The 72,089-nt window shown below is 47.7% G+C and overlaps 1 protein-coding gene across 1 annotated transcript; it reads right to left on the reverse strand.

The window, feature by feature from the left end:
* Positions 1–16,658: 16,658 nt before the first annotated feature.
* Positions 16,659–33,537, reverse strand: LOC311118075 (dendritic cell-specific transmembrane protein-like; the record flags this gene model as incomplete). Its single annotated transcript, XM_084192948.1, has 3 exons — positions 16,659–16,814; positions 21,416–22,073; positions 33,161–33,537. 3 exons carry the CDS (start codon positions 33,535–33,537, stop codon positions 16,659–16,661), a joined length of 1,191 nt encoding a protein of 396 aa, XP_084049074.1.
* Positions 33,538–72,089: the final 38,552 nt, after the last annotated feature.

A 72,089-nucleotide genomic window follows, 5' to 3' on the forward strand; every position in this document is an offset into this window, starting at 1 on the left:
TGGTGGTATGTCTCTGTGTTGGAGGGGGCAGCATGGTGGTATGTCCCAGTCTGTGTTGGTGGGGGCAGCATGGTGGTATGTCTCAGTCTGTGTTGGTGGGGGGGCAGCATGGTGGTATGTCTCAGTCTGTGTTGGGGGGGGGCAGCATGGTGGTATGTCTCTGTGTTGGAGGGGGCAGCATGGTGGTATGTCTCTGTGTTGGAGGGGGCAGCATGGTGGTATGTCCCAGTCTGTGTTGGTGGGGGCAGCATGGTGGTATGTCCCAGTCTGTGTTGGTGGGGGCAGCATGGTGGTATGTCTCAGTCTGTGTTGGTGGGGGGGCAGCATGGTGGTATGTCTCTGTGTTGGAGGGGGCAGCATGGTGGTATGTCTCAGTCTGTGTTGGTGGGGGCAGCATGGTGGTATGTCTCAGTCTGTGTTGGTGGGGGCAGCATGGTGGTATGTCTCAGTCCGTGTTGGTGGGGGCAGCATGGTGGTATGTCTCAGTCTGTGTTGGTGGGGGCAGCATGGTGGTATGTCCCAGTCTGTGTTGGTGGGGGGGGCAGCATGGTGGTATGTCCCAGTCTGTGTTGGTGGGGGCAGCATGGTGGTATGTCTCAGTCTGTGTTGGAGGGGGCAGCATGGTGGTATGTATCAGTCTGTGTTGGAGGGGGCAGCATGGTGGTATGTCTCAGTCTGTGTTGGAGGGGGCAGCATGGTGGTATGTCCCAGTCTGTGTTGGTGGGGGCAGCATGGTGGTATGTCTCAGTCTGTGTTGGTGGGGGGGCAGCATGGTGGTATGTCTCAGTCTGTGTTGGGGGGGGGCAGCATGGTGGTATGTCTCTGTGTTGGAGGGGGCAGCATGGTGGTATGTCTCTGTGTTGGAGGGGGCAGCATGGTGGTATGTCCCAGTCTGTGTTGGTGGGGGCAGCATGGTGGTATGTCCCAGTCTGTGTTGGTGGGGGCAGCATGGTGGTATGTCTCAGTCTGTGTTGGTGGGGGGGCAGCATGGTGGTATGTCTCTGTGTTGGAGGGGGCAGCATGGTGGTATGTCTCAGTCTGTGTTGGTGGGGGCAGCATGGTGGTATGTCTCAGTCTGTGTTGGTGGGGGCAGCATGGTGGTATGTCTCAGTCCGTGTTGGTGGGGGCAGCATGGTGGTATGTCTCAGTCTGTGTTGGTGGGGGCAGCATGGTGGTATGTCCCAGTCTGTGTTGGTGGGGGGGGCAGCATGGTGGTATGTCCCAGTCTGTGTTGGTGGGGGCAGCATGGTGGTATGTCTCAGTCTGTGTTGGAGGGGGCAGCATGGTGGTATGTATCAGTCTGTGTTGGAGGGGGCAGCATGGTGGTATGTCTCAGTCTGTGTTGGGGGGGGGCAGCATGGTGGTATGTCTCTGTGTTGGAGGGGGCAGCATGGTGGTATGTCTCAGTCTGTGTTGGGGGGGGCAGCATGGTGGTATGTCCCAGACTGTGTTGGTGGGGGCAGCATGGTGGTATGTCCCAGTCTGTGTTGGTGGGGGCAGCATGGTGGTATGTCTCAGTCTGTGTTGGAGGGGGCAGCATGGTGGTATGTCTCAGTCTGTGTTGGAGGGGGCAGCATGGTGGTATGTCTCAGTCTGTGTTGGGGGGGGCAGCATGGTGGTATGTCTCTGTGTTGGAGGGGGCAGCATGGTGGTATGTCTCAGTCTGTGTTGGGGGGGGCAGCATGGTGGTATGTCCCAGTCTGTGTTGGTGGGGGCAGCATGGTGGTATGTCCCAGTCTGTGTTGGTGGGGGCAGCATGGTGGTATATCCCAGTCTGTGTTGGGGGGGGCAGCATGGTGGTATGTCCCAGTCTGTGTTGGTGGGGGGCAGCATGGTGGTATGTCTCTGTGTTGGAAGGGGCAGCATGGTGGTATGTCCCAGTCTGTGTTGGAGGGGGCAGCATGGTCGTATGTCCCAGTCTGTGTTGGAGGGGGCAGCATGGTGGTATGTCCCAGTCTGTGTTGGTGGGGGTAGCATGGTGGTATGTCTCAGTCTGTGTTGGTGGGGGGCAGCATGGTGGTATGTCCCAATCTGTGTTGGTGGGGGCAGCATGGTGGTATGTCTCAGTCTGTGTTGGTGGGGGCAGCATTGTGGTATGTCTCTGTGTTGGAGGGGGCATTATGGTGGTATGTCCCAGTCTGTGTTGGTGGGGGCAGCATGGTGGTATGTCTCAGTCTGTGTTGGTGGGGGGGGGCAGCATGGTGGTATGTCTCTGTGTTGGAGGGGGCAGCATGGTGGTATGTCCCAGTCTGTGTTGGAGGGGGCAGCATGGTGGTATGTCCCAGTCTGTGTTGGTGGGGGCAGCATGGTGGTATGTCTCTGTGTTGGAGGGGGCAGCATGGTGGTATGTCTCAGTCTGTGTTGGTGGGGGGGGGGGGTAGCATGGTGGTATGTCCCAGTCTGTGTTGGTGGGGGGGGGGGGGCAGCATGGTGGTATGTCTCAGTCTGTGTTGGTGGGGGCAGCATGGTGGTATGTCCCAGTCTGTGTTGGTGGGGGCAGCATGGTGGTATGTCCCAGTCTGTGTTGGAGGGGGCAGCATGGTGGTATGTCCCAGTCTGTGTTGGAGGGGGCAGCATGGTGGTATGTCCCAGTCTGTGTTGGAGGGGGCAGCATGGTGGTATGTCCCAGTCTGTGTTGGAGGGGGCAGCATGGTGGTATGTCCCAGTCTGTGTTGGTGGGGGCAGCATGGTGGTATGTCTCAGTCTGTGTTGGTGGGGGGCAGCATGGTGGTATGTCTCTGTGTTGGAGGGGGCAGCATGGTGGTATGTCTCTGTGTTGGAGGGGGCAGCATGGTGGTATGTCCCAGTCTGTGTTGGAGGGGGCAGCATGGTGGTATGTCCCAGTCTGTGTTGGAGGGGGCAGCATGGTGGTATGTCCCAGTCTGTGTTGGAGGGGGCAGCATGGTGGTATGTCCCAGTCTGTGTTGGTGGGGGCAGCATGGTGGTATGTCTCAGTCTGTGTTGGTGGGGGGCAGCATGGTGGTATGTCTCTGTGTTGGAGGGGGCAGCATGGTGGTATGTCCCAGTCTGTGTTGGAGGGGGCAGCATGGTGGTATGTCCCAGTCTGTGTTGGTGGGGGGCAGCATGGTGGTATGTCTCTGTGTTGGAGGGGGTAGCATGGTGGTATGTCTCAGTCTGTGTTGGTGGGGGCAGCATGGTGGTATGTCCCAGTCTGTGTTGGTGGGGGCAGCATGGTGGTATGTCCCAGTCTGTGTTGGTGGGGGGCAGCATGGTGGTATGTCTCTGTGTTGGAGGGGGTAGCATGGTGGTATGTCCCAGTCTGTGTTGGTGGGAGGGGGGGCAGCATGGTGGTATGTCTCAGTCTGTGTTGGTGGGGGGGGGGGGGGGGGGTAGCATGGTGGTATGTCCCAGTCTGTGTTTGTGGGGGGGGGGGGGGCAGCATGGTGGTATGTCAGTCTGTGTTGGTGGGGGGGGGGGGCAGCATGGTGGTATGTCTCAGTCTGTGTTGGTGGGGGCAGCATGGTGGTATGTCCCAGTCTGTGTTGGTGGGGGCAGCATGGTGGTATGTCCCAGTCTGTGTTGGTGGGGGCAGCATGGTGGTATGTCCCAGTCAGTGTTGGTGGGGGCAGCATGGTGGTATGTCCCAGTCTGTGTTGGTGGGGGCAGCATGGTGGTATGTCCCAGTCAGTGTTGGTGGGGGCAGCATGGTGGTATGTCCCAGTCTGTGTTGGTGGGGGCAGCATGGTGGTATGTCCCAGTCTGTGTTGGTGGGGGCAGCATGGTGGTATGTCCCAGTCTGTGTTGGAGGGGGCAGCATGGTGGTATGTCCCAGTCGGTGTTGGAGGGGGCAGCATGGTGGTATGTCCCAGTCTGTGTTGGAGGGGGCAGCATGGTGGTATGTCCCAGTCTGTGTTGGTGGGGGCAGCATGGTGGTATGTCTCAGTCTGTGTTGGTGGGGGGCAGCATGGTGGTATGTCCCAGTCTGTGTTGGGGGGGGCAGCATGGTGGTATGTCTCAGTCTATGTTGGGGGGGCAGCATGGTGGTATGTCTCTGTGTTGGAGGGGGCAGCATGGTGGTATGTCTCTGTGTTGGAGGGGGCAGCATGGTGGTATGTCTCTGTGTTGGAGGGGGCAGCATGGTGGTATGTCCCAGTCTGTGTTGGTGGGGGCAGCATGGTGGTATGTCTCAGTCTGTGTTGGTGGGGGGGCAGCATGGTGGTATGTCTCAGTCTGTGTTGGGGGGGGGCAGCATGGTGGTATGTCTCTGTGTTGGAGGGGGCAGCATGGTGGTATGTCTCTGTGTTGGAGGGGGCAGCATGGTGGTATGTCCCAGTCTGTGTTGGTGGGGGCAGCATGGTGGTATGTCCCAGTCTGTGTTGGTGGGGGCAGCATGGTGGTATGTCTCAGTCTGTGTTGGTGGGGGGGCAGCATGGTGGTATGTCTCTGTGTTGGAGGGGGCAGCATGGTGGTATGTCTCAGTCTGTGTTGGTGGGGGCAGCATGGTGGTATGTCTCAGTCTGTGTTGGTGGGGGCAGCATGGTGGTATGTCTCAGTCCGTGTTGGTGGGGGCAGCATGGTGGTATGTCTCAGTCTGTGTTGGTGGGGGCAGCATGGTGGTATGTCCCAGTCTGTGTTGGTGGGGGGGGCAGCATGGTGGTATGTCCCAGTCTGTGTTGGTGGGGGCAGCATGGTGGTATGTCTCAGTCTGTGTTGGAGGGGGCAGCATGGTGGTATGTATCAGTCTGTGTTGGAGGGGGCAGCATGGTGGTATGTCTCAGTCTGTGTTGGAGGGGGCAGCATGGTGGTATGTCCCAGTCTGTGTTGGTGGGGGCAGCATGGTGGTATGTCTCAGTCTGTGTTGGTGGGGGGGCAGCATGGTGGTATGTCTCAGTCTGTGTTGGGGGGGGGCAGCATGGTGGTATGTCTCTGTGTTGGAGGGGGCAGCATGGTGGTATGTCTCTGTGTTGGAGGGGGCAGCATGGTGGTATGTCCCAGTCTGTGTTGGTGGGGGCAGCATGGTGGTATGTCCCAGTCTGTGTTGGTGGGGGCAGCATGGTGGTATGTCTCAGTCTGTGTTGGTGGGGGGGCAGCATGGTGGTATGTCTCTGTGTTGGAGGGGGCAGCATGGTGGTATGTCTCAGTCTGTGTTGGTGGGGGCAGCATGGTGGTATGTCTCAGTCTGTGTTGGTGGGGGCAGCATGGTGGTATGTCTCAGTCCGTGTTGGTGGGGGCAGCATGGTGGTATGTCTCAGTCTGTGTTGGTGGGGGCAGCATGGTGGTATGTCCCAGTCTGTGTTGGTGGGGGGGGCAGCATGGTGGTATGTCCCAGTCTGTGTTGGTGGGGGCAGCATGGTGGTATGTCTCAGTCTGTGTTGGAGGGGGCAGCATGGTGGTATGTATCAGTCTGTGTTGGAGGGGGCAGCATGGTGGTATGTCTCAGTCTGTGTTGGGGGGGGGCAGCATGGTGGTATGTCTCTGTGTTGGAGGGGGCAGCATGGTGGTATGTCTCAGTCTGTGTTGGGGGGGGCAGCATGGTGGTATGTCCCAGACTGTGTTGGTGGGGGCAGCATGGTGGTATGTCCCAGTCTGTGTTGGTGGGGGCAGCATGGTGGTATGTCTCAGTCTGTGTTGGAGGGGGCAGCATGGTGGTATGTCTCAGTCTGTGTTGGAGGGGGCAGCATGGTGGTATGTCTCAGTCTGTGTTGGGGGGGGCAGCATGGTGGTATGTCTCTGTGTTGGAGGGGGCAGCATGGTGGTATGTCTCAGTCTGTGTTGGGGGGGGCAGCATGGTGGTATGTCCCAGTCTGTGTTGGTGGGGGCAGCATGGTGGTATGTCCCAGTCTGTGTTGGTGGGGGCAGCATGGTGGTATATCCCAGTCTGTGTTGGGGGGGGCAGCATGGTGGTATGTCCCAGTCTGTGTTGGTGGGGGGCAGCATGGTGGTATGTCTCTGTGTTGGAAGGGGCAGCATGGTGGTATGTCCCAGTCTGTGTTGGAGGGGGCAGCATGGTCGTATGTCCCAGTCTGTGTTGGAGGGGGCAGCATGGTGGTATGTCCCAGTCTGTGTTGGTGGGGGTAGCATGGTGGTATGTCTCAGTCTGTGTTGGTGGGGGGCAGCATGGTGGTATGTCCCAATCTGTGTTGGTGGGGGCAGCATGGTGGTATGTCTCAGTCTGTGTTGGTGGGGGCAGCATTGTGGTATGTCTCTGTGTTGGAGGGGGCAGCATGGTGGTATGTCCCAGTCTGTGTTGGTGGGGGCAGCATGGTGGTATGTCTCAGTCTGTGTTGGTGGGGGGGGGCAGCATGGTGGTATGTCTCTGTGTTGGAGGGGGCAGCATGGTGGTATGTCCCAGTCTGTGTTGGAGGGGGCAGCATGGTGGTATGTCCCAGTCTGTGTTGGTGGGGGCAGCATGGTGGTATGTCTCTGTGTTGGAGGGGGCAGCATGGTGGTATGTCTCAGTCTGTGTTGGTGGGGGGGGGGGTAGCATGGTGGTATGTCCCAGTCTGTGTTGGTGGGGGGGGGGGGGCAGCATGGTGGTATGTCTCAGTCTGTGTTGGTGGGGGCAGCATGGTGGTATGTCCCAGTCTGTGTTGGTGGGGGCAGCATGGTGGTATGTCCCAGTCTGTGTTGGAGGGGGCAGCATGGTGGTATGTCCCAGTCTGTGTTGGAGGGGGCAGCATGGTGGTATGTCCCAGTCTGTGTTGGAGGGGGCAGCATGGTGGTATGTCCCAGTCTGTGTTGGAGGGGGCAGCATGGTGGTATGTCCCAGTCTGTGTTGGTGGGGGCAGCATGGTGGTATGTCTCAGTCTGTGTTGGTGGGGGGCAGCATGGTGGTATGTCTCTGTGTTGGAGGGGGCAGCATGGTGGTATGTCTCTGTGTTGGAGGGGGCAGCATGGTGGTATGTCCCAGTCTGTGTTGGAGGGGGCAGCATGGTGGTATGTCCCAGTCTGTGTTGGAGGGGGCAGCATGGTGGTATGTCCCAGTCTGTGTTGGAGGGGGCAGCATGGTGGTATGTCCCAGTCTGTGTTGGTGGGGGCAGCATGGTGGTATGTCTCAGTCTGTGTTGGTGGGGGGCAGCATGGTGGTATGTCTCTGTGTTGGAGGGGGCAGCATGGTGGTATGTCCCAGTCTGTGTTGGAGGGGGCAGCATGGTGGTATGTCCCAGTCTGTGTTGGTGGGGGGCAGCATGGTGGTATGTCTCTGTGTTGGAGGGGGTAGCATGGTGGTATGTCTCAGTCTGTGTTGGTGGGGGCAGCATGGTGGTATGTCCCAGTCTGTGTTGGTGGGGGCAGCATGGTGGTATGTCCCAGTCTGTGTTGGTGGGGGGCAGCATGGTGGTATGTCTCTGTGTTGGAGGGGGTAGCATGGTGGTATGTCCCAGTCTGTGTTGGTGGGAGGGGGGGCAGCATGGTGGTATGTCTCAGTCTGTGTTGGTGGGGGGGGGGGGGGGGGTAGCATGGTGGTATGTCCCAGTCTGTGTTGGTGGGGGGGGGGGGGGCAGCATGGTGGTATGTCAGTCTGTGTTGGTGGGGGGGGGGGGCAGCATGGTGGTATGTCTCAGTCTGTGTTGGTGGGGGCAGCATGGTGGTATGTCCCAGTCTGTGTTGGTGGGGGCAGCATGGTGGTATGTCCCAGTCTGTGTTGGTGGGGGCAGCATGGTGGTATGTCCCAGTCTGTGTTGGTGGGGGCAGCATGGTGGTATGTCCCAGTCTGTGTTGGAGGGGGCAGCATGGTGGTATGTCCCAGTCTGTGTTGGAGGGGGCAGCATGGTGGTATGTCCCAGTCTGTGTTGGAGGGGGCAGCATGGTGGTATGTCCCAGTCTGTGTTGGTGGGGGCAGCATGGTGGTATGTCTCAGTCTGTGTTGGTGGGGGGCAGCATGGTGGTATGTCCCAGTCTGTGTTGGGGGGGGCAGCATGGTGGTATGTCTCAGTCTATGTTGGGGGGGCAGCATGGTGGTATGTCTCTGTGTTGGAGGGGGCAGCATAATGGTATGTCTCTGTGTTGGAGGGGGCAGCATGGTGGTATGTCCCAGTCTGTGTTGGGGGGGGCAGCATGGTGGTATGTCTCAGTCTATGTTGGGGGGGCAGCATGGTGGTATGTCTCTGTGTTGGAGGGGGCAGCATGGTGGTATGTCTCTGTGTTGGAGGGGGCAGCATGGTGGTATGTCTCTGTGTTGGAGGGGGCAGCATGGTGGTATGTCTCAGTCCGTGTTGGTGGGGGCAGCATGGTGGTATGTCTCAGTCTGTGTTGGTGGGGGCAGCATGGTGGTATGTCCCAGTCTGTGTTGGTGGGGGGGGCAGCATGGTGGTATGTCCCAGTCTGTGTTGGTGGGGGCAGCATGGTGGTATGTCTCAGTCTGTGTTGGAGGGGGCAGCATGGTGGTATGTATCAGTCTGTGTTGGAGGGGGCAGCATGGTGGTATGTCTCAGTCTGTGTTGGGGGGGGCAGCATGGTGGTATGTCTCTGTGTTGGAGGGGGCAGCATGGTGGTATGTCTCAGTCTGTGTTGGGGGGGGCAGCATGGTGGTATGTCCCAGTCTGTGTTGGTGGGGGCAGCATGGTGGTATGTCCCAGTCTGTGTTGGTGGGGGCAGCATGGTGGTATGTCTCAGTCTGTGTTGGAGGGGGCAGCATGGTGGTATGTCTCAGTCTGTGTTGGAGGGGGCAGCATGGTGGTATGTCTCAGTCTGTGTTGGGGGGGGCAGCATGGTGGTATGTCTCTGTGTTGGAGGGGGCAGCATGGTGGTATGTCTCAGTCTGTGTTGGGGGGGGCAGCATGGTGGTATGTCCCAGTCTGTGTTGGTGGGGGCAGCATGGTGGTATGTCCCAGTCTGTGTTGGTGGGGGCAGCATGGTGGTATATCCCAGTCTGTGTTGGGGGGGGCAGCATGGTGGTATGTCCCAGTCTGTGTTGGTGGGGGGCAGCATGGTGGTATGTCTCTGTGTTGGAGGGGGCAGCATGGTGGTATGTCCCAGTCTGTGTTGGAGGGGGCAGCATGGTCGTATGTCCCAGTCTGTGTTGGAGGGGGCAGCATGGTGGTATGTCCCAGTCTGTGTTGGTGGGGGTAGCATGGTGGTATGTCTCAGTCTGTGTTGGTGGGGGGCAGCATGGTGGTATGTCCCAATCTGTGTTGGTGGGGGCAGCATGGTGGTATGTCTCAGTCTGTGTTGGTGGGGGCAGCATGGTGGTATGTCTCTGTGTTGGAGGGGGCAGCATGGTGGTATGTCCCAGTCTGTGTTGGTGGGGGCAGCATGGTGGTATGTCTCAGTCTGTGTTGGTGGGGGGGGGCAGCATGGTGGTATGTCTCTGTGTTGGAGGGGGCAGCATGGTGGTATGTCCCAGTCTGTGTTGGAGGGGGCAGCATGGTGGTATGTCCCAGTCTGTGTTGGTGGGGGCAGCATGGTGGTATGTCTCTGTGTTGGAGGGGGCAGCATGGTGGTATGTCTCAGTCTGTGTTGGTGGGGGGGGGGGGTAGCATGGTGGTATGTCCCAGTCTGTGTTGGTGGGGGGGGGGGGGCAGCATGGTGGTATGTCTCAGTCTGTGTTGGTGGGGGCAGCATGGTGGTATGTCCCAGTCTGTGTTGGTGGGGGCAGCATGGTGGTATGTCCCAGTCTGTGTTGGAGGGGGCAGCATGGTGGTATGTCCCAGTCTGTGTTGGAGGGGGCAGCATGGTGGTATGTCCCAGTCTGTGTTGGAGGGGGCAGCATGGTGGTATGTCCCAGTCTGTGTTGGAGGGGGCAGCATGGTGGTATGTCCCAGTCTGTGTTGGTGGGGGCAGCATGGTGGTATGTCTCAGTCTGTGTTGGTGGGGGGCAGCATGGTGGTATGTCTCTGTGTTGGAGGGGGCAGCATGGTGGTATGTCTCTGTGTTGGAGGGGGCAGCATGGTGGTATGTCCCAGTCTGTGTTGGAGGGGGCAGCATGGTGGTATGTCCCAGTCTGTGTTGGAGGGGGCAGCATGGTGGTATGTCCCAGTCTGTGTTGGAGGGGGCAGCATGGTGGTATGTCCCAGTCTGTGTTGGTGGGGGCAGCATGGTGGTATGTCTCAGTCTGTGTTGGTGGGGGGCAGCATGGTGGTATGTCTCTGTGTTGGAGGGGGCAGCATGGTGGTATGTCCCAGTCTGTGTTGGAGGGGGCAGCATGGTGGTATGTCCCAGTCTGTGTTGGTGGGGGGCAGCATGGTGGTATGTCTCTGTGTTGGAGGGGGTAGCATGGTGGTATGTCTCAGTCTGTGTTGGTGGGGGCAGCATGGTGGTATGTCCCAGTCTGTGTTGGTGGGGGCAGCATGGTGGTATGTCCCAGTCTGTGTTGGTGGGGGGCAGCATGGTGGTATGTCTCTGTGTTGGAGGGGGTAGCATGGTGGTATGTCCCAGTCTGTGTTGGTGGGAGGGGGGGCAGCATGGTGGTATGTCTCAGTCTGTGTTGGTGGGGGGGGGGGGGGGGGTAGCATGGTGGTATGTCCCAGTCTGTGTTGGTGGGGGGGGGGGGGCAGCATGGTGGTATGTCTCAGTCTGTGTTGGTGGGGGGGGGGGGGCAGCATGGTGGTATGTCTCAGTCTGTGTTGGTGGGGGCAGCATGGTGGTATGTCCCAGTCTGTGTTGGTGGGGGCAGCATGGTGGTATGTCCCAGCCTGTGTTGGTGGGGGCAGCATGGTGGTATGTCCCAGTCTGTGTTGGTGGGGGCAGCATGGTGGTATGTCCCAGTCTGTGTTGGAGGGGGCAGCATGGTGGTATGTCCCAGTCTGTGTTGGAGGGGGCAGCATGGTGGTATGTCCCAGTCTGTGTTGGAGGGGGCAGCATGGTGGTATGTCCCAGTCTGTGTTGGTGGGGGCAGCATGGTGGTATGTCTCAGTCTGTGTTGGTGGGGGGCAGCATGGTGGTATGTCCCAGTCTGTGTTGGGGGGGGCAGCATGGTGGTATGTCTCAGTCTATGTTGGGGGGGCAGCATGGTGGTATGTCTCTGTGTTGGAGGGGGCAGCATGGTGGTATGTCTCTGTGTTGGAGGGGGCAGCATGGTGGTATGTCTCTGTGTTGGAGGGGGCAGCATGGTGGTATGTCCCAGTCTGTGTTGGTGGGGGCAGCATGGTGGTATGTCTCAGTCTGTGTTGGTGGGGGGGCAGCATGGTGGTATGTCTCAGTCTGTGTTGGGGGGGGGCAGCATGGTGGTATGTCTCTGTGTTGGAGGGGGCAGCATGGTGGTATGTCTCTGTGTTGGAGGGGGCAGCATGGTGGAATGTCCCAGTCTGTGTTGGTGGGGGCAGCATGGTGGTATGTCCCAGTCTGTGTTGGTGGGGGCATCATGGTGGTATGTCTCAGTCTGTGTTGGTGGGGGGGCAGCATGGTGGTATGTCTCTGTGTTGGAGGGGGCAGCATGGTGGTATGTCTCAGTCTGTGTTGGTGGGGGCAGCATGGTGGTATGTCTCAGTCTGTGTTGGTGGGGGCAGCATGGTGGTATGTCTCAGTCCGTGTTGGTGGGGGCAGCATGGTGGTATGTCTCAGTCTGTGTTGGTGGGGGCAGCATGGTGGTATGTCCCAGTCTGTGTTGGTGGGGGGGGCAGCATGGTGGTATGTCCCAGTCTGTGTTGGTGGGGGCAGCATGGTGGTATGTCTCAGTCTGTGTTGGAGGGGGCAGCATGGTGGTATGTATCAGTCTGTGTTGGAGGGGGCAGCATGGTGGTATGTCTCAGTCTGTGTTGGGGGGGGCAGCATGGTGGTATGTCTCTGTGTTGGAGGGGGCAGCATGGTGGTATGTCTCAGTCTGTGTTGGGGGGGGCAGCATGGTGGTATGTCCCAGTCTGTGTTGGTGGGGGCAGCATGGTGGTATGTCCCAGTCTGTGTTGGTGGGGGCAGCATGGTGGTATGTCTCAGTCTGTGTTGGAGGGGGCAGCATGGTGGTATGTCTCAGTCTGTGTTGGAGGGGGCAGCATGGTGGTATGTCTCAGTCTGTGTTGGTGGGGGCAGCATGGTGGTATGTCTCTGTGTTGGAGGGGGCAGCATGGTGGTATGTCTCAGTCTGTGTTGGGGGGGGCAGCATGGTGGTATGTCCCAGTCTGTGTTGGTGGGGGCAGCATGGTGGTATGTCTCAGTCTGTGTTGGAGGGGGCAGCATGGTGGTATGTCTCAGTCTGTGTTGGTGGGGGCAGCATGGTGGTATGTCCCAGTCTGTGTTGGTGGGGGCAGCATGGTGGTATGTCCCAGTCTGTGTTGGTGGGGGCAGCATGGTGGTATGTCTCAGTCTGTGTTGGTGGGGGGCAGCATGGTGGTATGTCTCTGTGTTGGAGGGGGCAGCATGGTGGTATGTCTCAGTCTGTGTTGGGGGGGGCAGCATCGTGGTATGTCTCTGTGTTGGAGGGGGCAGCATGGTGGTATGTCTCTGTGTTGGAGGGGGCAGCATGGTGGTATGTCTCAGTCTGTGTTGGAGGGGGCAGCATGGTGGTATGTCTCAGTCTGTGTTGGGGGGGGGCAGCATGGTGGTATGTCTCTGTGTTGGAGGGGGCAGCATGGTGGTATGTCTCTGTGTTGGTGGGGGCAGCATGGTGGTATGTCTCTGTGTTGGTGGGGGCAGCATGGTGGTATGTCTCAGTCTGTGTTGGAGGGGGCAGCATGGTGGTATGTCTCAGTCTGTGTTGGAGGGGGCAGCATGGTGGTATGTCTCTGTGTTGGAGGGGGCAGCATGGTGGTATGTCCCAGTCTGTGTTGGAGGGGGCAGCATGGTGGTATGTCTCTGTGTTGGGGGGGGCAGCATGGTGGTATGTCTCTGTGTTGGTGGGGGCAGCATGGTGGTATGTCTCTGTGTTGGGGGGGGGCAGCATGGTGGTATGTCCCAGTCTGTGTTGGAGGGGGCAGCATGGTGGTATGTCTCAGTCTGTGTTGGGGGGGGCAGCATGGTGGTATGTCTCTGTGTTGGAGGGGGCAGCATGGTGGTATGTCTCTGTGTTGGAGGGGGCAGCATGGTGGTATGTCTCTGTGTTGGAGGGGGCAGCATGGTGGTATGTCTCAGTCTGTGTTGGGGGGGGCAGCATGGTGGTATGTCTCTGTGTTGGAGGGGGCAGCATGGTGGTATGTCTCTGTGTTGGAGGGGGCAGCATGGTGGTATGTCCCAGTCTGTGTTGGTGGGGGCAGCATGGTGGTATGTCCCAGTCTGTGTTGGTGGGGGCAGCATGGTGGTATGTCCCAGTCTGTGTTGGAGGGGGCAGCATGGTTGTATGTCTCCTGAGCTGTTTTTGCTGTCTCTTTGTGCTCCTTTCCTCCTCCTCTGTACACCGCTCTGGCAGAGCTGCCGCCAGGTGGAACTGTCTGCAGCAGCATCCTCCAGGTCTGTGGGTTTGATGTTGCACTTCTTCAGTGACGTTTTCAGCTGGTCCTTGTAGTGCTTCATCTGCCCCCTGCAGACCGCCGGGCAAGATGCAGCTGGCCAGACAGGATCTTCCATGGCAAGCGCTCCTGAGACATCCTAATGACCTGCCCAAGCCAGCGTAGTTGGTGGCGCTCCTGAGACATCCTAATGACATGCCCAAGCCAGCGAAGTTGGTGGCGCTCCTGAGACATCCTAATGACCTGCCCAAGCCAGCGTAGTTGGTGGCGCTCCTGAGACATCCTAATGACATGCCCAAGCCAGAGCAGTTGGTGGCGCTCCTGAGACATCCTAATGACCTGCCCAAGCCAGAGTAGTTGGTGGCGCTCCTGAGACATCCTAATGACATGCCCAAGCCAGCGTAGTTGGTGGCGCTCCTGAGACATCCTAATGACATGCCCAAGCCAGAGTAGTTGGTGGCGCTCCTGAGACATCCTAATGACCTGCCCAAGCCAGAGCAGTTGGTGGCGCTCCTGAGACATCCTAATGACATGCCCAAGCCAGCGTAGTTGGTGGCGCTCCTGAGACATCCTAATGACATGCCCAAGCCAGCGTAGTTGGTGGCGCTCCTGAGACATCCTAATGACATGCCCAAGCCAGAGCAGTTGGTGGCGCTCCTGAGACATCCTAATGACCTGCCCAAGCCAGAGTAGTTGGTGGCGCTCCTGAGACATCCTAATGACATGCCCAAGCCAGCGTAGTTGGTGGCGCTCCTGAGACATCCTAATGACCTGCCCAAGCCAGCGTAGTTGGTGGCGCTCCTGAGACATCCTAATGACCTGCCCAAGCCAGAGTAGTTGGTGGCGCTCCTGAGACATCCTAATGACATGCCCAAGCCAGAGTAGTTGGTGTTGGGTGACCACGGCCTCCATACTCTTGCAGTTGGTCTTAGCAAGTGTTTCTGTATGGGGCACACGGTCACACCAGGTGATTCCCAGGATGTGCTTCAGGCATCCTATGTGGAATCGCTCTAGCTGCTTGTTGTGGCGGCTGTAAGTGACCCAAGCTTCACTGGGTGATGCAGATGGCTTGATAGATGGTGACTTTGGTGTGGAGGTGGAGATCCCTGTTTTGGAAGACCATGCGTCTCAGTTTCCCAAAGGCAGCTGATGCTTGCTTGATCATATTTTGAATTTTGAGGTCGATGCTGCAGTCCTCCGAGAGGACGCTGCCCAAGTATTTGAAGGACGGGACTGTTGCCAGTGATTTGTGTTCAATGGTGAAGACAGGCATGGTGGGTGGAGGGCTGGATCTCCATTGGCAGACCACCTCTGTCTTGGTGGTGTTGATAGACAGTTCCATCCTGCTATAGACCCTCGCAGCCACTACAAGGATGGACTGAAGGTCTTCCGGAGTGTGGGCCACAAGAGCACAGTCATCAGCATGCTGCAGCTCAAGAACCTGCTCCGTCAAAACCTTGGTGGTTGCTTGGAGCCTCCGGATGTTGAATAGTTTTCCATCCAGCCAGAAGTCCCACTGCAATCCCGCTGCTGTTCTCAAGCTCCTTGTGGAGAAGCTGGGTGACACATAGGAGAAAGATGTTAAAGAGTACAGGTGCCAGTACACACACCTGCCTCACACCGATGCTTACTCCAAAGGGCACTGACTCCTGCCCTCCTATGGACACCCGAGCCAAAGAATTTTGGCAAATTTGTCCGGACAGCCAAATTTGAGTATAATACCCCATAGTAGTTCTCTGCTCACAGTGTCGAAGGCCTTGGCAAGGTCGACAAAGGCCATGAAAAGGTCTGGATGTTGTTCACAGCACTTCTCCTGGAGTTGCCATGCCGTGAATATCATGATGACCGTACTCCTGTTCTTTCTGAAGCCGCATTGTGACTCCGGCAGCAGTTCCTCTGTGATGTTGCTCACCAGCCTGTGTAGCATCACCTTGGCCAGGGCCTTGCTGGCAACAGCATAACACATCTTGGCTAGGGGAATACGGAGAGACATGAGTCTTTCACTTATTCCGACAGGTGTTTCGGTTAGGCTGGGTAAAAGGCTGTTCTTAATTGCCAGTCCCACACCGTGCTGATGTTATTCACCCGGAGGGTAACCTTTCCAGAAGAAGGTGTAGTCTTCTCCCTCCTCTTTCAGAGAACCTTCATCCAGGAACCTTGTCTCACTCAGGGCAGCAATGTCAATGTTGTAGCGTCTTAGTTCTGCAGCAATCAGAGCTGTTCTCCCATGGGGTCTATCGCTATTATCGTCAGTGTCCAAAAGAGTTCTGATGTTCCATGTCGCCAGTTTCAGGGGAATTATTTTTCCACCGCTGAGTGGAACTCCCTATAGGTGCGGTAGCCTTTCCAGGATGGAGTGAGTGGGCAATATTTAGGCCACCTTTTCTAGGCCTCTCCCCAGCTGGGGTGAGCAGTGTGGCTCCTAAATAGGGCTGCTCAGTCACACAGGGGTCTGCCGAGAGCAGCTGCCACTCAAGTCCCAGCTGCTGGCGACCAATGGGAGCCCTGTCTGCAGGCCCGGAGCTGAGGTTTCGTGTGCCGGGAGTTGCTGTGGCATTTGCATTGTCTGTAGGCTATCGATGTGTCCATACAGAGGCTTTGTACCGGCAACTCCCGGCACACAAAATCTCAGCTCCGGGCCTGCAGACAGGCTGGGAGCTAGTCAAATGTGCATTCTAATAGGCCTATTTGCCCAACATTGGAATGATATTCTAATATTATACATTTCCATAACCTAAATATTTACATATGCGATGCCTAGCCAGCCATATCATTGTTTGAAACCTTGACGTTTTACATATACTATCTTACCTTGCTTTTAATAGCCTAGAGACAGATTTCCTGATATGCCATGAAAACAGCATTTCTTATTCTACTGTCCAAAGGCAGTGAGGCACAATCCTATTGTTGCATCTTCAGAAATTCCCTTGTTCTAAATTTGTACCATTAGGCTGTATATCCATCTCTGTAGCGTTATAAAAACCGCTCGCATCAGGTGCGCGTTTGAGAAATGGTGTTCTCCAGTAATGGTGTTCTCGCATAATAACATTCAAGCATATGGCCGAGACGAGTGAACACATTGCTGCACTTGTAATGTGAATAATTAATAGTTTATCAACTTTTAAGCTAATGTTGTGATCTGTTTCATCAGCCTTGTCTTTGTGTTTAAACATTTTAGTACGGAAACACTGTTGTATGCATTTGATATTTTTCTGGCCTATCATCCTGCATCTGTCTCAATGTCTGTTCTGAACCTTCCCAAGCATTTTTCTTTATCGTCCCCGGGACGACTGGACGCCCTGCCTGCAGAGGATCGGGGGGTTGGGGTTAGGGTTGGGGTTAGGGTTAGGGTTGGGGTTAGGGTTAGGGTTGGGGTTAGCAGGTCTAGGACAAATAGATAACAGGCAGGTCGACCACAGACCTGGAGAGGAGCAGGGAGGGCTGGTGAAGACAATCCTCCTGAAATAGGGTGAAGTTGTAGGAGAAATCCTCTGAGCTGTGTCCCCATGGGAGAGGGATAAACACAATGCTGATGTCTTCCTGATGAATGGGAAAGAGATAAAAAGAGAGATTGATGCCAGCCTTTGACCTAACCTAGTTAGCATTAGGGTTAGGGTTGGAGCTAGAATTAGGTTAGGGTTTAAACCGTCTCTAGAGGAGTATCTCATTAAAGTGTTACCAAGAGCTTCATCAGCCTATTAAAATCGAAAATGTCAAATAAAATAAAATCACATTTTATATGTCACATGCGCCTAATACAACAGGTGTAGAACTTACAGTGAAATGCTTACTTACAAGCCCTTAACCAACAATGCAGCCTTAAGAAAATAGAGTTGAGAAAAGATTTACTAAATAAAGTAAAGTAAAAAATAATATAATAACACAATGAGATAACAATAATGAGACTATATACAGGGGGTACTGGTAACGACATTACACTGTATGGTTTTCTGAACCTCCAAGCATGGCAACTCACGTTTAGGTTAATCTTTAGGTTAATGCTGAATGGTTCCAGGTCTACTCACGTTTAGGTACATCTTTAGGTTAATGCTGAATGGTTCCAGGTCTACTCACGTTTAGGTACATCTTTAGGTTAATGCTGAATGGTTCCAGGTCTACTCACGTTTAGGTTCATCTTTAGGTTAATGCTGAATGGTTCCAGGTCTACTCGCGTTTAGGTACATCTTTAGGTTAATGCTGAATGGTTCCAGGTCTACTCACGTTTAGGTACATCTTTAGGTTAATGCTGAATGGTTCCTGGTCTACTCACGTTTAGGTACATCTTTAGGTTAATGCTGAATGGTTCCAGGTCTACTCACGTTTAGGTACATCTTTAGGTTAATGCTGAATGGTTCCAGGTCTACTCACGTTTAGGTTAATCTTTAGGTTAATGCTGAATGGTTCCAGGTCTACTCACGTTTAGGTACATCTTTAGGTTAATGCTGAATGGTTCCAGGTCTACTCACGTTTAGGTTAATCTTTAGGTTAATGCTGAATGGTTCCAGGTCTACTCACGTTTAGGTACATCTTTAGGTTAATGCTGAATGGTTCCAGGTCTACTCACGTTTAGGTACATCTTTAGGTTAATGCTGAATGGTTCCAGGTCTACTCACGTTTAGGTACATCTTTAGGTTAATGCTGAATGGTTCCAGGTCTACTCACGTTTAGGTTAATCTTTAGGTTAATGCTGAATGGTTCCAGGTCTACTCACGTTTAGGTACGTCTTTAGGTTAATGCTGAATGGTTCCAGGTCTACTCACGTTTAGGTACATCTTTAGGTTAATGCTGAATGGTTCCAGGTCTACTCACGTTTAGGTTCATCTTTAGGTTAATGCTGAATGGTTCCAGGTCTACTCACGTTTAGGTACATCTTTAGGTTAATGCTGAATGGTTCCAGGTCTACTCACGTTTAGGTACATCTTTAGGTTAATGCTGAATGGTTCCAGGTCTACTCACGTTTAGGTACATCTTTAGGTTAATGCTGAATGGTTCCAGGTCTACTCACGTTTAGGTACATCTTTAGGTTAATGCTGAATGGTTCCAGGTCTACTCACGTTTAGGTTAATCTTTAGGTTAATGCTGAATGGTTCCAGGTCTACTGACGTTTAGGTTAATCTTTAGGTTAATGCTGAATGGTTCCAGGTCTACTCACGTTTAGGTTAATCTTTAGGTTAATGCTGAATGGTTCCAGGTCTACTCACGTTTAGGTACATCTTTAGGTTAATGCTGAATGGTTCCAGGTCTACTCACGTTTAGGTTAATCTTTAGGTTAATGCTGAATGGTTCCAGGTCTACTCACGTTTAGGTTAATCTTTAGGTTAATGCTGAATGGTTCCAGGTCTACTCGCGTTTAGGTACATCTTTAGGTTAATGCTGAATGGTTCCAGGTCTACTCACGTTTAGGTACATCTTTAGGTTAATGCTGAATGGTTCCAGGTCTACTCACGTTTAGGTACATCTTTAGGTTAATGCTGAATGGTTCCAGGTCTACTCACGTTTAGGTACATCTTTAGGTTAATGCTGAATGGTTCCAGGTCTACTCACGTTTAGGTACATCTTTAGGTTAATGCTGAATGGTTCCAGGTCTACTCACGTTTAGGTTCATCTTTAGGTTAATGCTGAATGGTTCCAGGTCTACTCGCGTTTAGGTTAATCTTTAGGTTAATGCTGAATGGTTCCAGGTCTACTCGCGTTTAGGTTAATCTTTAGGTTAATGCTGAATGGTTCCAGGTCTACTCACGTTTAGGTTAATCTTTAGGTTAATGCTGAATGGTTCCAGGTCTACTCACGTTTAGGTACGTCTTTAGGTTAATGCTGAATGGTTCCAGGTCTACTCACGTTTAGGTACATCTTTAGGTTAATGCTGAATGGTTCCAGGTCTACTCACGTTTAGGTACATCTTTAGGTTAATGCTGAATGGTTCCAGGTCTACTCACGTTTAGGTACATCTTTAGGTTAATGCTGAATGGTTCCAGGTCTACTCACGTTTAGGTACATCTTTAGGTTAATGCTGAATGGTTCCAGGTCTACTCACGTTTAGGTACATCTTTAGGTTAATGCTGAATGGTTCCAGGTCTACTCACGTTTAGGTACATCTTTAGGTTAATGCTGAATGGTTCCAGGTCTACTCACGTTTAGGTACATCTTTAGGTTAATGCTGAATGGTTCCAGGTCTACTCACGTTTAGGTTAATCTTTAGGTTAATGCTGAATGGTTCCAGGTCTACTCACGTTTAGGTACATCTTTAGGTTAATGCTGAATGGTTCCAGGTCTACTCACGTTTAGGTTAATCTTTAGGTTAATGCTGAATGGTTCCAGGTCTACTCACGTTTAGGTACATCTTTAGGTTAATGCTGAATGGTTCCAGGTCTACTCACGTTTAGGTTAATCTTTAGGTTAATGCTGAATGGTTCCAGGTCTACTCACGTTTAGGTTAATATTTAGGTTAATGCTGAATGGTTCCAGGTCTACTCACGTTTAGGTACATCTTTAGGTTAATGCTGAATGGTTCCAGGTCTACTCACGTTTAGGTTAATATTTAGGTTAATGCTGAATGGTTCCAGGTCTACTCACGTTTAGGTACATCTTTAGGTTAATGCTGAATGGTTCCAGGTCTACTCACGTTTAGGTTAATCTTTAGGTTAATGCTGAATGGTTCCAGGTCTACTCACGTTTAGGTACATCTTTAGGTTAATGCTGAATGGTTCCAGGTCTACTCACGTTTAGGTACATCTTTAGGTTAATGCTGAATGGTTCCAGGTCTACTCACGTTTAGGTACATCTTTAGGTTAATGCTGAATGGTTCCAGGTCTACTCACGTTTAGGTACATCTTTAGGTTAATGCTGAATGGTTCCAGGTCTACTCACGTTTAGGTACATCTTTAGGTTAATGCTGAATGGTTCCAGGTCTACTCACGTTTAGGTTAATCTTTAGGTTAATGCTGAATGGTTCCAGGTCTACTCACGTTTAGGTACATCTTTAGGTTAATGCTGAATGGTTCCAGGTCTACTCACGTTTAGGTTAATCTTTAGGTTAATGCTGAATGGTTCCAGGTCTACTCACGTTTAGGTACATCTTTAGGTTAATGCTGAATGGTTCCAGGTCTACTCACGTTTAGGTTAATCTTTAGGTTAATGCTGAATGGTTCCAGGTCTACTCACGTTTAGGTTAATATTTAGGTTAATGCTGAATGGTTCCAGGTCTACTCACGTTTAGGTACATCTTTAGGTTAATGCTGAATGGTTCCAGGTCTACTCACGTTTAGGTTAATCTTTAGGTTAATGCTGAATGGTTCCAGGTCTACTCACGTTTAGGTACATCTTTAGGTTAATGCTGAATGGTTCCAGGTCTACTCACGTTTAGGTTAATCTTTAGGTTAATGCTGAATGGTTCCAGGTCTACTCACGTTTAGGTACATCTTTAGGTTAATGCTGAATGGTTCCAGGTCTACTCACGTTTAGGTACATCTTTAGGTTAATGCTGAATGGTTCCAGGTCTACTCACGTTTAGGTTAATCTTTAGGTTAATGCTGAATGGTTCCAGGTCTACTCACGTTTAGGTTAATCTTTAGGTTAATGCTGAATGGTTCCAGGTCTACTCACGTTTAGGTACATCTTTAGGTTAATGCTGAATGGTTCCAGGTCTTCTCACGTTTAGGTACATCTTTAGGTTAATGCTGAATGGTTCCAGGTCTACTCACGTTTAGGTACATCTTTAGGTTAATGCTGAATGGTTCCAGGTCTACTCACGTTTAGGTACATCTTTAGGTTAATGCTGAATGGTTCCAGGTCTACTCACGTTTAGGTACATCTTTAGGTTAATGCTGAATGGTTCCTGGTCTACTCACGTTTAGGTTAATCTTTAGGTTAATGCTGAATGGTTCCAGGTCTACTCACGTTTAGGTACATCTTTAGGTTAATGCTGAATGGTTCCAGGTCTACTCGCGTTTAGGTACATCTTTAGGTTAATGCTGAATGGTTCCAGGTCTACTCACGTTTAGGTACATCTTTAGGTTAATGCTGAATGGTTCCAGGTCTACTCACGTTTAGGTACATCTTTAGGTTAATGCTGAATGGTTCCAGGTCTACTCACGTTTAGGTACATCTTTAGGTTAATGCTGAATGGTTCCAGGTCTACTCACGTTTAGGTTAATCTTTAGATCAATGCGGACTGGTTCCAGTTCCAGAAGGTGTTTGTTGATAGTCAGAATGAGCCAGTAGAGCAGTGCGTCCAGGGAGATGAATAAGAGCCAGGGTAGGAGGTGGGTGAGCACTGGAACCAGGAACAAGAGAATGGTGTAGCCCTCTCTCTGTGTGAAGCGGGTGGAGGGGATAGAGTGGAACTGATCTGCCTCCTCTGAGCTCAGAGGGAGGAGGTGGGGCTTCCCCTCAGCTCTCTGCTGATCATCGTATCTAATAAACCTGCTGGTGATGAACTTGTTCTGGTACTTGAGGTTGAATAAGTATTTTCTGAGGAACAGGGTAGTGGTGATGATGACCAGGGTAACCCCTAGTAACGGGACTGCTCTCTGGAACACGGCCATCACCAGGTCAATGCTCTCCTCAGCGCTCTTCGCTGTGGTGTTCAGCATCCGGACAGCTTCCTGAAGTTTCACCGTCAGATCGTTGGACTCAACGCTGTGTCTGACGGTGGACTCGATTTTGGATAATCCTTTTAACTTCTTGAGCTTCTCGCCCACCCACCTCAGCAGTCTGACATAGTTATTTAATGGACTGACATCCAACAACACTCTCTTCTCCAAGTTACACACCAGACTGCTGGACACCCCTCTGAGGTTTCTGATGAATGAATGGATAAATAAATGGATGAATAAATGGATGGATGCATGGATTAATTCATTCATTCATTCATAAATTAATGAATTGATTGGACACATTTAAAATACATATACAGTAAGCCCTGTTTATAAATGGAGCTAAAATGCGTCCTTTGTCCTAATCTTATCCACATTCTGATTGTGCCCAACTTTTTAGCCGTTGCATCTACACATGGTATTAAAATGTTTATTGTCCTTCCACTGTGTCTGCATTGTGACCAGAATCCCCGAATGCAAATTATTTGACAGATATTTTTTCAAAATAATTGCAGAGTTGTGATGTTTAACTCGTTCGACTTGTCTTGACCACATTGATCTGAATAAATAACTTTCATAGCTCTACAACAAAGAATGCCACCTACATACTTCCTTAAACCTAAAATAAATAAAGAAGTCAAAAACATCCCCCTTGTTCTTAGCGAAAACATACTCTATTTAAATGGGCAAAATATTGATTTAGAGCCTCACAAATGTGACACATTTTGACCATCACTAATGTCATGATATTTTTGGTAAAGTAGAAAAGGTAAAACATTTTGGGTTTCAAAAAATGATTGTAACTATATATAGACATACAAATATGAAAAGGCTTGTTTATTCCCATTTCATGGATTCACATCAGATATCATCATATTCACATTTCATGGATTCACATCAGATATCATCATATTCCCATTTCATGGATTCCCATCAGATATCATCATATTCCCATTTCATGGATTCCCATCAGATATCATCATATTCCCATTTCATGGATTCCCATCAGATATCATCATATTCCCATTTCATGGATTCCCATCAGATATCATCATATTCCCATTTCATGGATTCCCATCAGATATCATCATATTCCCATTTCATGGATTCACATCAGATATCATCATATTGGTATGTGGTTATTATACTTTTATTTTGTATTAGATTTAACGGTGTGAAAAGTATTTTTTTCTTAGACAAACATTTCCGGGTGAAAGCCAAACGTCATACGTTTCTGGGGGAAAGGGGGGACACCACTACATTATTCAAAAGATTGCCCTCTTCTTAGATGAATACAGCCATAGTGAAAACAGTGCAAAAGGGCTGTCACCTCAAGAGGACATACACTACCAGTCAAAAGTTTGGACACACCTACTCATTCAAGGGTTTTTCTTTATTTTTATTATTTTCTACATTGTAGAATAATAGTGAAGACATCAAAACTATGAAATAACACATATGGAATCATGTAGTAACCAAAAATGTTTTAAACAAATCAAAATATATTTTATATTTGAGATTCTTCAAATAGCCACCCTTTGCCTTGATGACAGATTTGCACACTCTTGGCATTCTCTCAACCAGCTTCACGAGGTAGTCACCTGGAATGCATTTCAATTAACAGGTGTTCCTTCTTAAAAGTTAATTTGTGGAACCGATTGAGCCAATCAGTTGTGGTGTGACAAGATAGGGGGGGTATACAGAAGATAGCCCTATTTGGTAAAAGACCAAGTCCATATTATGGCAAGAACAGCTCAAATAAGCAAAGAGAAACGACAGTCCATCATTACTTTAAGACATGAACGTCAGTCAATACGGAAAATATCAAGAACTTTAAACGTTTCTTCAAGTGCAGTCGCAAAAACCATCAAGCGCTATGATGAAACTGAATCTCATGAGGACCGCCACAGGAATGGAAGACCCAGAGTTACCTCTGCTGCAGAGGATAAGTTCATTAGAGTTACCAGCCTCAGAAATTGCAGCCCAAATAAATGCTTCACAGAGTTCAAGTCACAGACACATCTCAACATCAACTGTTCAGAGGAGACTGTGAATCAAGCCTTCGTGGTTGAATTGCTGCAACGAAACCACTACTAAAGGACACCAATAAGAAGAAGAGTCTTGCTTGGGCCAAGAAACATGAGCAATAGACATTAGACCGGTGGAAATTTGTCCTTTGGTCTGGAGTCCAAATTTTTGATTTTTGGTTCCAACCACCGTGTCTTTGTGAGACGCGGTGTGGGTGAACGGATGATCTCCACATGTGTATTTCCCACCGTAAAGCATGGAGGAGGAGGTGTTTTGGTGTAGGGGTGCTTAGCTGGTGACACCGTCTGTGATTTATTTAGAATTCAAGGCACACTTAACCAGCTTGGCTACCACAGCATTCTGCAGCGATACACCATCCCACCTGGTTTGTGCTTAGTGGGACTATCATTTGTTTTTCAATAGGACAATGACCCAACACACTTCCAGGCTGTGTAAAGGCTATTTTACCAAGAAGGAGAGTGATGAGTGCCGCATCAGATTAACTGGCCTCCACAATCCCCCGACCTCAACCCAATTGAGATGGTTTGGGATGAGTCGGATGGCAGAGTGAAGGAAAAGCAGCCAACAAGTGCTCAGCATATGTGGGAACTCCTTCAAGACTGTTGGAAAAGCATTCCAGGTGAAGGTGGTTAAGAGAATGCCAAGAGTGTGCAAAGCTGTCATCAAGGCAAAGGGTGACTATTTGAAGAATCTTAAATATAAAATATATTTTGATTTGTTTAACACTTTTTTGGTTACTACATGATTCCATATGTGTTATTTTATCGTTTTGTTGTCTTCACCATTATTCTACAATGTAAAAAATAGTAAAAATAAAGAAAAACCCTTGAATGAGTAGGTGTGTCCAAACGTTTGACTGGTACTGTAAGTCAATGGTGCCACCTGTCAATGATTTAAGAGGGTGGGATAACGATGATTTAAATGGCTTCACTGTTCAGATCCATCTGCATTTGTAAAATATTCAGACACATTGCGTGCCTGACTACCTCCGGAGGTGGGCAGGAAGATCTGATCACAATGTGTCTAAAAATGCGGAATTTGGACAAGATCAGCACAAAGGAAGCATGTTAGAAACATGTATAAACAGGTATATAGAGTTTCCTCAGCCATGTATAAACAGGTATATAGAGTTTCCTCAGCCATGTATAAACAGGTATATAGAGTTTCCTCAGCCATGTATAAACAGGTATATAGAGTTTCCTCAGCCATGTATAAACAGGTATATAGAGTTTCCTCAGCCATGTATAAACAGGTATATAGAGTTTCCTCAGCCATGTATAGTAAACCTTTACCCTACACTCATAGAAACAAAAGCTTTATATTTGTCCTTAAATGAGTACAAATGCTTGTCACTGTAGTTGTACACTGTTAGGTACGTCCTTAGTACATTTAGTTATAGGTCCATAGTTTCACCACAGTTCATACCTCAGATAGTACATGTACAGTCCACAGGTACAGAAGTGTGGTATTAGAAAAGGTACATGTTTCCTTTATAGGGTACTACCAAAGTGACATCTGCAAGCAGGAGGAGGAGGAGGAGGTCGTCGGGTAAGCTTGGCTTTATACATAGCTTGGCTTTGTCGAGTAAGGCTTAAAACTATGTATTTTGATTGTAGTTAGGTATTGTAGGTAGGTATCGTGGGTTGTTGTAGGTAGTTATTGTATGTAATGATTGTAGGTTAAGTATTGTATTCGGCGGTGCCGGGTGTAGCACGAAGCTAGCTAGCTAGCTAACTCACCACCTGGACTAGCTGGCGAGTAGCTATTAGCAACGGTATAGTTGTTTCACGCCTGAGAGTGCCTGTAATTACGCCAGCTGGCTGCCTACAATGATTACATACAATAATTGCCTACCATTCAGCTGTTTTCTAACCTCATTGTCTGAACCGTTAACGTTAGGTAGCAAGTGGCTACTGCGCTTGAAAATTAGCAAGCTTGTTGCAACCTGGATAGCTACTTGTAAACAATAGCTGGAACGACCGAGCGAACAGACGCGAACTGGCTGAGTCAATTCAGTGGCTAGCTTTGCACTTGGCTAGCTAACACTAGCTGCTAGGGGTAAGTCATAACCTACACTTGTGTTTTTTTTTTTTTACATATTGATAGCCTGAGTCCCTCAAGGAATTCGGGACATGGGTGACTAGTTAACGTTAGTTTGGCTCTCTCTGTGTATTCGTGCCGTGAAAGGAGAGGTTCTTCTTTGTCTGAAAGCAATGGCTAGCTAGTTTGCTAACTATTCTAGCTAGCTAACTAACTAGCTATCAGCAACGGTATAGTTGTTTCACGCCTGAGAGTGCCTGTAATTACGCCAGCTGGCTGCCTACAATAATCACATACAATAATTGCCTACCATTCAGCTGTTTTCTAACCTCATTGTCTGAACCGTTAACGTTAGGTAGCAAGTGGCTACTGTGCTTGAAAATTAGCAAGCTTGTTGCAACCAGGATAGCTACTTGTAAACAATAGCTGGAACGACCGAGTGAACAGACGCGAACTGGCTGAGTCAATTCAGTGGCTAGCTTTGCACTTGGCTAGCTAATAGTAGCTGCTAGGGGTAAGTCATAACCTACACTTGTGTTTTTTTTTTTTTTTTTTTTTTTATATTGATAGCCCGAGTCGCTCAAGGAATTCGGGACATGGGTGACTAGCTAACGTTAGTTTGGCTCTCTCTGTGTGTTCGTGCCGTGTGTTATGACAAGGTGCCTGGACGTTTTTCACGGAATAATACTGCACCTAGTTAGCTAGCTGAATAAACTAGGTTAGTCTATTCCTAGAAAACATTGAACCGCTGTAGTTTACAACAATTATAGTTTCTGAGGTGGAAGTTGGGAGAGTTATATTTGGGAGTTGTGGTGAGGGAGGCCCCGCTCTCTCCTTTCCCAGATGTTTAGTTCATTTCATTCCAATCTCCTCTGCATTATTGTAGCCATCTGCTGCAGCCTGTCAACTATGCCTCTGCCTATCCCTGTTCTCTCCTCTCAGCACAGGCTACACAAACGCCTCACACCGCGTGGCTGCTGCCTCTCTAACCTGGTGGTCCCTGCACGCACCACACACCTGGAGTTCCAGGTCTCAGGCAGCCTCTGGAACTGCCGTTCTGCTGCCAACAAGGCTGACTTCATCCCAGCCTATGCTACCCTCCAGTCCCTCGACTTCCTGGCGCTGACGGAAACATGGATTACCACTGAAAACACTGCTACTCCTACTGCTCTCTCCTCGTCTGACCATGTGTTCTCGCATACCCCGAGAGCATCTGGTCAGAGGGGTGGTGGCACAGGAATCCTCATCTCTCCCAAGTGGACATTCTAAATGTTTCCCCTAACCCATCTGTCTATCTCCTCATTTGAATTCCATGCTGTCACAGTCACTAGCCCATTTAAGCTTAATATCCTTGTCATCTATCGCCCTCCAGGTTCCCTTGGAGAGTTCATCAATGAGCTTGACGCCTTGATAAGTTCCTTTCCTGAGGATGGCTCACCCCTCACAGTTTTGGGGGATTTCAACCTCCCTACGTCTACATTTGACTCATTTCTCTCTGCCTCCTTCTTTCCACTCCTCTCCTCTTTTGACCTCACCCTCTCACCGTCCCCCCCTACTCACAAGGCAGGCAATACGCTTGACCTCATCTTTACTAGATGCTGCTCTTCTACTAATCTCACTGCAACTCCCCTCCATGTCTCCGACCACTACTTTGTATCCTTTTCTCTCTCGCTCTCCTCCAACACTACTCACTCTGCCCCTACACAGATGGTAATGCGCCGCCGCAACCTTCGCTCTCTCTCTCCCACTACTCTCTCCTCTTCCATCCTATCATCTCTTCCCTCTGCTCAATCCTTCTCCCTCCAATCTTCTGATTCTGCCTCCTCAACCCTCCTCTCCTCCCTTTCTGCATCCTTTGACTCTCTGTGTCCCCTATCCTCCCGGCCGGCTCGGTCCTCCCCTCCAGCTCCGTGGCTTGATGACTCATTGCGAGCTCACAGAACAGAGCTCCGGGCAGCGTAGCGGAAATGGAAGAAAACTAAACTCCCTGCCGACCTGGCATCTTTTCACTCCCTCCTCTCTACATTTTCTTCATCTGTTTCTGCTGCTAAGGCCACTTTCTACCACTCTAAATTCCAAGCATCTGCCTCTAACCCTAGGAAGCTCTTTGCCACATTCTCCTCCCTGCTGAATCCTCCTTCCCCCCCCCCCCTCCTCTCTCTCTGTGGATGACTTCGTCAACCACTTTGAAAAGAAGGTTGACGACATCCGATCTTCGTTTGTTAAGTCTAATGACACTGCTGGTCCTGCTCACACTGCCCTACCCTATGCTTTGACTTCTTTCTCCCCTCTCTCTCCAGATAAAATCTTGCGACTTGTGACTGCAGGCCGCCCAACAACCTGCCCGCTTGACCCCATCCCCTCCTCTCTTCTCCAGACCATCTCCGGTGAGGCTCTCCGCACTGCTAAAGCTAACTCTCTCTCCTCTGCTCTTGTCCTTCTAGACCTGTCTGCTGCCTTTGATACTGTGAACCATCAGATCCTCCTCTCCACCCTCTCCGAGCTGGGCATCTCCGGCGCGACTCACTCCTGGATTGCGTCCTACCTGACCGGACGCTCCTACCAAGTGGTGTGGCGAGAAGCTGTCTCCGCACCACGTGCTCTCACCACTGGTGTCCCCCAGGGCTCAGTTCTAGGCCCTCTCCTATTCTCCCTATACACCAAGTCACTTGGCTCTGTCATATCCTCACATGGCCTCTCCTATCATTGCTACGCTGACGATACACAACTAATCTTCTCCTTTCCCCCTTCTGATAACCAGGTGGCGAATCGCATCTCTGCATGTCTGGCAGACATATCAGTATGGATGACGGATCACCACCTCAAGCTGAACCTTGGCAAGACGGAGCTGCTCTTCCTCCCGGGGAAGGACTGCCCGTTCCATGATCTCGCCATCACGGTTGACAACTCTGTTGTGTCCTCCTCCCAGAGTGCGAAGAGCCTTGGCGTGACCCTGGACAACACCCTGTCGTTCTCCGCTAACATCAAGGCGGTGACCCGATCCTGCAGGTTCATGCTCTACAACATTCGGAGAGTACGACCCTGCCTTACACAGGAAGCGGCACAGGTCCTAATCAAGGCACTTCTCATCTCCCGTCTGGATTACTGCAACTCGCTGTTGGCTGGGCTCCCTGCCTGTGCCATTAAACCCCTACAACTCATCCAGAATGCCGCAGCCCGTCTGGTGTTCAACCTTCCCAAGTTCTCTCACGTCACCCCGCTCCTCCGCACACTCCACTGGCTTCCAGTTGAAGCTCCCATCTGTTACAAGACCATGGTGCTTGCCTATGGAGCTGTGAGGGGAACGGCACCTCTGTACCTTCAGGCTCTGATCAGTCCCTACACCCAAACGAGGGCATTGCGTTCATCCACCTCTGGCCTGCTGGCTCCCCTTCCTCTGCGGAAGCATACTTCCCGCTCAGCCCAGTCAAAACTGTTCGCTGCTCTGGCACCCCAATGGTGGAACAAGCTCCCTCACGACACCAGGACAGCGGAGTCACTCACCACCTTCCGGAGACATTTGAAACCCCACCTCTTTAAGGAATACCTGGGATAGGATAAAGTAATCCCCCCCCCTAAAAAAAAAATTGTAAAGTGGTTATCCCACTGGCTATAGGGTGAATGCACCAATTTGTAAGTCGCTCTGGATAAGAGCGTCTGCTAAATGATGTAAATGTAATGTAATGTTCCTTGTACTGTGGGGTGAAATTGATCCTCTACCGTAGACCATTTAAACTGGTACAACACTTCCACTCATGGGTCTCCAAAAATAACTCACATAATCCACACCTCCACTAAGCCACACCTCCAATGTAATTTCCCAGTGTGCCGTTCCTTTTTGAGTGAATTGTAGAGTTACCACCCATAACTGTATTTGTTAGTGACAAAGACATGGTTGTTGAATTCGTTAAATGTTAGTCCTGTGGCCTTCACCAAATGAGTTCCTACGTGAATGTTATCATTAAAATGTAACAATTTATTATAAGAAATTATGTATCTCGTAAGGCCTTATTCTGAGATCTAGTTTTACCCTAATAAGGTGGCCTGAAAATCATGGTTTACAGGTTACATCAGGCCTGCAAATAGGGTTACAAAACTCCAGTAACTTTCTGGATTTCCTGCATATTCCCCCCCGCTTCCAGGAGTCGTCCAACCGGGAGTTCTGGAACACCTCGGACTTCCCGCTTCCAGGAGTCGTCCAACCGGGAGTTCTGGAACACCTCGGACTTCCCGCTTCCAGGAGTCGTCCAACCGGGAGTTCTGGATTTCCTGCATATTCCCTCCCGCTTCCAGGAATCGTCCAACCGGGAGTTCTGGAACACCTCGGACTTCCCGCTTCCAGGAGTCGTCCAACCGGAAGTTCTGGAACACCTCGGACTTCCCGCTTCCAGGAGTCGTCCAACCGGGAGTTCTGGAACACCTCGGACTTTGGGGAAAGTTACTGGAATAGTGCAACCCTACCTGCAAGTCACATTATGCTGGCTTGCAAAGTGATGTGTAATTGCTATCGGAATGCAGCCAGAGTTAGGATATCCAACAGTTGAACAGTTTATTCACCAGCAACCTGCATTTAGAATGAATGCCAGGGTAAGGTACATTGGCAGGAGACTACCTAAGTGATTTAAACTGGAAAAAACATTTCTGTACAAAACATCCAACTAACTGATTGAAAAATGTGTGTTAATTATCTATATGTAACATCAGATTAATCAATCAACCAATGTACATGCAAAAAAACAGATATTCAAAATTATAAAGTTGTGGAAAGGCACAAGTCAGGGGATGGATATAAAAAGATATCAAAGGCTTTCTCTATCCCTCGGAGCACAGTTAAGACCATTATTTAGAAGCCGTATGGCACCACCCAGACCCTGCATAGATCAGGCCGTCCCTCCAAACTGGATGACCGGGCACCACCCAGACCCTGCATAGATCAGGCCGTCCCTCCAAACTGGATGACCGGACACCACACAGACCCTGCATAGATCAGGCCGTCCCTCCAAACTGGATGACCGGGCACCACCCAGACCCTGCATAGATCAGGCCGTTCCTCCAAACTGGATGACCGGGCACCACCCAGACCCTGCATAGATCAGGCCGTTCCTCCAAACTGGATGACCGGGCACCACCCAGACCCTGCATAGATCAGGCCGTTCCTCCAAACTGGATGACCGGGCACCACCCAGACCCTGCATAGATCAGGCCGTCCCTCCAAACTGGATGACCGGGCACCACCCAGACCCTGCATAGATCAGGCCGTCCCTCCAATCTGGATGACCGGGCACCACCCAGACCCTGCATAGATCAGGCCGTTCCTCCAAACTGGATGACCGGGCACCACCCAGACCCTGCATAGATCAGGCCGTCCCTCCAAACTGGATGACCGGGCACCACCCAGACCCTGCATAGATCAGGCCGTCCCTCCAAACTGGATGACCGGGCACCACCCAGACCCTGCATAGATCAGGCCGTCCCTCCAATCTGGATGACCGGGCACCACCCAGACCCTGCATAGATCAGGCCGTCCCTCCAAACTGGATGACCGGGCAAGGAGGAGACTGATCAGAGGCTACCAAGAAGCCAATGGCAACTTTGATGTAGCTTCAGGCCTTTATGGCAAAGACTGGTCAATGTGTGCATGTGACCACAATATCACAAGCGCTCCACAAATCTGGCCTCTATGGGTTGGTAGCAAGAATAAAACCACTCAAGTCTCGTTTGAGCTTTGCCAAAAAGCACATTGTAGATTCCGAGGCCAAGTGGCAAAAGGTGCTGTGATCAGATGAGACCAACATTGAACTTTCTGGCCTGAACGCAAAACGATATGTCTAGCGAAAACACAATACATCTTTCCACACAAAGAACATGCCTAGAGTAAAGCACGACAGTGACAGCATCCTTTTGTGGGGTTGTTTCTCTTCAGCAGGGACTGGAGCACTTGTCAGGATAGAAGGGAAAATGGACAGTGCAAAATACCGACAGATTCTTGAGGAGAACCTGCAGCCCTCTGCCAGGAAGTTGAAAATGGGAAGATGGTTCACGTTTCAACATTACAATGACCCAAAGCACACCGCCAAAGCAACCATACAGTGGCTGAAGGACAAGAAGGTGAATGTCCTTGAGTGGCCTAGTCAGAGCCCCGACCTAAATCCCATCGAGAATCTGTGGAATGACTTGAAGAGTGCAGTCCATGAGCGGTCACCATGCAATTTGACTGAGCTTGAACAATTCTGCAAGGAAGAATGGGCAAATATTGCACAATCTAGGTGTGCAAAGTTAGTAGAGACGTATTCAAAGAGACTCATGGCTTTAATTCAAGCAAAAGGTGGTTTCACTAAGTATTAACTCAAGGGGGTGTTCACTTATCCAAATAGGGTCTTTTACAGTTTTAATTAAAAATAATTTGTAGAGTTTTTTACTTTTTTTTTTTTTTTGCACTTGGATATTGTGGGTTACTGTGTCTAAATAATGCCGGAAAAAGTAGGATTTTATGTGTTTTCATTTCAGGCTGTAGGCAACAAAAGGTGAACATTTTTAAATGGGGTGGTGACTTTCTATACCCACTGTATCTTTACCATAGTGTGATGAGTGTACCTTTTTTATATTCAAAATATTGGGTACAAACATGTGCCATTATACTAGATTATCCAAACAGTACCATGTGAGATCATTATGTGGTTCTACATCTGCATTGCTGCTCTTGGGGTTTTAGGCTGTGTTTCTTTATAAGCACTTTGTGACATCTGCTGATTTAAAAAGGACTTTATAACTTCATTTTACCCCTACCTACATGTACAAATTACCTCGACTAACCCGTACCCCGCACATTGACTTGGTACTGGTACCCCCTGTATATAGCCTCATTACTGATATTTTATTGTGTATGTTTAAAAAAAAATATATATATATTTTTTTACTTTAGTTTATTTAGTAAATATTTTCTGAACTCTATTTTCTTAAAACTGAATTGTTGGTTAAGGGCTTGTAAGTAAGCATTTCACGATAAGGTCTACACCTGTTGTATTCGGCGCATGTGACAAAAACATTTTGATTTGAATTTGACGTGTATTTTGATTTTTGTACCCCAGGGGACAATTTGTACCCTAACCGTACCCTTATTTCTAAGTGTAAGCCTAATAACCCTTACCCTAAGCCTAACCCCTTACCCTAACCCCTCACCCTAACCCCCTTACCCTAACCCACCTTAAGATGTTCTGGATGTTCCAGAGGAGCACCAGCCCAGTGCCAGAGGACAGTAGCAGGTTCCTGCCCTGCTTCATAGTGCAGGAGATGAGGAACAGCAAGAAGAAGCAGCGGACTCTCTTGGAGCAGAACAGGACAGCCGTCACCAGGAGGGAGCAGCAGCCTGAGATGGCTCCACACCCCACTAGGCTGTAGTCCAGAGAGAAGTAGAGGCCCAGTAAGAGGACCCCCCCCAAGGCCAGGCTCAGGGTCAGGCAGGTGAGGAAGTGGAGGAGGACATGTCTCCAGCCCTTCCTGTGGTCCGAGGTGTAGAGCAGGACCATCATGGACCAGACCCGGACCAGAGCCAGTCTCAGCCTCTCAAGTCGGGATGGCATTGTAGTAGGAGGAGGAGGTTGAGGGTAAAATAATATGGAGAAATAAGTGTATCTTAAGTTCCAGTGGAGCTCTCCTCTTCACTCTGATGCTACCTCTCTTTGACTGTCTGACTGTCTGTCTAACCCTCTCTCTGACTGTCTGACTGTCTGTCTAACCCTCTCTCTGACTGTCTGACTGTCTGTCTAACCCTCTCTCTGACTGTCTGACTGTCTGTCTAACCCTCTCTCTGACTGTCTGACTGTCTGTCTAACCCTCTCTCTGACTGTCTGACTGTCTGTCTAACCCTCTCTCTGACTGTCTGACTGTCTGTCTGTCTGTCTGTCTAACCCTCTCTCTGACTGTCTGACTGTCTGACTGTCTGTCTAACCCTCTCTCTGACTGTCTGACTGTCTGTCTAACCCTCTCTTTGACTGTCTGACTGTCTGTCTAACCCTCTCTTTGACTGTCTGACTGTCTGTCTAACCCTCTCTTTGACTGTCTGACTGTCTGACTGTCTGTCTAACCCTCTCTTTGACTGTCTGACTGTCTGTCTAACCCTCTCTTTGACTGTCTGACTGTCTGACTGTCTGTCTAACCCTCTCTTTGACTGTCTGACTGTCTGTCTAACCCTCTCTCTGACTGTCTGACTGTCTGTCTAACCCTCTCTCTGACTGTCTGACTGTCTGTCTAACCCTCTCTCTGACTGTCTGACTGTCTGTCTAACCCTCTCTCTGACTGTCTGACTGTCTGTCTAACCCTCTCTCTGACTGTCTGACTGTCTGTCTAACCCTCTCTCTGACTGTCTGACTGTCTGTCTAACCCTCTCTCTGACTGTCTGACTGTCTGTCTAACCCTAACCCTCTCTCTGACTGTCTGACTGTCTGACTGTCTGTCTGTCTGTCTGTCTGTCTGTCTGTCTGTCTGTCTGTCTGTCTGTCTGTCTGTCTGTCTGTCTGTCTGTCTGTCTGTCTGTCTGTCTGTCTGTCTGTCTGTCTGTCTAACCCTAACCCTCTCTATCTGACTGTCTGACTCTTTGTCTGTCTGTCTAACCCTAACCCTCTCTCTGACTGTCTGTCTGTCTGTCTGTCTAACCCTAACCCTCTCTCTGACTGTCTGTCTGTTTGTCTGTCTGTCTAACCCTAACCCTCTCTCTGACTGTCTGTCTGTTTGTCTAACCCTCTCTCTGACTGTCTGACTGTCTGTCTAACCCTAACCCTCTCTCTGACTGTCTGACTGTCTGACTGTCTGTCTGTCTGTCTAACCCTAACCCTCTCTATCTGACTGTCTGACTTTTTGTCTGTCTGTCTAACCCTAACCCTCTCTCTGACTGTCTGTCTGTCTGTCTGTATGTCTGTCTAACCCTAACCCTCTCTCTGACTGTCTGTCTGTCTGTCTAACCCTAACCCTCTCTCTGACTGTCTGTCTGTTTGTCTGTCTGTCTGTCTAACCCTAACCCTCTCTCTGACTGTCTGACTGTCTGTCTGTCTGTCTGTCTGTCTAACCCTCTTTCTGACTGTCTGTCTGTTTGTCTGTCTAACCCTCTCTCTGACTGTCAGACTGCTCCACTGTGTCTCTTGTTTAAAGGAACAGTATGCAAATCCCCTAACCACAATTGCAGTAATCTAATCATAGAAGCAGGTTTTGAAATGGCATGTCAAATCAAATCAAATCAAATGTTATTTGTCACATACATGTGTTTAGCAGATGTTATAGCGGGTGTAGCGAACTGCTTGTGCTTCTAGCTCCGACAGTGCAGTAATATCTAACAAGTAATATCTAACAATTTCAATACCCAATACACACAAAACTAGTAAGGAATGGGATTTAAGAATATATACATATATGGACAAGCAATGACAGAGCGGCATGGACTAAGATACAGTAGAATATTATAGAATAGAATGCAGTATATACATATGAGATGAGTAGTGCAAGATATGTGAACATTATTAAAGTGACTCGTGTTCCATTTCTTAAAGTGGCCAGTGATTTCAATAGGCAGCAGCAGCCTCTAATGTGCTAGTGATGGCTATTTAACAGTCTGATGGCCTTGGGATAGAAGCTGTTTTTCATTCTCTCGGTCCCAGCTTTGATGCACCTGTACTGACCTCGCCTTCCGCTGCATCTTGCCCATGCCCCACCCCCCCCGCTTCTCCTTCACCCAAATTCAGACAGCTGATGTTCTGAAAGAGCTGCAAAATCTGGACCCCTACAAATCAGCTGGGCTAGACAATCTGGACCCTTTCTTTCTAAAATTAGCCGCCGAAATTGTCGCAACCCCTATTACTAGCCTGTTCAACCTCTCTTTCGTATCGTCTGAGATCCCCAGAGATTGGAAAGCTGCCGTGGTCATCCCCCTCTTCAAAGGGGGTGACACTCTAGATCCAAACTGTTACAGACCTATATCCATCCTGCCATGCCTTACGAAAGTATTTAATTATTTGAAAGCCAAATTAACAAACAGATCACCGACCATTTCGAATCCCACCGTACCTTCTCCGCTATGCAATCTGGTTTCTGAGCTGGTCATGGGTGCACCTCAGCCACGCTCAAGGTCCTAAATGATATTATAACCGCGATCGATAAAAGACAGTACTGTGCAGCCGTCTTCATCGACCTGGCCAAGGCTTTCGACTGTCAATCACCGCATTCTTATTGGCAGACTAAATAGCCTTGGTTTCGCAAATGACTGCCTCGCCTGGTTCACCAACTACTTCGCAGATAGAGTTCAATGTGTCAAATCAGAGGGCCTGTTGTCTGGACCTCTGGCAGTCTCTATGGGGGTGCCACAGGGTTCAATTCTCGGGCCGACTCTATTCTCTGTGTATATCAATGATTTCGCTCTTGCTGCTGGTGACTCTCAGATCCACCTCTACGCAGACGACACCATTTTGTATACATCTGGTCCTTCATTGGACCCTTTTTTTAACAAACCTCCAAATGAGCTTCAATGCCATACAACACTCCTTCCATAGCCTCCAACTGCTCTTAAACGCTAGTAAAACTAAATGCATGCTCTTCAATCGAACGCTGCTTGCACCCGCACGCCTGACTAGAATCACTACTCTCGGCGGGTCTGACTTAGAATATGTGGACAACTACAAATACCTAGGTGTCTGGTTAGACCGTAAACTCTCTTTCCAGACTCACATTAAGCATCTCCAATCCAAAGTTAAATCTAGAATCGGCTTCCTATTTCGCAACAAAGCCTCCTTCACTCATGCTGCCAAACATGCCCTCGTAAAACTGACTATCCTACCGATCCTTGACTTCGGCGATGTCATTTACAAAATAGCCTCCAACACTCTACTCAGCAAATTGGATGTAGTCTATCACAGTGCCATCCGTTTTGTCACCAAATGCCCATTTACTACCCACCATTGTGACCTGTACGCTCTCGTTGGCTGGCCCTCACTACATATTCGTCGCCAAACCCACTGGCTCCAGGCCATCTATAAATCACTGCTAGGCAAATACCCGCCTTATCTTAGCTCATTGGTCACCATAGCAACACCCACCCATAGTATATTCGTTAGGTCGTCGGGTGAGGTCGTCGGGTAAGCTTGGCTTTATCCATAGTTTGGGCTTTGTCGAGTAAGGCTTAAACTATGTATTTAGATTGTAGTTAGGTATTGTAGGTAGTTATCGTGGGTTGTTGTATGTAATTATTGTAGGTTAGTATTGTATTCGGCTGAGCCCGGTGTAGCACGAAGCTAGCTGGCTAACCCACTACCTAGCGGGTAGCTACTGGCAACTATTAGCAACGGTATAGTTGTTTCACGCCTGAGAGTGCCTGTAATTACGCCAGCTGGCTGCCTACAATAATTACATACAATATTTGCCTACCATTCAGCTGTTTTCTAACCTCATTGTCTGAACCATTAACTTTAGGTAGTAAGTGGCTACTGTGCTTGAAATTTAGCTAGCTTGTTGCTACCTGGATAGCAACTAGTAAACAATAGCTGGAACGACCTGGCGAACAGACGCGAACTGGCTGAGTCAATTCAGTGGCTAGCTTTGCACTTGGCTAGCTAACAGTAGCTGCTAGGGGTAAGTCAAAACCTACATTTGTGTTTTATTTTTACATATTGGTAGCTAGAGTCGTTCAAGGAATTCGGGACATGGGTGACTAGTTAACGTTAGTTTTGCTCTCTCTGTGTGTTCGTGCCGTGAAAGGAGGGGTTTCTTCTTTGTCTGAAAGCAATGGCTAGCTAGTATGCTAACTATTCTAGCTAATTAACTGGCTGAATAAGTTGACGACGGACTCGCTCAAGCTGTCGGGACTAACACACAACGTTAGACACGGACACGAACGATCTGCTTGGCGTGTTGACACACTGGTGGTTTGTTGTGGCCGAGTATTGGTGCTAAACCGTGTTGTTGGAGTCCGGCATGCTAGCTGGCTGTGGCGTCTTATGACTAGGTGCCCTGGACGATTTTCACGGAAGAATACTGTACCTAGTTAGCTAGCTGAATAAACTAAATTAGTCTATTCCTATAAAACTTGAACCGCTGTAGTTTACAACAATTATAGTTTCTGAGGTGGAAGTTGGGAGAGTTATATTTGGGTGTTGTGGTGAGGGAGGCCCCGCTCTCTCCTTTCCCAGATGTTTAGTTCATTTCATTCCGATCTCCTTTGCATTATTGTAGCCATTTTCTGCAGCCTGTCAACTATGCCTCTGCCTATCCCTGTTCTCTCCTCTCCGCACAGGCTACACAAACGCCTCACACCGCGTGGCTGCTGCCTCTCTAACCTGGTGGTTCCTGCACGCACCACACACCTGGAGTTCCAGGTATCAGGCAGCCTCTGGAACTGCCGTTCTGCTGCCAACAAGGCAGAGTTCATCTCAGCCTATGCTACCCTCCAGTCCCTCGACTTCTTGGCGCTGACGGAAACATGGATTACCACTGAAAACACTGCTACTCCTACTGCTCTCTCCTCGTCTGACCATGTGTTCTCGCATACCCCGAGAGCATCTGGTCAGCGGGGTGGTGGCACAGGAATCCTCGTCTCTCGCAAATGGACATTCTCTATTTTTCCCCTGACCCATCTGTCTATCTCCTCATTTGAATTCCATGCTGTCACAGTCACTAGCCCATTTAAGCTTAATATCCTTGTCATCTATCGCCCTCCAGGTTCCCTTGGAGAGTTCATCAATGAGCTTGACGCCTTGATAAGTTCCTTTCCTGAGGATGGCTCATCCCTCACAGTTCTGGGGGACTTCAACCTCCCTACGTCTACCTTTGACTCATTTCTCTCTGCCTCCTTCTTTCCACTCCTCTCCTCTTTTGACCTCACCCTCTCACCATCCCCCCCTACTCACAAGGCATGCAAAACGCTTGACCTCATCTTTACTAAATGCTGTTCTTCTACTAATCTCACTGCAACTCCCCTCCATGTCTCCGACCACTACTTTGTATCCTTTTCTCTCTCGCTCTCCTCCAACACTACTCACTCTGCCCCTACACAGATGGTAATGCGCCGTCGCAACCTTCGCTCTCTCTCTCCCGCTACTCTCTCCTCTTCCATCCTATCATCTCTTCCCTCTGCTCAATCCTTCTCCCTCCAATCTCCTGATTCTGCCTCCTCAACCCTCCTCTCCTCCCTTTCTGCATCCTTTGACTCTCTATGTCCCCTATCCTCCCGGCCGGCTCGGTCCTCCCCTCCAGCTCCGTGGCTTGATGACTCATTGCGAGCTCACAGAACAGAGCTCCGGGCAGCTGAGCGGAAATGGAAGAAAACTAGACTCCCTGCAGACCTGGCATCTTTTCACTCCCTCCTCTCTACATTTTCTTCATCTGTTTCTGCTGCTAAGGCCACTTTCTACCACTCTAAATTCCAAGCATCTGCCTCTAACCCTAAGAAGCTCTTTGCCACATTCTCCTCCCTGCTGAATACTCCCCCCCCCCTCCCTCCCTCCCTCTCTGTGGATGACTTCGTCAACCATTTTGAAAAGAAGGTTGACGACATCCGATCCTCGTTTGTTAAGTCAAATGACACTGCTGGTCCTGCTCACACTGCCCTACCCTATGCTTTGACTTCTTTCTCCCCTCTCTCTCCAGATAAAATCTTGCGACTTGTGACGGCAGGCCGCTCAACAACCTGCCCGCTTGACCCTATCCCCTCCTCTCTTCTCCAGACCATCTCCGGTGACCTTCTCCCTTACCTCACCTCGCTGATCAACTCATCCTTGACCGCTGGCTATGTCCCTTCCATCTTCAAGAGAGCGAGAGTTGCACCCCTTCTCAAAAAACCAACACTCGATCCCTCTGATGTCAACAACTACAGACCAGTATCCCTTCTTTCTTTTCTCTCCAAAACTATTGAGCGTGCCGTCTTTAGCCAACTCTCTTGCTATCTCTCTCAGAATGACCTTCTTGATCCAAACCAGTCAGGTTTCAAGACTGGTCATTCAACTGAGACTGCTCTTCTCTGTGTTACGGAGGCTCTCCGCACTGCTAAAGCTAACTCTCTCTCCTCTGCTCTTGTCCTTCTAGACCTGTCTGCTGCCTTTGATACTGTGAACAATCAGATCCTCCTCTCCACCCTCTACGAGCTGGGCATCTACGGCGCGGCTCACTCTTGGATTGCGTCCTACCTGACCGGTCGCTCCTACCAATTGGCGTGGCGAGAAGCTGTCTCCGCACCACGTGCTCTCACCACTGGTGTCCCCCAGGGCTCAGTTCTAGGCCCTCTCCTATTCTCGCTATACACCAAGTCACTTGGCTCTGTCATATCCTCACATGGCCTCTCCTATCATTGCTACGCAGACGACACACAACTAATCTTCTCCTTTCCCCCTTCTGATAACCAGGTGGCGAATCGCATCTCTGCATGTCTGGCAGACATATCAGTATGGATGACGGATCACCACCTCAAGCTGAACCTTGGCAAGACGGAGCTGCTCTTCCTCCCGGGGAAGGACTGCCTGTTCCATGATCTCGCCATCACGGTTGACAACTCCGTTGTGTCCTCCTCCCAGAGTGCGAAGAGCCTTGGCGTGACCCTGGACAACACCCTGTCGTTCTCCGCTAACATCAAGGCGGTGACCCGATCCTGTAGGTTCATGCTCTACAACATTCGGAGAGTACGACTCTGCCTTACACAGGAAGCGGCATAGGTCCTAATCCAGGCACTTGTCATCTCCCGTCTGGATTACTGCAACTCGCTGTTGGCTGGGCTCCCTGCCTGTGCCATTAAACCCCTACAACTCATCCAGAATGCCGCAGCCCGTCTGGTGATCAACCTTCCCTAGTTCTCTCACGTCACCCCGCTCCTCCGCACACTCCACTGGCTTCCAGTTGAAGCTCGCATCTGCTACAAGACCATGGTGCTTGCCTACGGAGCTGTGAGGGGAACGGCACCTCCGTACCTTCAGGCTCTGAACAGTCCCTACACCCAAACGAGGGCACTGCGTTCATCCACCTCTGGCCTGCTGGCTCCCCTACCTCTGCAGAAGCATAGTTCCCACTCAGCCCAGTCAAAACTGTTCGCTGCTCTGGCACCCCAATGGTGGAACAAGCTCCCTCATGACGCCAGGACAGCGGAGTCACTCACCACCTTCCGGAGACATTTGAAACCCCACCTCTTTAAGGAATACCTGGGATAGGATAAAGTAATCCTTCTACCCCCCCCCCCCCTACCCATTACTCCAACCCCCCATAGGTTTATAGCCAGTGGTTATCCCACTGGCTATAAGGTGAATGCACCTATTTGTAAGTCGCTCTGGATAAGAGCATCTGCTAAATGACGTAAATGTAAATGTAAATGTAAGTCTGGTTCCTCTGTCCTACAGCGATATGGCTGACAAGTCTGATTCCTCTGTCCTACAGCGATATGGCTGACAAGTCTGGTTCCTCTGTCCTACAGCGATATGGCTGACAAGTCTGGTTCCTCTGTCCTACAGTGACATGGCTGACAAGTCTGGTTCCTCTGTCCTACAGCGATATGGCTGACAAGTCTGATTCCTCTGTCCTACAGCGATATGGCTGACAAGTCTGGTTCCTCTGTCCTACAGCGATATGGCTGACAAGTCTGGTTCCTCTGTCCTACAGCGATATGGCTGACAAGTCTGGTTCCTCTGTCCTACAGCAATATGGCTGACAAGTCTGGTTCCTCTTTCCTACAGCGATATGGCTGACAAGTCTGGTTCCTCTGTCCTACAGCGATATGGCTGACAAGTCTGGTTCCTCTTTCCTACAGCGATATGGCTGACAAGTCTGGTTCCTCTGTCCTACAGCGATATGGCTGACAAGTCTGGTTCCTCTGTCCTACAGCGATATGGCTGACAAGTCTGGTTCCTCTGTCCTACAGCGATATGGCTGACAAGTCTGGTTCCTCTGTCCTACAGCGATATGGCTGACAAGTCTGATTCCTCTGTCCTACAGCGATATGGCTGACAAGTCTGGTTCCTCTGTCCTACAGTGACATGGCTGACAAGTCTGGTTCCTCTGTCCTACAGCGATATGGCTGACAAGTCTGATTCCTCTGTCCTACAGCGATATGGCTGACAAGTCTGGTTCCTCTGTCCTACAGCGATATGGCTGACAAGTCTGGTTCCTCTGTCCTACAGCGATATGGCTGACAAGTCTGGTTCCTCTTTCCTACAGCGATATGGCTGACAAGTCTGGTTCCTCTGTCCTACAGCGATATGGCTGACAAGTCTGGTTCCTCTTTCCTACAGCGATATGGCTGACAAGTCTGGTTCCTCTGTCCTACAGCGATATGGCTGACAAGTCTGGTTCCTCTGTCCTACAGCGATATGGCTGACAAGTCTGGTTCCTCTGTCCTACAGCGATATGGCTGACAAGTCTGATTCCTCTGTCCTACAGCGATATGGCTGACAAGTCTGGTTCCTCTGTCCTACAGCGATATGGCTGACAAGTCTGGTTCCTCTGTCCTACAGCGATATGGCTGACAAGTCTGGTTCCTCTGTCCTACAGCGATATGGCTGACAAGTCTGATTCCTCTGTCCTACAGCGATATGGCTGACAAGTCTGGTTCCTCTGTCCTACAGCGATATGGCTGACAAGTCTGGTTCCTCTGTCCTACAGCGATATGGCTGACAAGTCTGGTTCCTCTGTCCTACAGCGATATGGCTGACAAGTCTGGTTCCTCTTTCCTACAGCGATATGGCTGACAAGTCTGGTTCCTCTGTCCTACAGCGATATGGCTGACAAGTCTGGTTCCTCTTTCCTACAGCGATATGGCTGACAAGTCTGGTTCCTCTGTCCTACAGCGATATGGCTGACAAGTCTGGTTCCTCTGTCCTACAGCGATATGGCTGACAAGTCTGGTTCCTCTGTCCTACAGCGATATGGCTGACAAGTCTGATTCCTCTGTCCTACAGCGATATGGCTGACAAGTCTGGTTCCTCTGTCCTACAGCGATATGGCTGACAAGTCTGGTTCCTCTGTCCTACAGCGATATGGCTGACAAGTCTGATTCCTCTGTCCTACAGCGATATGGCTGACAAGTCTGGTTCCTCTGTCCTACAGCGATATGGCTGACAAGTCTGGTTCCTCTGTCCTACAGCGATATGGCTGACAAGTCTGGTTCCTCTGTCCTACAGCGATATGGCTGACAAGTCTGGTTCCTCTTTCCTACAGCGATATGGCTGACAAGTCTGGTTCCTCTGTCCTACAGCGATATGGCTGACAAGTCTGGTTCCTCTTTCCTACAGCGATATGGCTGACAAGTCTGGTTCCTCTGTCCTACAGCGATATGGCTGACAAGTCTGGTTCCTCTGTCCTACAGCGATATGGCTGACAAGTCTGGTTCCTCTGTCCTACAGCGATATGGCTGACAAGTCTGATTCCTCTGTCCTACAGCGATATGGCTGACAAGTCTGGTTCCTCTGTCCTACAGCGATATGGCTGACAAGTCTGGTTCCTCTGTCCTACAGCGATATGGCTGACAAGTCTGATTCCTCTGTCCTACAGCGATATGGCTGACAAGTCTGGTTCCTCTGTCCTACAGCGATATGGCTGACAAGTCTGGTTCCTCTGTCCTACAGCGATATGGCTGACAAGTCTGAACTCTTCAGACTGAGAGTCCACTTAGGAGACGGAGGCATTGAACGGGTGACACTCCCGTCGTCCAGATAATGTCCCTCAACTGACTGCTTTACTGCGTGAAAAATTAGAAATTCCATACAGTGTCCTTGTCCAGTTTGAAGACCCTGATATTGGTGGCCAGCTATGCAATCTGAGCAGTATTCATGAACTACAAAACATGGGGACTGTCAAATTTATCAGAGTAATGGACTTAGACTGTAGCTCAACTTCCAACTCTGCAGAGACAAGTGACAGTGGAGAGACCGACAGCTATCTAACACCCCGAAGGGAAAGTGCATGGCCAGACGTGTTTGTGGTTCCCAACTTTCCACACAACATAGAGTTTGCTCTCAGGGAAGGCAATGAAGCTAAAGAGCTGCATGGGAAACGCCTTACTTAAGATTCTTGAGGGCATGGCTGGAGCAATATTTGAATACAAGGCGTACCCTTGCAGCGAGAAGATTAAAAGTGCTGCTGAAGTGTTAGTTCAGAAACATCCATGCCTGGAAGAGTCTGGCTCCAAAAGTCGCTGTGATGGATGTAGAGACAGCTTGGTGTTCAAAATGGGCAATTTCAGACGCAAACTCAGCAAGTCAGGGTGTCCAGAAGTGAATGTTAACAGTGGCAAGAGAAGTAAAAGTAGCCCAGATGGCGACTCGCCACATTCAAAGATAAAGTGGCCTCGACGAGCAGAAGTAAACTTTCTCCCACAGCTTCCACAAGGTGAAACTGAAGAAAGTCTGGAGAGGTTGAGGGTTGTCCTTGTGGAGGAGTTGGAGGAAACGGACCAAGACAAAATTGACTTATCATTGGTCAACAGCAGCATGTGTAGGACCTTTGCATTGAGATGTAAAGAGATTGTTACCTTGAGCCCCACCATAGAGCATATCCAAGACAGATGGCCAGCACTATTCCTTGAGGAACAGGTGTGTGTGTGTGTGTGTGTGTGTGTGTGTGTGTGTGTGTGTGTGTGTGTGTGTGGTGGGGGGGGACGTAAATCAGTTTTCAATTGCCTTTGTACTTTGTTTTAGGTATGTGCAGAGTACCATCGCATCACAAACCAGCAACTCCGGGATTATTTTTATTCCATGTTGGACCAACACACAGAACGCTTGCTAGCCCTACCCAGAGAGAAGCAGGGAAAGACTGGAAGAAATGGACAGAAGATAGCTGCCATTCTGAATTTGTACAGCCAGGTGTATAAATTAAATCAGTAAGCAAAATGTAAAGCAAATTAATTGATTGAAATGTTACATTTTAAGATCAGTGATACCCTTACACAGATGTATAGTTAATTTTTGTAATGTTTCTCTGTAGCAACCACGTGATGTGAACTCCGATCGAACTGTTGTCCTCAGATGTCTTCCAGCAATAATCCAAGAGGATGACTCTGGAGTGTTGATAACATGCACGGTGAGTTGTGTTTGTGTGTGAGGTTGTTCAAATATTCGTTGACCCAAAATAAAGGAGTGGAGAAACTACCTGTGTGTCTTCATAAGAGTTTATTGTGACATGATAATTATATTTTCATGTTCTTTCTCAGGAGGGAACATCTCAAGACCCTGCAGCCATCAAGAGACCAGCAGCCATCAAGAGACCAGCAGCCATCATCTCAGTCATTGATGACAATGGAGATGTAGCTGCTGTGCCATTCCATCCAGGAAGAGTCTACGTGGTCCTTGAAGAGAAGGTGGTTATGAAGGATTTCCAGTGCTGGCCTGATGCACTTGTATGTTTGTACGGGCTAATGTACTCACTCCAACATGGATACCCGAATTGCATGAAGAACATGTTTGGGTTTATACAAAAAGTGTTGTTAAACTTGGATGGAGACAGAATGAAGCCAAAGGTCCTTGCTTTGAAAAACCAACTGTAAAATACCAATACTAAAAACATTTATGGCGCTAAACAATTGTAAATAGTTATGTTATCCTATAAGGAAGAGAGAATCGTTTTTTTTTTTTTTTTTACTGAAGACGACTAAATGTTTTGTAGGCAAATGCAAACTAAAATGTCTGCCTGCATTTTATTTGACCTGTGCTTTTAGTCAAACCGGTTACAGAAATGAGAAAGTCATGCAATACTATTGGCCTTTAATCTATTGAGTCTTAACATGTACAGAGATACAAGACTAACCTGACTTCAGCTGGTGTAGAGTTTAACTGAAAGTGTTACTGTTTGGGAAAACTGAACATTGGCATTGTGAAGTTACCTTACAAATCAGTGATGAAATTGTTGGCCTCATCCTAAATCCTTGCATATAAGAAGCTTTAGAGGCATTGGCCACAAATCTCACATTGCTGACGTCATCATGCGAAAAATGGCTGAGGTCCCAGAGGATGAAAATGGATAGGGAATCTTCATGGAGTTGTAAGGAGAGGTCTGTGTAGTGTTGTGGACCGGTACATTGGAGAAACAACATTCACACACACTGTCTACAAACAATGCGTGCATAAGTACATTTTATAATCTGCAAGTATAACTTTGTTTTGTAAACATAATGGAGTGGAAATTGTCATGGAGGAAGAAATTTAAATTGTCAACATTAATCTTCATCTTGTTAAATGTAGTCAAGTAGTTAGACCGTGTCGGCACACCCTCGTTATTTAGATTTTAATTGAATGGAAGCATCAGTTGAAAGGGTTAATTGGAGAAGGGTCATTATGCTGTGATTATGTTTTAATATTTAAGTTGTTGATGGAGAATGTTGCAATGTTACACAGTATTGAATTGATTGAAAGTTGGGGTTTTGTTATCTGAACCTTTTAAAAGTTATAGCATATATTCAAATGAGTCATGCTGTACAGAATTGGAATTCATCAATAGATGGAGCCTAAAATAGATGAATCATGTAATTCGAGATTTGTTGTTCTGAAGACGCAGTGTTTCACGTCGGGTGAGGTTGTGTTTTCTCTAGCAGGAGGTAAGCTTGGCTTCTTATATGGTGTTGAGTAAAGCTTAAACCATGTACTTAGATTGTAGGTAGGTATTGTAGTTAGGTATTGTAGGTAGTTTATTTAGGTAGCTATTGTAGGTAATTATTGTAGGTAAGTATTGTATTCGAGTGAGCCCGGTGAAGCACGAGGCTAGCTAACCCACTACCTGGACCAATAAAGCTAGCTAGCTAGCGGGTAGCTACTGGTAACTTTTAGCAACTGTAGTAAAGCTTAAACCATGTATTTAGATTGTAGTTTATTTAGGTAGTTATTGTAGGTAGTTATTGTAGGTAATTATTGTAGGTAAGTATTGTATTCGAGTGAGCCCGGTGAAGCACGAGGCTAGCTAACCCACTACCTGGACCCATAAAGCTAGCTAGCTAGCGGGTAGCTACTGGTAACTTTTAGCAACTGTGGATAGTTGTTTCCAATGTTATTTCACACTTAAGAGTACCTGTAATTAAGCCAGCTAGCTACCTACCATTCAGCTGTTTTTCTAACCTCATTATCTGAAGCATTAACGTTAGGTAGTTAGTAGCTACTGTACTTAATTACAGCTACTGATTGCAGAAGACCAATGTCTTCTTGTCTGCCACCCAGACAGCTGGCGTCGGGTAAGTTTGGCTTTATGCATAGCTTGGGCTTTGTCGAGTAAGGCTTAAACTATGTATTTAGATTGTAGTTGGGTATTGTAGCTAGGCATCGTGGGTTGTTGTGGGTAGTTGTTGTATGTAGTTATTGTAGGTTAGTATTGTATTCGGCGGTGCCGGGTGTAGCACGAAGCTAGCTAGCTAACTCACCTCCTGGACTAGCTGGCGAGTAGCTATTAGCAACGGTAGCAACTAAATACAATATCCTTTTAGCCAGCTACATTTGTTCGCAGTGACGCCGTTTTTCAAACAAAGTCAACACAGCAGCCATTGCTAGCTAGCCAACACTACCAGCTAGCTGTACTGTAGCAGCTAAATACAATATCTTTGTGCTAGCTAGCCAACGTTTAATTATTGCTGCGTTATGAAAGGAACTAGACACGGACACGAATTATCTGTTTAGTGTGTTAACACACTATTGGTAGTTTGGTGTAACCAAGTATTGGTGCTAAACTGTGTGTTATTGGATGCTAGCATGCTAGTTAGCTATGGCGTCATAGTTAGCTAGCTGAATAAAGTAAGTTGAGTCTATTCCTTGAAACATTGAACCGCTGTAGTTTACAACAATTCTAATTTCTAAAGTGGAAGTTGGGAGAGTTTTATTCGGGTGGTTCAGTGAAACAATTATAGTTTCTGAGGTGGAAGTTGGGAGAGTTATATTTGGGAGTTTTTTGGTGTGAGAGGCCCTGCTCTCTCCTTTTCCAGATGTTTAGTTCATTTCATTCCGATCTCCTCTGCATTATAGTAGCCATCTGCTACAGCCTGTCAACTATGCCTCTGCCTATCCCTGTTCTCTCCTCTCCGCACAGGCTACACAAACGCCTCACACCGCGTGGCTGCTGCCTCTCTAACCTGGTGGTTCCTACACGCACCACACACCTGGAGTTCCAGGTCTCAGGCAGCCTCTGGAACTGCAGTTCTGCTGCCAACAAGGCTGACTTCATCCCAGCCAATGCTACCCTCCAGTCCCTCGACTTCCTGGCGCTGACGGAAACATGGATTACCACTGAAAACACTGCTACTCCTACTGCTCTCTCCTCGTCTGACCATGTGTTCTCGCATACCCCGAGAGCATCTGGTCAGAGGGGTGGTGGCACAGGAATCCTCATCTCTCCCAAGTGGTCATTCTCAATTTTTCCCCTAACCCATCTGTCTATCTCCTCATTTGAATTCCATGCTGTCACAGTCACTAGCCCATTTAAGCTTAATATCCTTGTCATCTATCGCCCTCCAGGTTCCCTTGGAGAGTTCATCAATGAGCTTGACGCCTTGATAAGTTCCTTTCCTGAGGATGGCTCACCCCTCACAGTTTTGGGGGATTTCAACCTCCCTACGTCTACATTTGACTCATTTCTCTCTGCCTCCTTCTTTCCACTCCTCTCCTCTTTTGACCTCACCCTCTCACCGTCCCCCCCTACTCACAAGGCAGGCAATACGCTTGACCTCATCTTTACTAGATGCTGCTCTTCTACTAATCTCAATGCAACTCCCCTCCATGTCTCCGACCACTACTTTGTATCCTTTTCTCTCTCGCTCTCCTCCAACACTACTCACTCTGCCCCTACACAGATGGTAATGCGCCGCCGCAACCTTCGCTCTCTCTCTCCCACTACTCTCTCCTCTTCCATCCTATCATCTCTTCCCTCTGCTCAATCCTTCTCCCTCCAATCTCCTGATTCTGCCTCCTCAACCCTCCTCTCCTCCCTTTCTGCATCCTTTGACTCCCTGTGTCCCCTATCCTCCCGGCCGGCTCGGTCCTCCCCTCCAGCTTCGTGGCTTGATGACTCATTTCGAGCTCACAGAACAGAGCTCCGGGCAGCTGAGCGGAAATGGAAGAAAACTAAACTCCCTGCCGACCTGGCATCTTTTCACTCCCTCCTCTCTACATTTTCTTCATCTGTTTCTGCTGCTAAGGCCACTTTCTACCACTCTAAATTCCAAGCATCTGCCTCTAACCCTAGGAAGCTCTTTGCCACATTCTCTTCACTGCTGAATCCTCCCCCCCCCCCCCCCCCCCTCCTCCCTCTCTGTGGATGACTTCGTCAACCACTTTGAAAAGAAGGTTGACGACATCCGATCCTCGTTTGTTAAGTCTAATGACACTGCTGGTCCTGCTCACACTGCCCTACCCTATGCTTTGACTTCTTTCTCCCCTCTCTCTCCAGATAAAATCTTGCGACTTGTGACTGCAGGCCGCCCAACAACCTGCCCGCTTGACCCCATCCCCTCCTCTCTTCTCCAGACCATCTCCGGTGACCTTCTCCCCTACCTCACCTCGCTGATCAACTCATCCTTGACCGCTGGCTATGTCCCTTCCGTCTTCAAGAGAGCGAGAGTTGCACCCCTTCTCAAAAAACCAACACTCGATCCCTCCTATGTCAACAACTACACACCAGTATCCCTTCTTTCTTTTCGTTCCAAAACTATTGAGCGTGCCGTCTTTAGCCAACTCTCTTGCTATCTCTCTCAGAATGACCTTCTTGATCCAAACCAGTCAGGTTTCAGGACTGGTCATTCAACTGAGACTGCTCTTCTCTGTGTCACGGAGGCTCTCCGCACTGCTAAAGCTAACTCTCTCTCCTCTGCTCTTGTCCTTCTAGACCTGTCTGCTGCCTTTGATACTGTGAACCATCAGATCCTCCTCTCCACCCTCTCCGAGCTGGGCATCTCCGGCGCAGCTCACTCCTGGATTGCGTCCTACCTGACCGGTCGCTCCTACCAAGTGGCGTGGCGAGAAGCTGTCTCCGCACCACGTGCTCTCACCACTGGTGTCCCCCAGGGCTCAGTTCTAGGCCCTCTCCTATTCTCCCTATACACCAAGTCACTTGGCTCTGTCATATCCTCACATGGCCTCTCCTATCATTGCTACGCTGACGATACACAACTAATCTTCTCCTTTCCCCCTTCTGATAACCAGGTGGCGAATCGCATCTCTGCATGTCTGGCAGACATATCAGTATGGATGACGGATCACCACCTCAAGCTGAACCCTGGCAAGACGGAGCTGCTCTTCCTCCCGGGGAAGGACTGCCCGTTCCATGATCTCGCCATCACAGTTGACAACTCCGTTGTGTCCTCCTCCCAGAGTGCGAAGAGCCTTGGCGTGACCCTGGACAACACCCTGTCGTTCTCCGCTAACATCAAGGCGGTGACCCAATCCTGCAGGTTCATGCTCTACAACATTCGGAGAGTACGACCCTGCCTTACACAGGAAGCGGCACAGGTCCTAATCCAGGCACTTGTCATCTCCCGTCTGGATTACTGTAACTCACTGTTGGCTGGGCTCCCTGCCTGTGCCATTAAACCCCTACAACTCATCCAGAATGCCGCAGCCCGTCTGGTGTTCAACCTTCCCAAGTTCTCTCACGTCACCCCGCTCCTCCGCACACTCCACTGGCTTCCAGTTGAAGCTCGCATCTGTTACAAGACCATGGTGCTTGCCTATGGAGCTGTGAGGGGAACGGCACCTCCGTACCTTCAGGCTCTGATCAGTCCCTACACCCAAACGAGGGCATTGCGTTCATCCACCTCTGGCCTGCTGGCTCCCCTTCCTCTGCGGAAGCATAGTTCCCGCTCAGCCCAGTCAAAACTGTTCGCTGCTCTGGCACCCCAATGGTGGAACAAGCTCCCTCACGATGCCAGGACAGCGGAGCCACTCACCACCTTCCGGAGACATTTGAAACCCCACCTCTTTAAGGAATACCTGGGATAGGATAAAGTAATCCTTCCACCCCCCCCCCCCCCCCCCCCCCCAAAAAAAAATAAAAAATAAAAAAATTGTAAAGTGGTTATCCCACTGGCTATAGGGTGAATGCACCAATTTGTAAGTCACTCTGGATAAGAGCGTCTGCTAAATGACGTAAATGTAAATGTAAATGTAAATGTTTAAAGAAAATGTCATTTTATTTTTTAAGAAAAAACTGTTGTAAAGCTGACTTGCTTTAGAGTAGTTAACTGAAAGAAAGAACTTGGAGTGCAGCTGGTTTCCACAAATAATTTGAGTTACGAAACAAAAAATATCAACTTACACAGGACGAAAATGTGACACAATTTTTTTTACTGTTTTATGTATAATTTACCCAAAAGTTTTATGCAAACTTGAAAACGTTGATTCGGTATTTGTTGAATGCACTCCAAAGTATAGAGTAACTAAAGTAATTCATTACAGTGATACAACATGAATGATTTAAGTTATTAATCAAGTGATATTAACATACACAATATAGTAATATTACTTGGAATTGAAAGTAATTTGCGCAAAAGTTACACAGTTTGGATACTTAAACAATTTAATTCACAGTGACACGATATAACCAAGTTGCCATGGCTTTAATGTTTTGAGTACAAACAGAACTTTACAACTAAAGTTATTGTAGGGAGTAAAAGCAAGTTAATGGACAGACATCTTTTAAGTATTCTGCACTCAGAAAAATATACTTCAACATGTTGCCCAGACTCCAAATATTTCAGTAGATTTATCTCAAACTATTATGTTTATGTAACTCTGAAATTACCATTAGTGGTAATGAACTAATAAGGGTTTACAGTGTAGTCGTCCACATGCCTTTGGGTTAGGGTTAGGGTTAGGGTTAGGGTTAGGGTTAGGGTTTACAGTGTAGTCGTCCACATGCCTTTGGGTTAGGGTTAGGGTTAGGGTTAGGGTTAGGGTTAGGGTTTACAGTGTAGTCGTCCACATGCCTTTGGGTTAGGGTTAGGGTTAGGGTTAGGGTTAGGGTTAGGGTTTACAGTGTAGTCGTCCACATGCCTTTGGGTTAGGGTTAGGGTTAGGGTTAGGGTTAGGGTTTACAGTGTAGTCGTCCACATGCCTTTGGGTTAGGGTTAGGGTTAGGGTTAGGGTTAGGGTTAGGGTTAGGGTTAGGGTTAGGGTTAGGGTTTACAGTGTAGTCGTCCACATGCCTTTGGGTTAGGGTTAGGGTTAGGGTTAGGGTTAGGGTTAGGGTTAGGGTTAGGGTTAGGGTTAGGGTTTACAGTGTAGTCGTCCACATGCCTTTGGGTTAGGGTTAGGGTTAGGGTTAGGGTTAGGGTTAGGGTTAGGGTTAGGGTTAGGGTTAGGGTTAGGGTTAGGGTTTACAGTGTAGTCGTCCACATGCCTTTGGGTTAGGGTTAGGGTTAGGGTTAGGGTTAGGGTTAGGGTTAGGGTTAGGGTTAGGGTTAGGGTTAGGATTTACAGTGTAGTCGTCCACATGCCTTTGGGTTAGGGTTAGGGTTAGGGTTAGGGTTAGGGTTAGGGTTAGGGTTTACAGTGTAGTCGTCCACATGCCTTTGGGTTAGGGTTAGGGTTAGGGTTAGGGTTTACAGTGTAGTCGTCCACATGCCTTTGGGTTAGGGTTAGGGTTAGGGTTTACAGTGTAGTCGTCCACATGCCTTTGGGTTAGGGTTAGGGTTTACAGTGTAGTCGTCCACATGCCTTTGTCAACATTTTCACAGCTAACCCTTCGCAGTGATGGCATTAACCAAAAGCACCATATTGGGTACAACAGCAGGACATCAAAGGAAAAATAAGATCTGAAAAAGACAAACCAGGGATTCTGTACAACTAACCCTAACCCTAACCCTCACTCTCACTCTCACTCTCACTCTAACCCTAACCCTCACTCTAACCCTCACTCTAACCCTAACCCTAACCCTCACTCTAACCCTAACCCTCACTCTAACCCTAACCCTAACCCTAACCCTCCCTCTCACTCTAACCCAACTCATGAATTAGTTCTCAGTTCACTTATCCTCTTCTTTTTCCTCATTATGGATTTAACAGAGATTGAAATCTAGTACCACTGACTTCATTCCACTTCTTCTTTCCTTTTCCTGCCGCAGCTTCATGTGCGTGTCTGGTCCTCCCTGGGAGGGGCGTCGACCCGGGGTGTCAGCGTTAGGGTTTACCTGACCCATGTTGCAGTGAGACAGTCCCACCCGCAGGGGGCACCTTGTTGCAGCCTGCTCCAGACTCCACCCTCCCTCTTCATGGGCTCAGAACATCAAGCATGCAGTGTTACCAGGGTAACCAAGGCTTGGCCCAAGAGGGCGTGGCCCGGCCAGCCTTACCTCCTGTTGGTGATTTCAATAACGATGCTAGCTGTCCCTCAATTTTGCTGCATTTGCAGCTTGTTCTGCTACTGCTGCTTTGCTAGTTAAAGGTGCCAAGGTCGGATCCACCAATGAGGTGGGAGGGAACAGTTTGAACCAACCAATCACCATGTTGGATAAGTCTAAATCATCTAAAAGTATCTGAGCAGCTCCCATGAAGGATTTGTGGTCCATGCGTCCATAGTCCCCCCACACGATTATCTGGAGAACAGAACACAGGTATTACATACTACTCTGTAAATAGTACTAACCCTAACCCTAGGTTGGGGAGCAATGGTTAAAACAAGAGGATTCTAATATCCCATAACGCTTTGCATAAATGAGGATAAATTCTATATAATGGGAACAGCTATGCTAGGTAGCAACGGCCCTGGTCGCATGATGCAGGTTGACTTTCTAAAGCTTCCTCATGGAATTATTAGCTTGTCCTAACCTGGGTATCTTCAACCTACCCTAACCCTAAAACTAACACTGACCATAGACTCCCCACAGGATAATCTGGAGAAGAGAAAATGCAGATCACGTGTTACTCATTCTACTCATAATAGACTCAAATAGACCTATAAAGGACAATTGAATATGTAAAATAGAGTGTATTACCTGTAAAACCTTCCCTTCTGGAGTGTGTTACCTGTAAAACCTTCCCTTCTGGAGTGTGTTACCTGTAAAACCTTCCCTTCTGGAGTGTGTTACCTGTAAAACCTTCCCTTCTGGAGTGTGTTACCTGTAAAACCTTCCCTTCTGGAGTGTGTTACCTGTAAAACCTTCCCTTCTGGAGTGTGTTACCTGTAAAACCTTCCCTTCTGGAGTGTGTTACCTGTAAAACCTTCCCTTCTGGAGTGTGTTACCTGTAAAACCTTCCCTTCTGGAGTGTGTTACCTGTAAAACCTTCCCTTCTGGAGTGTGTTACCTGTAAAACCTTCCCTTCTGGAGTGTATTACCTGTAAAACCTTCCCTTCTGGAGTGTGTTACCTGTAAAACCTTCCCTTCTGGAGTGTGTTACCTGTAAAACCTTCCCTTCTGGAGTGTGTTACCTGTAAAACCTTCCCTTCTGGAGTGTGTTACCTGTAAAACCTTCCCTTCTGGAGTGTATTACCTGTAAAACCTTCCCTTCTGGAGTGTGTTACCTGTAAAACCTTCCCTTCTGGAGTGTGTTACCTGTAAAACCTTCCCTTCTGGAGTGTGTTACCTGTAAAACCTTCCCTTCTGGAGTGTGTTACCTGTAAAACCTTCCCTTCTGGAGTGTGTTACCTGTAAAACCTTCCCTTCTGGAGTGTGTTACCTGTATAACCTTCCCTTCTGGAGTGTGTTACCTGTATAACCTTCCCTTCTGGAGTGTGTTACCTGTAAAACCTTCCCTTCTGGAGTGTGTTACCTGTATAACCTTCCCTTCTGGAGTGTATTACCTGTATAACCTTCCCTTCTGGAGTGTGTTACCTGTAAAACCTTCCCTTCTGGAGTGTGTTACCTGTATAACCTTCCCTTCTGGAGTGTGTTACCTGTATAACCTTCCCTTCTGGAGTGTGTTACCTGTATAACCTTCCCTTCTGGAGTGTGTTACCTGTATAACCTTCCCTTCTGGAGTGTGTTACCTGTAAAACCTTCCCTTCTGGAGTGTGTTACCTGTAAAACCTTCCCTTCTGGAGTGTGTTACCTGTATAACCTTCCCTTCTGGAGTGTGTTACCTGTATAACCTTCCCTTCTGGAGTGTGTTACCTGTAAAACCTTCCCTTCTGGAGTGTGTTACCTGTATAACCTTCCCTTCTGGAGTGTATTACCTGTATAACCTTCCCTTCTGGAGTGTGTTACCTGTAAAACCTTCCCTTCTGGAGTGTGTTACCTGTATAACCTTCCCTTCTGGAGTGTGTTACCTGTAAAACCTTCCCTTCTGGAGTGTATTACCTGTATAACCTTCCCTTCTGGAGTGTATTACCTGTATAACCTTCCCTTCTGGAGTGTGTTACCTGTATAACCTTCCCTTCTGGAGTGTGTTACCTGTATAACCTTCCCTTCTGGAGTGTATTACCTGTAAAACCTTCCCTTCTGGAGTGTGTTACCTGTAAAACCTTCCCTTCTGGAGTGTGTTACCTGTAAAACCTTCCCTTCTGGAGTGTGTTACCTGTAAAACCTTCCCTTCTGGAGTGTGTTACCTGTAAAACCTTCCCTTCTGGAGTGTGTTACCTGTAAAACCTTCCCTTCTGGAGTGTGTTACCTGTAAAACCTTCCCTTCTGGAGTGTGTTACCTGTATAACCTTCCCTTCTGGAGTGTGTTACCTGTAAAACCTTCCCTTCTGGAGTGTGTTACCTGTAAAACCTTCCCTTCTGGAGTGTGTTACCTGTATAACCTTCCCTTCTGGAGTTTATTACCTGTATAACCTTCCCTTCTGGAGTGTGTTACCTGTAAAACCTTCCCTTCTGGAGTGTGTTACCTGTATAACCTTCCCTTCTGGAGTGTGTTACCTGTATAACCTTCCCTTCTGGAGTGTGTTACCTGTATAACCTTCCCTTCTGGAGTGTGTTACCTGTATAACCTTCCCTTCTGGAGTGTGTTACCTGTAAAACCTTCCCTTCTGGAGTGTGTTACCTGTAAAACCTTCCCTTCTGGAGTGTGTTACCTGTATAACCTTCCCTTCTGGAGTGTGTTACCTGTATAACCTTCCCTTCTGGAGTGTGTTACCTGTAAAACCTTCCCTTCTGGAGTGTGTTACCTGTATAACCTTCCCTTCTGGAGTGTATTACCTGTATAACCTTCCCTTCTGGAGTGTGTTACCTGTAAAACCTTCCCTTCTGGAGTGTGTTACCTGTATAACCTTCCCTTCTGGAGTGTGTTACCTGTAAAACCTTCCCTTCTGGAGTGTATTACCTGTATAACCTTTCCTTCTGGAGTGTATTACCTGTATAACCTTCCCTTCTGGAGTGTGTTACCTGTATAACCTTCCCTTCTGGAGTGTGTTACCTGTATAACCTTCCCTTCTGGAGTGTATTACCTGTAAAACCTTCCCTTCTGGAGTGTGTTACCTGTAAAACCTTCCCTTCTGGAGTGTATTACCTGTATAACCTTCCCTTCTGGAGTGTGTTACCTGTAAAACCTTCCCTTCTGGAGTGTGTTACCTGTATAACCTTCCCTTCTGGAGTGTGTTACCTGTATAACCTTCCCTTCTGGAGTGTGTTACCTGTAAAACCTTCCCTTCTGGAGTGTGTTACCTGTATAACCTTCCCTTCTGGAGTGTGTTACCTGTATAACCTTCCCTTCTGGAGTGTGTTACCTGTATAACCTTCCCTTCTGGAGTGTGTTACCTGTATAACCTTCCCTTCTGGACTCTCCTCGAACTGGAGCTGCTGCTGGTAGAGGGGATCCAACGTTTTCTTCGCCAGTCTGGTTTTCTTCTTGACTATGCATTTCCCGTTGTCCATTAGATATACTTTCACATAGGGGGCTTGAGAAACAAGCAGAGAGGGCAATAAGTACAATTCAACCACCATTTTTGCAGAATAAAAGTGACAATGTGCCTTCTGGACCAAAATGCCCTTTCCTGGGGACTTTGTGATATAATGATAACATGATAATAACATAGTAATATATCATGTTCACCTGGCAGCTGCTTGTTGCCTTGTTTACCCACAAGTCCTCTGGCCCTGATGACCTCCACGTCCAGACGTTCTTTCCTGTACACCATCCCTATCTGGATGTCACCTGCAGAAAACATACAGTACCAGTCAAACGTTTGGACACACCTACTCAATGAAGGGTTTTTCTTAATTTTTACTATTTTCTACATTGTAGAATAATAGTGCAGACATCAAAACTATGAAATAACACATATGGAATCATGTAGTAATCAAAAAAGTGTTAAACAAATCAAAATATATTTTATATTATAGATTCTTCAAAGTAGCCACCATTTGCCTTGATGACAGCTTTGCACACTCTTGGCATTCTCTCAACAAGCTTCACCTGGAATGCTTTTCCAACAGTCTTGAAGGAGTTCCCACATATGCTGAGCATTTGTTGGCCTCATTTCTTTCACTCTGCGGTCCAACTCATCCCAAACCATCTCAATTGGGTTGAGGTCAGGTGATTGTGGAGGCCAGGTCATCTGATGCAGCACTCCATCACTCTCCTTCTTGGTGAAATAGCCCTTACACAGCCTGGAGGTGTGTTGGGTCATTGTCCTGTTGAAAAACAAATGATAGTCCCACTAAGCCCAAACCAGATGGGATGGCGTATCGCTGCAGAATGCTGTGGTAGCCATGCTGGTTAAGAGTGCCTTGAATTCTAAATAAATCATTGACACTGTCACCTGCAAAGTACCCCCACACCATCACACTTCCTCCTACATGCTTCACGGTGGGAACCACACATGCAGAGATCATCCGTTCACCTACTCTGCGTCTCACAAAGACACAGCGGTTGGAACCAAAAATCGTACATTTGGACTCATCAGACCAAAGGCCAGATTTCCACCGATATAATGTCCATTGCTCATGTTTCTTGGCCCAAGCAAGTCTCTTCTTCTTATTGGTGTCCTTTAGTAGTGGTTTCTTTGCAGCAATTCAACCATGAAGGCCTGATTCACGCAGTCTCCTCTGAACAGTTGATGTTGAGATGTGTTTGTTACTTGAACTCTGTGAAGCATTAATTTGGGCTGCAATCTGAGGTGCAATTCACTCTAATGAACTTATCCTCTGCAGCAGAGGTAACTGGGTATTCCTTTCCTGTGGTGGTCCTCATGAGAGCCAGTTTCATCATAGCGCTTGATGGTTTTTGCGACTGCATTTCAAGAAACTTTCAAAGTTCTTGACATTTTCTGGATTGACTGACCTTCATGTCTTAAGTAATGATGGACTGTCGTTTCTCTTTGCTTATTTGAGATGTTCTTGCCATAATATGGACTTGGTCTTTTACCAAATAGGGTATCTTCTGTACACAACCCCTACCTTGTCACAACACAACTGATTGGCTGAAACACATTAAGAAGGAAATGATTTCCACAAATTAACAAGGCACACCTGTTAATTGAAATGCATTCAAGGGGACTACCTCATGAAGCTGGTTGAGAGAGTGCCAAGAGTGTGCAAAGCTGTCATCAAGGCAAAGGGTGCCTATTTTGAAGAATCTCAAATGCAAAATATATTTTGATTTCTTTAACACTTTTTTGGTTACTAAACTCAGCAAAAAAAGAAACACCCTTTTTCAGGAACCTGTCTTTCGAAGATCATTTGTAAAAATCAAAATAACTTCACAGATCTTCATTGTAAAGGGTTTAAACACTGTTTCCCATGCTTGTTCAGTGAACCATAAACAATTAATGAACATGCACCTGTGGAACGGTCGTTAAGACACTAACAGCTTACAGACGGTGGTAGGCAATTAAGGTCACAGTTATGAAAACTTAGGACACTAAAGATGCCTTTCTACTGACTCTGAAAAACACCAAAAGAAAGATGCCCAGGGTCCCTGCTCATCTGCGTGAATGTGCCTTAGGCATGCTGCAAGGAGGCGTGAGGACTGCAGATGTGGCCAAGGCAATAAATTGCAATGTCCGTACTGTGAGACGCCTAAGACAGCGCTACAGGGAGACAGGACGGACAGCTGATCATCCTCGCAGTGGCAGACCATGTGTAACAACACCTGCACAGGATCGGTACATCCGAACATCACACCTGCGGGACAGGTACAGGATGGCAACAACAACTGCCTGAGTTACACCAGGAACGCACAAATCCCTCCATCAGTGCTCAGACTGTCCACATCAGGCTGAGAGAGGCTGGACTGAGGGCTTGTATGCCTGTTGTAAGGCAGGTCCTCACCAGACATCACTGGCAACAATGTCGCCTATGGGCACAAACCCACCGTCGCTGGACCAGACAGGACTGGCAAAAAGTGCTCTTCACTGACGAGTCGCGGTTTTGTCTCACCAGGGGTGATTGTCGGATTCGCGTTTATCGTCGAAGGAATGAACATTACACCGAGGCCTGTACTCTGGAGCGGGATCGATTTGGAGGTGGAGGGTCCGTCATGGTCTGGGGCAGTGTGTCACAGCATCATCGGACTGAGCTTGTTGTCATTGCAGGCAATCTCAACGCTGTGCGTTACAGGGAAGAAATCCTCCTCCCTCATGTGGTACCCTTCCTGCAGGGTCATCCTGACATGACCCTCCAGCATGACAATGCCACCAGCCATACTGCTCGTTCTGTGCGTGATTTCCTGCAAGACAGGAATGTCAGTGTTCTGCCATGGCCAGTGAAGAGCCCGGATCTCAATTCCATTGATCACGTCTGGGACCTGTTGGATCGGAGGGTGAGGGCTAGGGCCATTCCCCCCAGAAATGTCTGGGAACTTGCAGGTGCCTTGGTGGAAGAGTTGGGTAACATCTCACAGCAAGAACTGGCAAATCTGGTGCAGTCCATGAGGAGGAGATGCACTGCAGTACTTAATGCAGCTGGTGGCCACACCAGATACTGACTGTTACTTTTGATTTTGACCCCCCCCCCCCCCCCCCCCCTTTGTTCAGGGACGCATTATTCCATTTCTGTTAGTCACATGTCTGTGGAACTTGTTCAGTTTATGTCTCAGTTGTTGAATCTTATTCATACAAATATTTACACATGTTAAGTTTGCTGAAAATAAACGCAGTTGACAGTGAGACAGTTATATGATTCCATATGTGTTATTTCATAGTTTTGATGTCTACAACGTAGAAAATAGTAAAAATAAAGAAAAACCCTGGAATGAGTAGGTGTGTCCAAACTTTTGACTGGTAATGTATGTATGAACATACTAACCCCAAACCTAACCATCCCTATCTGGATGTCACCTGCAGAGAACATATATATTAATATTCTAACCCCAAGCCTAACCATCCCATCTGGATCTCACCTGCAGAGAAAATATATATTAATATTCTAACCGCAACCCTGAGAATGATAATAAAAAGCTTTTGAGCACCTTATATGACATTTGGGGAAAAAGGGCAAACTCGGCTCCAACATTCATTGAATCAGGTCAATCATTACAAAACTCACTGATATTGCCAACTACTTTAATTACTTTTTCATTGGCAAGATTAGCAAACTTAGGCATGACATGCCAGCAACAAACGCTAACACTACATATCCAAGCATATCTGACCAAATTATGAATGACAAGCATTGTACTTTTGAATTGTGTAAAGTCAGTTTGGAAGAGGTGAAAAAAGTATTGTTGTCTATCAACAATGACAAGCCACCGGGGTCTGACAATCTGGATGGAAAATTACTGAGGATAATAGCAGACGATATTGCCACTCCTATTTGCCACATCTTCAATTTAAGCCTACTAGAAAGTGTGTGCCCTCAGGCCTGGAGGGAAGCTAAAGTCATTCTGGTACCCAAGAATAGTAATGCCCCCTTTACTGGCTCAAATAGCCGACCAATCAGCCTGTTACCAACCCTTAGTAAACTTCTGGAAAAAATGGTGTTTGACCAGTGTTATGATGAGTTCTCGGGTGTTCAAGTAATCAAAGATGTAAGAATATAGTAAGACACTTTGTAGAAAGTTAATGCAAAGTTTTATTAATCGGTACGGGGTTAGAGACAACAATGGACAGAGCTTTGCCGTTTGCTGTTTCCAACTATCGAACAAAGATTCACTCTCCATTATGTACCCTTGGTTCTCCTCCTTTCACCTACATCTGGAAACCATCAACCATCTCTGTTGTTATTACCCTTTGCCCCAGGTCATTATATCCTGTCCATCAATCACACTACCCTAAACATCACTAATCTACTTTGACATAAGGAATGTAGACTTCATGGCCCCAAACCAATTATCTCGTAACTCTACCTCGATCCTCACAATACTATGACCTGACATCATTACAACCAGATACAATGCTATTTCACAGTAAACAAATTGACAACAGACTTTCAGCACGCTTATAGGGAAGGACACTCAACAAGCACAGCACTTACACAAATGACTGATGATTGGCTGAGAGAAATTGATGATAAAATGATTGTGGAGACTGTCTTGTTAGACTTCAGTGCAGCTTTTGACATTATCCATAATTGTCTGCAGCTGGAAAAACATGTGTTATGGCTTTACACCCCCTGCCATAATGTGGATAAAGAGTTACTTGTCTAACAGAACGCAGAGGGTGTTCTTTAATGGAAGCCTCTCAAACATTATTTTTGTAAAACTTTTTTTTAACCTTTAATTAACTAGGCAAGTCAGTTAAGAACAAATTCTTATTTACAATGATGGCCTACACCGGCCAAACCCGGACGACGCTGGGCCAATTGTGCGCCGCCCTATGGGACTCCCAATCATGGCCGGTTGTGATACAGCTTGGAATCGAACAAGGGGGTCTGTAGTGATGCCTCAAGCACTGAGATGCAGTGCCTTAGACCACCGCGCCACTCAGGTGCCCATAAACATAATCCAGGTAGTTTCAGGAATTCCCCAGGGTAGCTGTTTAGGCCCCTTACTTTTTTCAATCTTTACTAACGACATGCCACTGGCTTTGAGTAAAGCCAGTGTGTCTATGTATGTGGATAACTCAACACTATATGTCAGCTACTACAGCAACTTAAATGACTGCAACACTTGACAAATAGCTGCAGTTAGTTTCAGAATGGGTAGCAAGGAACAAGTTAGTCCTAAATATTTCAAAAACTAAAAGCATTGTACTTGGGACAAATCATGCACTAAACGCTAAACTTCAACTACAGTTGAAGTCGGAAGTTTACATACACTTAGGTTGGAGTCATTAAAACTCATTTTTCAACCACTCCACAAATTTCTTGTTAACAAACTATAGTTTTGGCAAGTTGGTTAGGACATCTGTTTTGTGCATGACACAAGTAATTTTTCCAACAATTGTTTACAGTCAGATTATTTCACTTATAATTCACTTTATCACAATTCCAGTGGGTCAGAAGTGTACATACACTAAGTTGACTGTGCCTTTAAACAGCTTGGAAAATTCCAGAAAATGTCATGGCTTTAGAAGCTTCTGATAGGCTAATTGACATCATTTGAGTCAATTGGAGGTGTACCTGTGGATGTATTTCAAGGCCTACCTTCAAACTCAGTGCCTCTTTGCTTGACATCATGGGAAAATCAAAAGAAATCAGCCAAGACCTCCGAAAAAACATTGTAGACCTCCACAAGTCTGGTTCATCCTTGGGAGCAATTTCCAAACGCCTGAAGGTACCACGTTCATCTATATAAACAATAGTACGCAAGTATAAACACCATGGGACCACGCAGCCATCATACCGCTCAGGAAGGAGACGCGTTCTGTCTCCTAGAGATGAACGTCCTTTGGTGCGAAAAGTGCAAATCAATCCCAGAACAACAGCAAAGGACCTTGTGAAGATGCTGGAGGAAACAGGTACAAAAGTATCTATATCCACAGTAAAACGAGTCCTATATCGACATAACTTGAATGGCCACTCAGCAAGGAAGAAGCTACTGCTCCAAAACTGCCATAAAAAAGCCAGACTACGGTTTGCAACTGTACATGGGGACAAAGATCATACTTTTTGGTGAACTGTCCTCTGGTCTGGTGAAACAAAAATAGAACGGTTTGGCCATATTGACCATATTTATGTTTAGAGGAAAAAGGGGGATGCTTGCAAGCCGAAGAACACCATCCCAACTGTGAAGCACGGGGGTGGCAGCATCATGCTGTGGGGGTGCTTTGCTGCAGGAGGGACTGGTGCACTTCACAAAATAGATGGCATCATGAGGAAGGAAAATTATGTGAATATATTGAAGCAACATCTCAAGACATCAGTCAGGAAGTTAAAGCTTGGTTGCAAATGGGTCTTCCAAATGGACAATGACCCCAAGCATACTTCCAAAGTTGTGGCAAAATGGCTTAAGGACAACAAAGTCAAGGTATTGGAGTGGCCATCACAAAGCCCTGACCTCAATCTTATTGAAAATGTGTGGGCAGAACTGAAAAAGCGTGTGCGAGCAAGGAATCCTACAAACCTGACTCAGTTACACCAGCTCTGTCAGGAGGAATGGACCAAAATTCACCCAACTTATTGTGGGAAGCTTGTGGAAGGCTACCCGAAACGTTTGACCCAATTTAAAGGAAATGCTACCAAATCAATTGAGTGTATGTAAACTTCTGACCCACTGGGAATGTGATGAAAGAAAGAAAAGCTGAAATAAATCATTCTCTCTACTATTATTCTGACATTTCACATTCTTAAAATAAAGTGGTGATTCTAACTGACCTAAGACAGGGAATTTTTACTAGGATTAAATGTCAGGAATTGTGAAATACTGAGTTTAAATGTATTTGGATAAGGGGTATGTAGACTTCCAAAAAGTATGATCTTTGTCCCGTGTACAGCTGCTGACTTTTTTATGGCGGTTTTGGAGAAGTGGCTTCTTCCTTGCTGATTGGCCTTTCAGGTTATGTTGATATAGGACTCGTTTTACTGTGGATATAGATACTTTTGTACCTGTTTCCTCCAGCATCTTCACAAGGTCCTTTGCTGTTGTTCTGGGATTGATTTGCACTTTTCGCACCAAAGGACGTTCATCTCTAGGAGACAGAACGCGTCTCCTTCCTGAGCGGTATGATGTCTGCGTGGTCCCATGGTGTTTATACTTGCGTACTATTGTTTGTATAGATGAACGTGGTACCTTCAGGCATTTGAAAATTGCTCCCATGGATGAACCAGATTTATGGAGGTCTACAAGTTTTTTCTGAGGTCTTGGCTGATTTCTTTAGATTTTCCCATGATGTCAAGCAAAGAGGCACTGAGTTTGAAGGTAGGCCTTGAAATACATCCACAGGTACACCTCCAATTGACTCAAATGATGTCAATTAGCCTATCAGAAACTTCTAAAGCCATGACATCATTTCCTGGAATTTTCCAAGCTGTTTAAAGGCACAGTCAACTTAGTGTATGTACATTTCTGACCCACTGGAATTGTGATTCAGTGAATTATAAGTGAAATAATCTGTATGTAAACAATTGTTGGAAAAATGCACAAAATAGATGTCCTGACCGACTTGCCAAAATGATAGTTTGTTAACAAGAAATTTGTGGAGTGATTGAAAAACAAGTTTTAATGACTCCAACCTAAGTGTAAACTTCCGACTTCAACTGTATTATTTAACTAACCCTAACCCTTACCATCCCATCTGGATGTTCCTGCAGAGAACATACACTATATATACAAAAGTATGTGGACACCCCTTTATATTAGTGGATTCAGTTATTTCAGCCACACCCGTTGCTGACAGGTGTATAAAACCGAGCACACAGCCATGTAATCTCCATAGACAATCAATGGCAGTATAATGGCCTTACTAAACAGCTCAGTGACTTTCAACTTGGCATCGTCATAGGATGCCACCTTTCCAACAAGTCAGTGCGTCAAATTCCTGCCCTGCTAGAGCTGCCCTGGTCAACTGTAAGTGCTGTTATTGTGAGTGCTGTTATCACTCCTCCTGGAAACTCTAGAAGCAACATCGACTCAGCCGTGAAGTGTAGGCCACAGACGCTCACAGAACGGGACAGCCAAGTGCTGAAGCGCTTATCACTTAAAAATAATCTGTCCTCGGTTGCAACACTCACTACTGAGTTCCAAACTGCCTCTGGAAGTAACGTCAGCACAAAAACTGTTAGTCGGAAGCTTCATGAAATGGGTTTCCATGGCTGAGCAGCCGCACACAAGCCTAAGATCACCATGCGCAATGCCAAGCGTAGGCTGGATTGGTGTAAAGCTCGCCGCCATTGGACTCTGGAGCAGTCTAAACAAATCTGGGTTTGGCAGATGCCAGGAGAATGCTACGTGCCCGAATGCATAGTGCCAACTGTATTTTTTGGTGGAGGAGGAATTATGGTCTTTCAGCATGACAATGCCCCCGTACACAAAGGGAGGTCCATACAGCAATGGTTTGACGAGATCGGTGTGGAAGAACTTGACTGGCCTGCACAGAGCCCGGACCTCAACCCCATCCAACACCTTTGGGATGAATTGGAACGCCAACTGCAAGCAAAGCCTAATCACCCAACATCAGTGCCCGACCTCACTAATGCTCTTGTGAATGAATGGAAGCAAGTCCCCGCAGCAATGTTCCAACATCTAGTGGAAAGCCTTCCCAGAAGAGTGGAGGCTGTTATAGCAGCAAAGGGGGGACCAACTCCATATTAAAGCCCATGATTTTGGAATGAGATGTTAAATGAGCAGGTGTCCACATGCTTTTGGTCATGTAGTGTATTAATATTCTAACCAGAACACTACCATAACCATCCCATCTGGATATCACCTGCAGAGAATATATATATTAGTGTTATAACCGCAACCTCCACCTTAACCATCCCATAAGGATGTCATCTGCAGAGAACATATATATTAATATTCTAACCAGAACACTACCCTAAAGATCCCATCTGGATGTCACCTGCAGGGAACATCATAACAAGTAGGAGGTGTCATAAAAAGGAGGACGGGTTATGGCAAAGGGGGAGGAGTGATTTCTAGGAGGAGTCATAGAAAGGGGAAAGAGTCAAGGTGCTTACCCATTGGTGGCGTGGCAAGTGTCTGTCTACCGGCTAGCTGTGCGGGGCCCAAACCTTCCAGGAACTCAGTGAAGTGGATGTCAGATGTGATGCGGACACCAGGGAAGATAAGGCTATAGAGAGACAAATCAAACTGGATATTGACACCAGGGTAGATGAGGCTATAGAGAGACAAAACACACTGGTTATTGATACCAGGGAAGATTAGGCTATGTGGAGACAAAACACACTTGTTATTGACACCAGGGAAGATGAGGCTATGTGGAGACAAAACACACTGGTTATTGACACCAGGGAAGATAAGGCTATAGAGAGACAAAACACACTGGTTATTGAACCAGGGAAGATGAGGCTATGTGGAGACAAAACACACTGGTTATTGACACCAGGGAAGATAAGGCTATAGAGAGACAAAACACACTGGTTATTGAACCAGGGAAGATGAGGCTATCGACAGACAAAACATACTGATTATTGATACCAGGGAAGATAAGGCTATAGAGAGACAAAACACACTGGTTATTGACACCAGGGAAGATGAGGCTATAGAGAGACAAAACACACTGGTTATTGACACTAGGGAAGATTAGGCTATGTGGAGACAAAACACACTGGTTATTGACACCAGGGAAAATGAGGCTATGTGGAGACAAAACACACTGGTTATTGAACCAGGGAAGATGAGGCTATCGACAGACAAAACATACTGATTATTGATACCAGGGAAGATAAGGCTATAGAGAGACAAAACACACTGGTTATTTACACCAGGGAAAATGAGGCTATGTGGAGACAAAACACACTGGTTATTGAACCAGGGAAGATGAGGCTATGTGGAGACAAAACACACTGGTTATTGACACCAGGGAAGATAAGGCTATAGAGAGACAAAACACACTGGTTATTGAACCAGGGAAGATGAGGCTATCGACAGACAAAACATACTGATTATTGATACCAGGGAAGATAAGGCTATAGAGAGACAAAACACACTGGTTATTGACACCAGGGAAGATGAGGCTATAGAGAGACAAAACACACTGGTTATTGACACCAGGGAAGATAAGGCTATAGAGAGACAAAACACACTGGTTATTGACACCAGGGAAGATGAGGCTATGTGGAGACAAAACACACTGGTTATTGACACCAGTGAAGAAAATGCTATAGAGAGACAAAACACACTGGTTATTGACACCAGGGAAGATGATGCTATGTGGAGACAAAACACACTGGTTATTGACACCAGGGAAGATTAGGCTATGTGGAGACAAAACACACTGGTTATTGACACCAGGGAAGATAAGGACATAGAGAGACAAAACACACTGGTTATTGAAACCAGGGAAGATTAGGCTATAGAGAGACAAAACACACTGGTTATTGACACCAGGGAAGATGAGGCTATGTGGAGACAAAACACACTGGTTATTGACGCCAGGCAAGATGAGGCTATGTGGAGACAAAACACACTGGTTATTGACACCAGGGAAGATTAGGCTATAGAGAGACAAAACACACTGGTTATTGAACCAGGGAAGATGAGGCTATCGACAGACAAAACATACTGATTATTGATACCAGGGAAGATAAGGCTATAGAGAGACAAAACACACTGGTTATTGACACCAGGGAAGATGAGGCTATAGAGAGACAAAACACACTGGTTATTGACACCAGGGAAGATAAGGCTATAGAGAGACAAAACACACTGGTTATTGACACCAGGGAAGATGAGGCTATGTGGAGACAAAACACACTGGTTATTGACACCAGTGAAGAAAATGCTATAGAGAGACAAAACACACTGGTTATTGACACCAGGGAAGATGATGCTATGTGGAGACAAAACACACTGGTTATTGACACCAGTGAAGATTAGGCTATGTGGAGACAAAACACACTGGTTATTGACACCAGGGAAGATAAGGACATAGAGAGACAAAACACACTGGTTATTGAAACCAGGGAAGATTAGGCTATAGAGAGACAAAACACACTGGTTATTGACACCAGGGAAGATGAGGCTATGTGGAGACAAAACACACTGGTTATTGACGCCAGGCAAGATGAGGCTATGTGGAGACAAAACACACTGGTTATTGACACCAGGGAAGATTAGGCTATAGAGAGACAAAACACACTGGTTATTGACAGCAGGGAAGATTAGGCTATGTGGAGACAAAACACACTGGTTATTGACACCAGGGAAGATAAGGATATAGAGAGACAAAACACACTGGTTATTGACACCAGGGAAGATGAGGCTATAGAGAGACAAAACACACTGGTTATTGACACCAGAGAAGATAAGGCTATAGAGAGACAAAACACACTGGTTATTGACAGCAGGGAAGATTAGGCTATGTGGAGACAAAACACACTGGTTATTGACACCAGGGAAGATAAGGATATAGAGAGACAAAACACACTGGTTATTAACACCAGGGAAGATGAGGCTATCGACAGACAAAACACACTGGTTATTGATACCAGGGAAGATTAATTAATTATAATTAATTAGGCTATAGAGAGACAAAACACACTGGTTATTGACACCAGGGAAGATGAGGCTATGTGAGACAAAACACACTGGTTATTGACGCCAAGGAAGATAAGGCTATAGAGAGACAAAACACACTGGTTATTGACACCAGGGAAGATAAGGCTATAGAGAGACAAAACACACTGGTTATTGAACCAGGGAAGATGAGGCTATCGACAGACAAAACATACTGATTATTGATACCAGGGAAGATAAGGCTATAGAGAGACAAAACACACTGGTTATTGACACCAGGGAAGATTAGGCTATAGAGAGACAAAACACACTGGTTATTGACACCAGGGAAGATGAGGCTATGTGGAGACAAAACACACTGGTTATTGACGCCAGGCAAGATGAGGCTATGTGGAGACAAAACACACTGGTTATTGACACCAGGGAAGATTAGGCTATAGAGAGACAAAACACACTGGTTATTGAACCAGGGAAGATGAGGCTATCGACAGACAAAACATACTGATTATTGATACCAGGGAAGATAAGGCTATAGAGAGACAAAACACACTGGTTATTGACACCAGGGAAGATGAGGCTATAGAGAGACAAAACACACTGGTTATTGACACCAGGGAAGATAAGGCTATAGAGAGACAAAACACACTGGTTATTGACACCAGGGAAGATGAGGCTATGTGGAGACAAAACACACTGGTTATTGACAATAGGGAAGATAAGGCTATGTGGAGATAAATCACACTGGTTTTTGACTCCAGGGAAGATTAGGCTATGTGGAGACAAAACACACTGGTTATTGACACCAGTGAAGAAAATGCTATAGAGAGACAAAACACACTGGTTATTGACACCAGGGAAGATGATGCTATGTGGAGACAAAACACACTGGTTATTGACACCAGGGAAGATTAGGCTATGTGGAGACAAAACACACTGGTTATTGACACCAGGGAAGATAAGGACATAGAGAGACAAAACACACTGGTTATTGAAACCAGGGAAGATTAGGCTATAGAGAGACAAAACACACTGGTTATTGACACCAGGGAAGATGAGGCTATGTGGAGACAAAACACACTGGTTATTGACGCCAGGCAAGATGAGGCTATGTGGAGACAAAACACACTGGTTATTGACACCAGGGAAGATTAGGCTATAGAGAGACAAAACACACTGGTTATTGACAGCAGGGAAGATTAGGCTATGTGGAGACAAAACACACTGGTTATTGACACCAGGGAAGATAAGGATATAGAGAGACAAAACACACTGGTTATTGACACCAGGGAAGATGAGGCTATAGAGAGACAAAACACACTGGTTATTGACACCAGAGAAGATAAGGCTATAGAGAGACAAAACACACTGGTTATTGACAGCAGGGAAGATTAGGCTATGTGGAGACAAAACACACTGGTTATTGACACCAGGGAAGATAAGGATATAGAGAGACAAAACACACTGGTTATTAACACCAGGGAAGATGAGGCTATCGACAGACAAAACACACTGGTTATTGATACCAGGGAAGATTAATTAATTCTAATTAATTAGGCTATAGAGAGACAAAACACACTGGTTATTGACACCAGGGAAGATGAGGCTATGTGAGACAAAACACACTGGTTATTGACACCAGGGAAGATAAGGCTATAGAGAGACAAAACACACTGGTTATTGACGCCAAGGAAGATAAGGCTATAGAGAGACAAAACACACTGGTTATTGACACCAGGGAAGATGGGACTATAGAGAGACAAAACACACTGGTTATTGACACCAGGGAAGATACGGCTATAGAGAGACAAAACACACTGGTTATTGACACCAGGAAAGATGAGGCTATGTGGATAGAAAACATACTGGTTATTGACACCAGGGAGATTAGGCTATAGAGAGACAAAACATAGTGGTTATTGACACTAGGGAAGATAAGGCTATAGAGAGACAAAACACGCTGGTTATTGACACCAGGGAAGATGAGGCTATCGACAGACAAAACACACTGGTTATTGATACCAGGGAAGATAAGGCTATAGAGAGACAAAACACACTGGTTATTGACACCAGGGAAGATGAGGCTATGTGGAGACAAAACACACTGGTTATTGACACCAGGGAAGATGAGGCCATAGAGAGACAAAACACACTTGTTATTGACACCAGGGAAGATAAGGCTATAGAGAGACAAATAACACTGGTTATTGACACCAGGGAAGATAAGGCTATAGAGAGACAAAACACACTGGTTATTGACACCAGGGAAGATAAGGCTATAGAGAGACAAATAACACTGGTTATTGACACCAGGGAAGATACGGCTATTGTTCGGATTTTTCGTTATTTACCCCTCCGAAAAGGCTCACCAGGAAGCACACAATGTCATGACTCGTGTTTTGTCCTTAATTTTATTTTAAATCAAATGACCACAGGTCATAAACCTGAATTACAACAAACAAATAATGACAATATATTATTCAAATATATAATATAATAATAATGTAAATTTGAAAATCAAATAAGCCTACAACACCATCAAAAATGTGGCAAATCTGGCTTAAAACAGCATTGACTACATCACCCAGAATGCCTAGCGCCAGAGGAGCATGCGCACAGCGACTCCGCCGTTGCCACGGACGCTGCCACAGGACACAGAACCCATGCCACCACATGCCTCGTCCATAGGACCCACACACGCACAAACGCAACACAACGCGGCGCTCCACTATGGATCACCGAACCAAACCACCGCTATCACCACCGCCACCAGAAACCAGCAGAGTGCTCCAAACAATCAGCACAAGGCAAATGGCTGATAATGATAGCCTAATGCTATACAGCATCTGGGTCGCTGAGCTACCGCACCCAGCGAGCTACAAGTTACTCTCGGCCAACTAACACCGACACAGTGAGGTAAACGTTCAGTGCTCAAACATATAAGTGACTTAAACATTAATGCTAGACTGTGAGTAGTTCGCAGTTACATACCAACGGGCTGTGTGCTCCTGATGATTGTCTGTCGTGAAATGATTACCAGGTGCCATAATTTAAGTCTCTAGTGAAGCTGCGCATGCGCACATAACGTAACATATCCGAGCATCTAAGAAACTTAAAGAAATCACTCGTTCCCCATTTAATTGAACACATCAGACCCATTTGCTTCTCTTTTATCTATTTATATATTTGTTTTATTTTTATTTAATTTTTTATTTTCCTGAGTGAGCTAGAAGTCTCAACACCTCCCACTTGGCCGACTGATCGAAGATCCAAGGAGGGCACAGTCTCTTGAGTCTCTCAGTGAGAATTTCAAACTAAAGTCCAGTCTTTGTAGGCATTTACAAACAAATATGTATTACCTAAGGAGGTAGGCTCCACCACCTTTCCTCCTACTGAGTGTAGGTTTGCCCTTGAAGCACTCAGTTGCCTCCCAGGGTTACCCGCTAGCTAAGCAAAGAACACAGAGTCACAGTCTTTGGGTACCCATGACGAGGACTTATCTTACCTCCTCTTGGTCTTCAGCAGGAATCAAGATCACCAACCTCCTCACATCCCTGCGAATTACGATTGTCGTGTGCATGGTAGAGTCCTTTCTCCGGGCCCTGGGAACCATGGGAGCAGGAAGACCCATGCAGGTTGTTATGTCCGCATCCCGGACAACCCCCTTCTCGTCTGGATATGTTGTAGCAACCCGGCCGAGCCGGAACTGCCCCCTTAGAGCGTTCTGGTCTGCAATCCAGACTATGTCTCCAACCTTGATACTTCTCTCT

This window comes from Coregonus lavaretus (assembly GCF_964263955.1).
Source record: "Coregonus lavaretus genome assembly, contig: HAP1_SCAFFOLD_223, whole genome shotgun sequence".
Taxonomy (NCBI): Eukaryota; Metazoa; Chordata; class Actinopteri; order Salmoniformes; family Salmonidae; genus Coregonus; species Coregonus lavaretus.